Source organism: Macrobrachium rosenbergii, chromosome 47, assembly GCF_040412425.1.
Source record: "Macrobrachium rosenbergii isolate ZJJX-2024 chromosome 47, ASM4041242v1, whole genome shotgun sequence".
NCBI lineage: Eukaryota > Metazoa > Arthropoda > Malacostraca > Decapoda > Palaemonidae > Macrobrachium > Macrobrachium rosenbergii.
This window is the reverse complement of record NC_089787.1, coordinates 15,421,517-15,484,592: the sequence shown is the minus strand read 5'-3', so window position 1 is coordinate 15,484,592 and position 63,076 is coordinate 15,421,517. Positions and strand designations below refer to the sequence as shown.

At 35.9% G+C, this 63,076-nt stretch overlaps 1 protein-coding gene and 1 long non-coding RNA gene across 2 annotated transcripts; both read right to left on the bottom strand.

The window, feature by feature from the left end:
• Positions 1-2,636: 2,636 nt before the first annotated feature.
• LOC136830869 (uncharacterized) lies at positions 2,637-3,152 on the bottom strand. The gene has a single exon (XM_067090841.1). The coding sequence runs from the start codon at positions 3,150-3,152 to the stop codon at positions 2,637-2,639; it is 516 nt and encodes a 171-aa protein (XP_066946942.1).
• Positions 3,153-11,800: 8,648 nt separating this feature from the next.
• On the bottom strand, positions 11,801-14,537 carry LOC136830939 (uncharacterized). Its single transcript, XR_010850770.1, has 3 exons — positions 14,099-14,537; positions 13,802-13,884; positions 11,801-12,356 (listed from the first exon to the last, which is right to left on the bottom strand). It is a non-coding gene; the product is annotated as an uncharacterized lncRNA (long non-coding RNA).
• Positions 14,538-63,076: the final 48,539 nt, after the last annotated feature.

Here is a 63,076-nt window from a genome sequence, read left to right as displayed (position 1 = left end):
AACGTAAAAGTCTTAAGCAAATTAACACTCACATAAGGACCCAATACCAGCATGAGCTGCGCAATAATCGCGCGATGAAATCTCCATTAGGCTCCAGCGACACTTAAATCCCGGGTTTCCCATCAGGAGGATTTGCGTCTTTTCTGCTTGCGTCTGCTCTCTTTGGGAGTGAGGCGTCTCCTCTTGCCTGCACTTAAGGAGACTCATTTTACCCGTCTTTTCTGGGAAAGTTTCCGTTTCCTGTCCCATAGTTAAGTGTAATACGAAGCTTCTATTCTGCACCAATATTTGTTTAGTACAAAGTTTGGTGACTAAAGAAGTTAGCGGACTTTACATTGCTTTATGAGTCTGAACATCATTTTTTTATAACACGATTAGAAAGTATCTTGAATTCATACGCTTAGAAAAAGGCCTAAAATCTCAGGGCAAATGGTTTCATGTGTTCATGAACAACCAGAACTTCATACGTATACAGTGTTAGGTTGAATGCAGTTGATGTAATTGTTAAAGTAGGTAAAAATATTTCAACAAAAGTACGTATTATTAACTTTTCATTGATACAGAGGATAAGATACTTTTCCAAAATCAGTGGAGAGGAATCCGGTTTGAAGAGCAAAGCCTTATAACGACATTACGCTCTTCATTCTTGACCAATATCGTGACCTCAGTGACTTGTATTTCCTTCACTTTTGGTTTGAGTTCCTTTGGTTTATGGTCACTCGACCTCTCTCTGAAATGTCCACTGGTTTTTGGATCCCTCCCAAAATATGTGAATTGTTTGATAAATGACCAATCATTTGCACTGATTATAGTTTACCTCCTTCCATGTTGTGTCACTTGGAGAATCCTCCTCTAATGCCTAGGTTGGAAGGTACGCTTTTGAGGGCGAAGAACTATTGATAGTATACGCATCCTGCCTTTACCTCATTATGCTTAAACAGGGACAGAAACCTTAAAAGGATAACCAGTTATGTACAAACTCTTTCATATATTCGCCTCAAAAGCAAATGATTACCTGCAGACAGGTCAAAACGAGCACCTGCAGCAGTGCTCTTGGTTTTGTAGTATTGACCATGCAAATTCAGTTGTATTATTATTTCACTCCTTTAATTTCCATATTCTATGAGTAATCTGACATTTGTATAACACGATATGCAGGATTAAAGCCTTCGGTCGTTGGTGAAAATATCGTCATTGTGGATAGCTGTGTCAACGTCAGTAATGGTTTAAGCTTTCACCCTTCATGTCTTCCCTAGTGCCTTGCTTCAAAGGCCAGTTCATTACCAACTTTTCAGATCGCATTTTCTTCCCTCGTCTCACATTAGCTGAGTTGGCGGGGAGTTTCATTAGAATTTCCGGGAAAAAGGACCAGTAATTACAACTCACGTCTTTATACCAAGCCTTCTAATCCATGGTTCATTATAATAACAGAATTATCCGTACCCTGAATTATCTATCCTCTATTCGCAATTTAGCTGATCAATTTCATTTTGCTCATTCTGTTCTCCTGTGTTTTCAAGCACCATGACGGATGTAAGACAATCGTCGCAGGATGGATGGAAGGGATGGAATGTCATTCCTTTCGAAATCTACTTCTCTGCAGTGAAAGCAGTTGCATCGAGGCCACATTTAGGCCAGATGCGCAAGGAAGGCATAAACAATGGTAAAGAGGTCACTAAATACCAAGGAAACTTCGCCTATTCTTACGGTAATATGAAACAAACCTCTTATGTAAGGTAACTGTAGTTGTCTTTAATGTTTTGATAGGCATCCGGAAAGAAATAGTTTCAACTACTACCATCCAGATATACAAATTCATTTTCTGAGAGGCCTTATAACTTTCAGGTGTCTAAATATAAACAATTTTTCAACATTACTGCTTTGACATCGGAAGCCTATCATGTTTCCTCACTCGCATTTACTTATTTCTAATGATTTCCTTAGTAGAATTAGGAAGCTGGGCAGTTTTCCAGGAAAAAATATCAGTCTGGTGTAACTTCTCTTTTCACCAATATTCATCTGGAATTTGTTACATACTATCTTCGTAAGAAAGCAGATATATATAGGCTATATATATTATATATATATATATATATATATATATATATATATATATATAAAATGTATATATATATATATATATATATATATATATATATATATATATATATATATATATATATATATATATATATATATATATATATATATATATATATATATATATATATATATTAAAATGTGGATAATTGCCAAATGTGTACAGAAAGTTGCAAAATGTACACATTTGGAAATTGCGCTTGCCAAATGTAGATAATTATCCACATATGGCAAAATTTTGCCATTTTTAATTTAAAAAGCAACGGCATTTTGCCGATTGTACACAATAGGCAGAATGAAACAAGAATCAAAGAGAATTAGTATTTATTGTTCAAACTAAAATTAGCATTTATTAGTATTTATTGTTCAAACTAAAAGGGATTGACACTACTTTAACACTTAAATATTGCTACAAGAACGACCAGGGTGGCAACGAGAGTTACATTTTAACAGCTTATTTGTGCAGGAGCATCTGGAAGTTGTGCAATTTGTTTTACAGGCACACTTCACATACCCTTGGCCTCCTGTGTACCTGGTTACAGCGGTTCTCGAAGCCATTTCAACGTCGGGGGAACCTCATCTGGGGTGAGCTTCTCCATAACAGGGTCCATGTCAGCTGCCGTGTACCGGGTGGTTATGCGTCCTTCTCTGCAGCCTACCTGGTACAGGTCCTCGTCTCTCTGCAGTACCACAACCAGGAGGTTCCTGCTGTCACTCGGCCCACGATCAAACTCGGGAACTTTCAGCGTCGCGTTGTCACCCACTTGTAGGGCACTTAAGAGGTGTTTCGCTCTCCTTGTCATTCTAAGTGCGGTTTTTTCTTGGCTGGCTGCAGCCAGTTGCCGAGCTTCAGCGAATTGCGGCGCCTCTTCTCCATCTCGTTCCTCTTCTCCTTCCTGTTCCTCCTCTCCTTCTTGTTCCTCTTCATCAGCCGCCCCTTCGGCTTCATTTTGGAGGATGGTGTCTAAATATTCTTCAGTTCTTATATTGCCGAGCATATTAGGTGGAATAACAGTGGATGCTAGGCCTACCTTGGGTTCGATCCCGAACATGACTTTAAACGGACTTGTTTTTATGGTTTCATGTTCCGAAATGTTTATTTGCCACTGGACAAAGTGAACCCCAACGCTCCACCTGCTGGACTTGTTTTCGTGCATCAAATTTTTAATTTGTCTTGAATGACTCCATTCAATCTTTCAACTGCACCTTGGCTTTGTGGGTGGCGCGGCCGACCAGTGACGAGCTTAAGTTCAGGCCAGAGCGTAAACAACTCTGATATAACGGCATTCACAAACTCTCTCCCGTTATCCGAGTGCAGGATAACAGGAGCGCCAAAGTAAAAATATTGGGAGAAGCGTGTTAGCAACCTCCTCAGCTCATTTTGATGTAAGGGGCCGCAGCACACAAAACTTGCTGAAATGGTTGATGAAGGTCAGAATGTATTTAAATTCCCCATCAGGTAATGTCTGAAAATTGATCAAGTCAATTTGGCATTGAGAAAAAATACTCTCGCTTCTAACAGGCTTCACCACCAGACCTTTATGTACACTACGTTTTTCTTCTCTTGACACTCAATGCAAAAACTTATGAACATCTGGCAGCACTGCATAGTCAAATTAGCCCACTTCTTTTGTCCTTCTTTGAAAGTTTTCTTTTCACCGCCATGACCCACAGCTGAATGCGCCACCGAAATGGCCTGATGAACTTCCTCAAAGCACACTATAAACTTAAATTCAGTTTCCAATCCTTTACGCTTCGGAATAAGTCGGTCATCGTCACCAACTCTGAGAATTTCGAATCTTTTAGTCATCGCTGGTTTTAGGCCCTTCCTTTTCAATTTTAAGCAGCTGAGCTATCCACTGTGCACGTTTCTCTTTCCGAGGAATGACCACATTGTCATTCTTAGACTGTAATAAGTTGTCCAACTTCTGCTCAAACTGCTCTTTAAAGTCCGACATGCCACTTGTGAGTTGGTAGTAGCAGGGAAGATGAGGTGGGCGAGACGGTAGTTGCTACTGAGCTGGTAGATCTGGTTTAACTGCCCTCCTCCTTGCCCAACTGCACGATTTCAGCTCGTAAACAAGAAGTGTTTTATATTAGTCTTAGTCTGAGAATTTCGAAAAACTGCCAAATGTGTACATTTTGCAATCAATTTTGCCTATTGTGCACAATCAGCACCAAGCGCTGCAAATTGTACACAATAGGCAAAATTAATTGCAAAATGTACACATTTGGCAATTATCCACCTTTTGCGTAACACACACACACACATATAACACACACACACACACACACACATATATATATATATATATATATATATATATATATATATATATATATATATATATATATATATATATATAGTCTTTATTCAAAAGGCTTCCCAAAACTTATTTTATACAGCAATGTTTACATAGGCTAAACTTTTATGCGCTCTGTTCATGGTGCTTTACACGTCAGCAATAAATACCAAGCATGTGGCTGTTTTTTTTTTATATAGCCTATACATATCGCGCATAGGCGTTGCTATCACTCATTTGCTACTGCCCAAAAAGACAACAATTCAATTCACCTACCGGCAAGTGTGGACAACAATAATTATGCCAAGGGGGATGGAGATGACTGAAGGACCAACGCATCCAGGCGATAACCGATCGTGTGGACAAGGCCTTAAATGCCATAGATAAGATAATAGAATTTAGGCCAAAGGCCAAGCCCTGGGACCTATGAGGTCATTCAGCGCTGAAAGAGAAATTGACAGTCAGTAAGAGGATTTGAAAGGTGTAACAGGAGGAAAACCTCGCAGTTGCACTATGAAACAATTTTCAGAGAGGATGGAAAGTCAAACTGTATTTGAGCGGAGGTACAGTAAAAGAAATGAGAGAGGTTGTAGCTAGGGACCGAAGGGACGCTGTAAAGAACCTTAAGTAATACCTTCAGAGCAACACATGAGTTGCACTAAGAGCGGTACCCCGCTACGTGGCCTAGATGCCATGAGGTCACACTGATTCCCACAAGGTTTTCATTCCCTAAACTATAAAGACAAACCATCATTCCCAAGTGTCGAGCACAATCACGTATATTGCTGTTCACTCACATATAGCTGTATGTTTGTTGAACTGGAACTGGAATATAAAATTTGGGCCAAAGGCCAAGCGTTGGCACTTTGGGGTCATTCAGTGGTGAAACGGAAATCGACAGTCAGTAAGAAGGTTTGGAAGATGTAACAGGAAGAAAACCGCGCAATTGCAGTGTGTCACTTGTGACGGTCATTCCGCCATTTTGGCCATATAAGAGACTCTTAGTAAGGACATTTTTGAATACTACAAGCGTTGGGGACCCTACCCAGAGCCTCACCACCTATCCACCCATCCTATACCAGACTTCTCCCCCGAGGTCTCTCATTTCCAGATGCCTAAGCAACGCCACAGCGCCACTTGGCACCGCCCAAAGTAAGGGAGGGGAAAGCAAGACTAGGCCTAAAGCTAAGGAGATGGAAAGTCGATGTCCAGTGGGACAGCCTTCAAGAAGTCCGCCCCCCCCCCCCCCACAATCTGAAGGATCTGGGGTTAGATGGTCGAAGGAGCAGGCCGGATTCCTCCTTCACACTAGGAACTTCATCCCGGACAGATGAGCAATTCCGTCCTCTGTCTAAGGGGCGGCCAAGTCTCTCCCTGACGGTAAGGTGTCTGTGTGAGAACCTCATATCCTTACCAATCCTTCCACCTTCCCCTTGATATCATCCCATTCTTCCCTCTTATCAGTATAGAAAGAATCCTATCTACCAAACCTTTGTTCCCCTTGCCCTATCCTCACGGCCCTAAACACGCGGCAGCATTCGCTCCTAGCCTCAGTCCCCTCACCCTGTGTGTGCAAGCTCCTCGATAGGCGAGTCGATAAAAGTTGTGGGCTAGCACTCGCCAGGCCCGAGTTCGAGTCTCCGGCCAGCTAATGAAGAATTATAGGAATTTATTTCTGGTGATAGAAATTCATTTCTCGCTATAATGTGGTTCGGATTCCACAATAGGCTGTAGGTCTCGTTGCTAAGTAACCAATTGGTTCTTAGCTACGTAAAATAAGTCTAATCTTTCGGGCCAGCCCTAGGAGAGCTGTTAATCAGCTCAGTGGTCTGGTAAAACTAAGGTATACTTAACTTTGTGACAGTGTGTTAATCTCCATTCGATAATGTTTAAGCCTTATCTATTGTATAAATGCTGCTCTTATTTATAATTATTAAATATTAAAGATTTGACCACATGACTTCATCGTGTCGTCAGCTAGCCTAAATATTTGTATAAGTAATCGTGCGTCTCAATTGAATGGTTAAGAGGATTAGGGAACCTGTGCATGTCCGCTAATTATTAATAGCCGTCGTTTCCCTTTCAGGGAGCGAGGGAGCATTTTTGCTGAATATCTCCACAACTATCCAACTCCACGTGGAGCCCTCTGTGGCTCCAGTAACAGCGGTTTAAATGAAGAGAGCAGTTACATTCATTTACTGATTCATTTGTCCTCCGGTGTGCTGCCTTTGTTTATCATTGTACATAAGTACTTTGTAAATACATTAATGCCGGTACATAGTGTCTCAATGCCGGCTGGCGACCTCCAAACTTCCCCTTTTTAACATATGATTTATTATGCTTTGCGAGTCCTTAACAAGGCCCGGACTTGCAGCATAACAACTATGAAACTATTGTTAGGAGAGGGTGAAAATTAAGATGGAAGAAAAACAATATGAACGGAGGTAGCGTGAAAGGAATGAAAGGGGTTGCAGCGGGGGCCCGAAGGGTTTATACTTGTTGATGTCATTCCTCGGCATAAGCAATTTGTTTTCGCGCCTCACTTCCTCGCCCCAACTCCTGGTCTATCCTCCTCGCCCTAAGCAATTCTTTATTGAGTCTGCCATCCTCAGCTTAAGCAGTTCTTCAACTCTCCCGTAGGTGGGTAGTGCCGTCAGTGCACCTTATGTGGTGCACTGTAGGCTTTACTTAAGGCTCTTTGCAGCGTCCCTTCGGATCTTAGTTGCAATCTCTGTCATTCCTTTTTCTCTACCTCCCTTCATATTCTCTTTCTTCCATCTGACTTTCTACCATCTGACAATTGTTTCACAGTGCACCTGCAAGGTTGTTCTCATGTTACATTTTTCAAACCTTACTGTTAATTTCCATTTCAGCGCTGAATGACCTCATAGGTCCCAGCGCTTGGCTTTTGGCCTAAATTCTAGATTCCAATTCCAGTTCCTTAACTCTTTCTTCCCTTTAGGGTTTTCCCCTCAAAGAACGTTCAGTCACGATGAAGCTCGCTTAGCAAATCTATTGGCCTTTATAGCACGACCCACATTAAACGACGGCACGATTTGAGTCAAAACAGCCTTAGCAACATCCCGAGATGTGTCTTCGTAAAGAAACCCTTAGTGGCGTTTACCTTCTTCCAAATAAACTAAACAATCATCCTGGAAAGGAAGCTCCATAATTTTAGAGTTACTTCTTTCACTATAATACCAGTTTCTCAGACTCGTTTCTTTACAATTAACTAAATGTATTTAAAAGGTAATAACATTTTACCACAACTATTCTGTCCTAGAGCAACCAGTTTATTAAAAACGGTATTGAGAATTCACTTGTAAAATATGGGGCCTATGTACCGATAAGCTTTTTATAACCTGTATTTTACTCATTCACTAATTTACAAATTCCTTCAGGCGTTTACAATTTTCATTTCCGTATTAAGCAGAAACGATAGCAATTAAAGAAACCGATTAACACAAATAATACCATTTCGTATGATACATCCACATGGAGCATTCCATATCGAACAGCAGTCTTGTTAAAATCCTCCAAACGTCTTTGATTACGAAGTTCGAATATTTTGTTCATCCATCTCCTGTTCGTTGTCAAATTCACAAACTCACTCAGCCAATAGTATCCGTAATAGTTACTATCCTAAACAACCAGTCCTGCGAATTATTAGCCTTTAAATTGGTTTCACGGATAGAACAGAATAGAATATAGCATTTAGCCTAAGCCTAAGGCCAAGCGCTGAGACCTATGAGGTCATTCAGTACTGAAAGGAAAAATTGAGAGTAGAAAGGTATGAAAGGTATAACAGGAGAAAAGACTCGCAGTTACAGTATGAAACAATTGATAGAAGAGGGTTGAAAAAAAGGAATGAAAGGGGTTGTGGCTAGGGGACGAAGGGACGCTGTAAAGAGCCTTAAGTAATGCCTACAGTGCACCGCATGAGGCGTACTGACGGCACTACCATCCTAGGGGTTTTCATTCCCCACATTAAAAACCTTGAGCAATACTTTAACAAGACTTCAACTTCAGTATTTCAGATTTTTGTATAATCTATAACTTAAAATTCTTTTCACCTGAGTTAAATCCTACATTTAAACATGTACCTTAACCTCAACATTTCAGAATATTTTTTTATTATGTATAACTTAAAATTTTTTTCACCGGCGTCAAATCCTATCTTTAGCCACGTAGCTTAGGTCCTTTGTCCATGGAAGTATGACTGACCTTCACATTGTCAAATTTTCATACCGATAATTGAAGAATTTCTTTGTACTTTCTCCATGAAACAAATAATTTTATATTTAGTTTTACCTTCTAACTACACATTATCTAAAGTAGTAAAATCACGTAATTTACATAATATTTTGGCTTCCCATTACACTACCGGCGCTCTTGGCACTGCATTAATTCATTAGTATGGAGTCAGGTTTCGGCCCTTTGTCTCATAAAGTAGCTAAGGGCATTTGAGTCGTCACAACCAATACCCAAACCACATTGTTTAACATTTGATATAGGCCTTCCGCGTTTGTATTCACTCATACGCGAATACTGTTAAACAGTCTGGTATTTTAATATTTCTAAATTAAGTAGTTTTTGCCTTCAGCATCTGTACTTACATGGATGATAAACCAGATTCCACATACTTTGTTTTCCCATTTAAAAACACCGATGAAGTAGTCAAGAACTGAAAACTAAAGACCCATTATTTATTAATTAAAAAAAAACACTATACACAGGCAAATGGTAGGTTAACGAATTCAGAATATCCGAGGAAGCTAACTTACAAACCTATCAGGATTTTAATGAAAAGCGCAGCATAGAAAACTTAGAAATTAAATGAATAGAAGCCTACATCTCTCTAACCGACATTTTGGATCCCTAGAAATACCAGCCTACCACTGAAAGGTTAGCAAATCCCCCCCGTGTCTGCACATTTTTTTGAATTCTGGTTCCTCCAGCAAGTAGTGACCTGCAACAGAAAAACAACGGCAGCAGAAAATGTTCTTACGGCAATTACTCGGCAATTCCGTAAAGGGAACGTTAACAGTAATATTTCTTGAAATAGGTACGATATCTTTTACTTTGAGGATAATTAGATTATAAAAACCATGAGTTACGTTCCTCCAATCAATGCCCCAAAAAGGTTATTACCCACTGAAAACATTTCTCCAGCCAGTGCCCGAAAAAGGTTATTACCCACTGAAAACGTTCCTCCAATCAATTCCCACAAAAGGTTATCACCCACTGAAAACGTTTCTCCAGCCAGTGCCCGAAAAAGGTTATTACCCACTGAAAACGTTCCTCCAATCAATTCCCACAAAAGGTTATCACCCACTGAAAACGTTCCTCCAATCAATGCCCCAAAAAGGTTATTACCCACTGAAAACGTTTCTCCAGCCAGTGCCCGAAAAAGGTTATTACCCACTGAAAACGTTTCTCCAGCCAGTGCCCGAAAAAGGTTATTACCCACTGAAAACGTTCCTCCAATCAATTCCCACAAAAGGTTATCACCCACTGAAAACGTTCCTCCAATCAATGCCCAAAAAAGGTTATCACCCACTGAAACCGATCCTCCAATCAATGCCCCAAAAAAGGTTATCACCCACTGAAGTTATCACCCACTGAAAACGTTCCTCCAATCAATGCCCAAAAAAAGGTTATCACCCACTGAAAACGTTCCTCCAATCAATGCCCAAAAAAGGTTATCACCCACTGAAAACGTTCCTCCAATCAATGCCCAAAAAAGGTTATCACCCACTGAAAACGTTCCTCCAATCAATGCCCAAAAAAGGTTATCACCCACTGAAAACGTTCCTCCAATCAATGCCCAAAAAAGGTTATCACCCACTGAAAACGTTCCTCCAATCAATGCCCAAAAAAGGTTATCACCCACTGAAAACGTTCCTCCAATCAATGACCAAAAAAAGGTTATCACCCATTGAAAACGTTCCTCCAATCAATGCCCAAAAAAGGTTATCACCCACTGAAAACGTTCCTCCAATCAATGCCCAAAAAAGGTTATCACCCACTGAAAACGTTCCTCCAATCAATGCCCAAAAAAGCTTATTATCCACTGAAAACTTGTAACCATCTGTAGTAAGATTATCTTGTACATTTTGTACCATAATTATGCATTAAGGCTGTGTAACAAACATTTATCCTTAACAATACTACTCTGCTTCTGACGTCATTTAAAGTTAAAAATTTTCACTATAAATAGAAACCACTAAAAATTTGTATATTAACACTCAGAAAATGTACTATTCTGAAAATCGCCAAAATCAAAATTAAGGTAACCCTCATACCATGATGAAAGTCGTATTCTTAAAAAGATACTTTTGATCTTTCAAGAATTCAGGTATAAGTTAAAGAATCCCCTGAACTTAAGAATTCAGGGAAAAGTTAAAGAATCCCCTGAACTTTAAAATAAAGCAACGAAGTTGTGCATTGTGAGCTCTTGTTAGGGAAGAAATGATTACATCATAGATCTAATCATTTTCAGAAAGACTCAACAGCTCCTATCCTTAGCATACTGTACTTAAAAAATTTGGTACATGCATTAGCTGCCTGATGACCTTTTAAACATTTCAGGTGCTATAGAGCAAATACTATCAAACACCCGATTGCCATGGATAGCTTGGCGAACACTATTGTTCATTACAGCATCGCATTCACTAAATTAATGGGCACCAACAATTGCATCCAACTCTGGTATCTGAACCTCATTAGCCTATGTTAATCCGTATCCCACATACTCAGAACCTTGTTGATGGAAACCATTGGAAACTCTGGCCTTATGGAAAGCACCCCTCAAACTCTCTGCCTGTGTTCATGAACAGTTCCACAATTCACTGTTCAATGAATTATCACAGTTCCCAATTACGTTATGACCAAACCAACAAAGAACTGCCCTTATTCTAGGGTAGCGTGTGTCTCTAAGTGCTTTGTGATGATAGTACCAATTACTCACTGTGTTCACGGATAGCCTAACACGCATTTGACAGGGCTCATTTTAAATTCATTCCCCACGTTCAGGGATGGCATCACAAAAACGTTCCCAGTAATCGTGGGAAACAAAACTATTGCCAGTGTTCATGACTAACATTACAAACTCATTACTTGTGCATGAGTATCAAACTTATTGCCTGTGTTTATGAGTAACGAACTCATTGCTTGTGTACATACATTAACCCTCATTGTGCTTAGAGTAAAACTGTCCATAGAGAAAAACAAACTCATTGCCTGTGTTCACAAAGTCAGTAACTGATACCAGGACCTCATTCTCGCAAAACTCATATCTGCCAAGTCATACCAGGACTGTTGATGTCTAGGACAACTGATAAATAGGCCAACTCATGCCAAGTATACAGTGATTAACTTTGAAAGAAAAATCAAGAAAAATTAGAAAGTTTTATTTTTGGGGGACAAAGAAAACTATAAGCAAAGACAATATAAAAATAATTCACTGAAACTTGCAGATTACATGCTACAGCTTTCAAGACATTTTCTGACAAGGGTAAAGTATACATTAAGTTATTAGTCGCTTGTTGCACTCTTCGTAAACCTGTTTTGAAGTTACTTGCACTCCTCGTTCCAAATCAGTTTTCTTTCTGATGGAATAGGGGGAGCACTACTATTCTGCTGTCACCACCGACGAATACTTCGTGATAAACTGTTGCTGGCAGTCCAGCCAACGCTTCATCTTGTAGAGAAAACATTCTGTCGCAATCACAATTCTCGGGGTCTCTGTGATGGCAAGGCTTTGTCTTTTATAGATCCGAGGACAATTCTAGATTTCACTTTCCTAATATCAGCGCTGTGAAAGTGTTCCCCTGTTGAAGATACTTTCTAATGGGTCCTCCTCAGCCATCGTCTGAACAGGTGGTCTGAACAGGTGCTCTGCACATCTTTACTTCACATAGCCAGACTTTTCTTGATTTATCTGCATTCTGTCTGTGAAAAGTATACATGTAGTTAACATCCACAAGCTTATTAGCTCCTTGCTGAGATTCTATATCTGGCATTATGAAGGCTAAAAAAATTTCAAAACAGCTGAAAAGTTCACAAGTACAAAACCAACTGACTTAAGTACAGAATGTAAAAAGAAAAAAAAAATCATTGAAAAGCCATGACGACAGTTTGAATTGTTTGCTGGACGAACAGTATCTTGAACTGTGAAATTTAAAGAGTTAAATGATCACTAATTTCTATTTTTAACCAGGTTTTTAAGTGAAAATATACCTGTCATGAGATATCCCATATATCAGTTTCCAAGATATCAGTTGTCCAGGTATGAGTTGTCCGAAAGGACGAGTTTCCAGGGAATTTGTCCTAGCATCAGTTGCCCCAGAACCAGTTTTCATACTTTACAAAACATTGCTTTCGTGCTGTTTTAACATGAGCTGAAAGTTCCCAGAGTTACTGACAAACTTCCTAAAACTATTCTATCTGCTAACAGCAGAAATCCAAACATCACTCTGGACAAGGTCTGGGGAAAACTTCGCATGGTTTTGATATAATTTCAGAGATTAGCTATAGGGTAAGCAAGCCCTACTATCGTAAATGATCCGTAGAATTCAGGGAGCTTCCTGTAACACCTATACCAGAAACTCTCGGTTGCGAGAAAGGACAAGTTCAAATCCTCTGAAAATTCCAACAAGTCTAACAACAACTTTACGCTTAATTTGAATTCGGGCAAAACCTTTATGATTATTGGCCAAAACCAACTTAACCTAACCACAAACAACCCATTTTCAGGAAGCTAAAATTCTAAAACATCCCAAGACGCCAGACATGTACAAATTTGTTTTAATGCTGAATATTGCCGTTTGATGGCATTAACGTGATTAATTTCCTACAACTTTGGGAGCTTCTGCAAACTTAACGAAGTGGGAAGTAGCGAAGCACATTTGAACACCTGGTACCTATCTGAACTTATACAAAAACTAAGTAATAGATTAAGTCTAAATGTACCACCTGAAAGAAAGTTAGATTAGTGCGAACAAAAACCACCCAAGAATCCGCATAGTAGGTCATACGACTTACTATGCAGTACATGGGGGCTCCCCCACCCCTCCAGGGGTACCGCCCCTGAAGGGGTGGAGGATAAGGTATATATATACTGTTCAAGAACAGTATATATAAAATAAAATATACTGCAAAAAATTATAAAATTACAAAAATTTACTGTATCACAAATTAAAAGTAAATTTATGACCAAGAAAATTATAAAAATTAAAAAAAATGAAAATTAAAGTAAATTTGTTACAAAAATTTAAAAGTCATAAAAATTTAAAAATTAAGTTTAAAAGAATTAAAAATAAAATTACAAAAATTAAAGCAAATTTATAAAAAAAATATTAATTAAAACTTGGCAGAAAAAAAAAATACCTACATACCTGTTGCTAAAGAGCAGCTGCATCAAGCGTGAAGCTTCACCGTTAGAACAGGAACTCAGAGTCAAACTTGTACCATCATCATTCTGGAAAAGAGAAAGCTTTAGAGCTGTGGGTAATTTATTCTAAATCTTGTAAATTTTGGGCGTTTACTCGCGTCAGATTGCGGGTAAACGCCCACAGAAAATATATTTATAATGTTGCCAAAGATTTGTACGAGACTATACACGCAGCAAGATTGGAAAATCCCCAGAACAAATATACAATATTTGCAATAATACAGTCAAGTTCCCGTGTTACCTTGCAGAAGCCCGGGGTTTATTATAACTTGACCAACGAAGTGATAACAATCGATGGAAATCTTAAGCGTCACCTGTAGTCGAGTTGCGTGTTTTTTTTTTTTTTTTTTCGTACAAACTCAAGACCAATTACACTACGATAAATTTAGGAGGAATTGAATACGCCACTCCCGAGGAAAAAATTATCACTTAGCAAACTCCTGTTAACCGTCTACCGCCCAAAACGATGTTACAGTCGAAGGTCCGAAGGTTCAGATGTCAGGACGCGGACGATGTCGTCATTTGCCAAGGACTCTGAAGTCTTGTAGTGTCTTCCTTCTTGGAACATGACCGAATGAGATCTTTGGATATCCTGGAAATCGCTAATTTTTCAAGTATTATTTTCATTTCCTACTCCCTTCTTTCACTTGTATTTCATGGAAAGTTTAAAATACAGCAAATGATGAACAGATTTTCCTGAACGTAACTCGTAATTTCTTTTAGGGCTCATGAGATAATTTGTAGCATAAGCCTGTCGCATTTTCTTTTCATCACTTTGACGAAATAACATTTAATTCGCGGGGATATTTTTCATAACGTTATGTAATGAAATATTCTATATATGCGTACACATATACATACAAATACACATACACATATATGTATGTGTGTGTACCGCATAACAGGACACATTACGTACAGCTTGCTACACTGGAATATGATTCGCAACCAAGTACAAATGAATATTACTATAATTAAACGTACTTAGCCCTTGCATTACTGCTGTGAAAATGATACCTAAGTTTTTATACAGGATACTTATGTCGTCTTTTTTTAATTACTGAAATATCCAGGCTGCTATTTGTGGCTGCTGTGTTATCTCTTTCTAGGAGTTAACTGCCTCTTCTGAGTAAGCGTTGAAAGTCCCAGTTTTGGACATTAGTTTAAAATATTATTTCTGCTGATTTTCTCGTTTTCCTGTTGTTCACGTACAAACGTTTCATTCTATATAATATATATATATATATATATATATATATATATATATATATATATATATATATATATATATATATATATATATATATATATATATATTGGATATATATGCATACTAAAACAAAGGGGCTACCAACAAGTCGCACAGGTCATGAAATACTTAGATGCTATCAGCTGAGCCGCTCTTATGTTGGGATTTCATTAAAAACATCTATAATGCAAAGGTGTGCAGCCTGCAAGGTGCTATCAAGTACTTGGATCCCGCCTTCGTTTGTGTCTTTTGTGAGTTAGTTTGTAGCTGCCTTTGCCTTTCTTCAGAGTTCTCTGCTCGATCCCAGTGCGAGGGTTTTTTTTAATTATAATGATGTTGAGGTCTATAACGGCACTCGCTTTCTATACTGATTGGGAAAAGACTCCAACTTCTACTTTTCGCTTTCATCATAATTTATCAGGTTGCGGAGTAAAGCCCTACGCCCTGCCCCTTCCTTTGTATTCCCTAACCTCCATATCTGTCTCTTGTGGCTGGGCTTTGCGGCCCCTTTTGATTTCATCAGTTTTTTGGCCGTGATATATATCCTGTAATCCCGACTATCAGCTTTATGTTGATTTTTCCACCTCCATATGACTATCGTCAAATATCTTCATGTTAAGTATATAAGAAATATTTTAAGAGTATAATTCTCTCTCTCTCTCTCTCTCTCTCTCTCTCTCTCTCTCTCTCTCATCAAATATAAGTCCCCAGAACGTAAGAAGGAAGTGAGTTTTATATGGATCAGTAATTCAGTTAAAACTTAGTCCAATTTACCATTATTGTTTTAAGGAACAAGGAGCTAAAAGCAAAAGGGAAGCTACTGTGTGTACATGAGGGAAACCACATCTGCAAGAAGAGCAGCGAACCATCCGGGACGAACGGGAATCTGAGCATCGGTGCTTATGCATTCAGAAACGTCCCCGGGACATGGCCGCTGCAAAAGGCATTGGAAGCTTCCTGGTTCATGTGGTCTTGGGAGAAAAAGGTCACAGGGTGTGATGAAGGTACAACAGAAAAATACCTCCTTATTTACAAAAGTATAAGTTAACGATACACCTGAAACCCAGGCTGAAACTTCGAATAATTACGATTTCTACTAGTATTGTAAGACAAAATAACCATGCATTAAATTGGTTATTCAAGTTTTCCTCTTCTTTCAAAGGTGATGTAATCATTCACTGTTATCATCATTCAGTCTTTTAATCTGCAACTGAAAACAGATACATATAATCCAGTTAATTAAATTTTAAAAAATACAGAAATAAGAATACGACGAAATCTGTATCATTTCCGAGACTGCTTCACCCCTACCACGCGTAGTGTTCTGGCGCATAAACAGTAGATCCAACTGAGGGAGCTTTATGTTTTGGAGATTTCCCGGGATTGCCCAAGAAAGGTTATCTCGGTCGTCTGACGTTTCATTAACTTTTATGTGTCTTTTTATCATCGAATTTCCTTTGGGTTGGGTTCTAAGCGCCGTTCTACCTTTCCGCTCAGATGATGCTAATGGAAGGGTTGGTCTTTTTCAAGAAAACCGAGTTGTGTTTTTACTGTCTTCGCCTGTTAATTAAGTAATTACTTTTCATCTGGGGAACTCTCTTGCTTTATGGTAGAGATGAAATGGCCATTCTAAGATGAGATCATTGGTAGGATGATTATTCGTAAGTCGTAATGATAGATTTGGGAAGAATCGATCCTTAATCCTCTACAAATTATTTCCTACAACAATTTGTCTCCAAAAGTTTTCGTTGTATGTGTAATAATTGACTTTGTGTTCCCTCAGTTTGAGATATCAGGTTTGCTTAACAGGTTATTAAGAAATATAAGCTATCATTTTCTATTTCAATCTGGTGGTCTTAAAAAAACGATATATTACTTTAGTTCGGTCAAAATCTATGTTTTAGCTTCCTCTGAGAAGAGTGAGACCTCTGTCTCTTTCTTAGGTCTCAGCGTGTTGACTAAAAGCTTTACTAAACAATAATTGATACACACACGTATGTGTATATATATATATATATATATATATATATATCAGTTACTGTTTATAGCAGCTTCCATTCCTTCAAGAAGGCCAAGCCATCTCATGACACACTGATCCACCCCTTCGGAAACGCTGACCTTTTTACCGCTTCTGCATGCCTCCATATTTCGCACCCTTTCAATCCTTCTTATGCCACAGAAACTACACCATCTTTTTATCTTTTCAGCTTCACCCCCTTATTCTTTCTTTCTCATTTTACTGTACATCCACGCATCCCTTTCATCAAGTAGAGATGACAACTTTGGTTTTTCTAGATACTGTTATTCACTTCCAATTCTCTTGTCACTCACGCGCCATCGTCAGTTCCTCTCGTCGTCAGTCTTGTGATTCACCTCCTCTCTCATTCAGCCTCCATCCAGCACTTGCATGAGTCAACAGTTTCTGCAAATAATAGGTACTTTAATACAAAATCCCCCTCACAGGATTTAAATGTCCAAGCGCTTATGGACTTCCACGATGGGACAACTTACTCCCGTCCTCACTTCCTGTGATACAAAAAATGTCCTTGAGAATTTTATTGCATGAAACTTCGTAGGCGAAATGTAGGAACTGTCGCAAAGGGAAATTAGACGACGGACCAAATAACCCTTATGTGGACAGGCTACTTAAGGGTGGCAGTAACAAATCGCTCTTCTCCCATTACGAGTCGGATGTGCGAGTATTAATCTCACTTGAAAGATTTTTTAAGCTAACGTTTACACCTACAGTGCCAAATCTCGGACTAGTTATTAGCTGGGGCTGAAGGGAGACGAAAAGGAAGTACACGTACCAGAGAAGCTGAGAGAGAGAGAGAGAGAGAGAGAGAGAGAGAGAGAGAGAGAGAGAGAGAGATCTGTTTTTCAGTGCAACTTTTCAGGAAGTATCAGGGGATAAGATAAACAGTTAGGGTAGCAACTGATTTCAAATCAATTTTTTTCTTGTTATGGAAACTTTCCTTAAAAACAAAAAGATTTAATTTTTCGCTATCTTCTGCTGGTGTTCATTTCTCCATTTATTCACCTCTCCCTCCTCATTCGTCTGCTCTGTCTCCTTCATCTAATACATTTTGTCATTTCTTGTGCCTATAAAATTCGTCATGTAGCCAATTTTTGCTTTTAGTTACGATAGATAGCTGAAATATTTTGGAACTTAACAGTACTATACAGTACATAACGTTCCTTAAATACACGTTGTAAGCTGAACTAAGACTTGATTTATTACAGCTCGGGATTACAAACAAATCCAAGCAATGCCTCTGGCTTCCATTTCGTTACGAGAACTCATTATGCAAAAGATCCCACTTGATTTCTGTGATCCATACGAAGAGAGTTCATTTGGACAGACTTTGCTGGGAGGCTATTTCCTAAGCACCCTTTTACTGAGTCATCTTACGGCCGCCACTAATGTTCAGTTATGCCTGCACAGGCCGATCTTCATCACTAACGATACAGTCTTTTTCCTCAGTCCACCGTAGCAGCCATAGCGTCAACACACGATACTCGGGCTGTAATTGGCTTGCTGATATCATTAAAAAAAATCATAAACGTCCAGTGAAAGACTGGTTGAGTTTATACTTGGCCCCAAGGACTTTCATAATGTTTATTGAATATTTCATGAATAAAAGAGGAGTTCCATGGCAAGATAACTGTGTCAATTTAGTCATTATTTTTCATTTCAAAGTTGACACATATAGGCCTATTATGGTTTTTCTCTATTTCATTAAAATGCTTAATACTGATTTGTTTTCGTTTCAAGGATGACTTTCTTATGATGTGTTACAACGAGTGAACATCCACAGTATACTGCTGTTCCTTTGCTTCATTTGTGTGTCTGTTAGTCTCATTTCATTACAAAACCGGCTTACATGGGATGTGGGCAATGAATAAACACTCGTAGTCTAATATTGTTTTGTTTTTTTCATCAGAAAGTTGAATATTATTTTGTTCTTATTTTAAAAGTGAAGTACATATATGATGCATAATCATGACTAGATACATCCGTATTGCATGCAGATTGCAATATTTTGATATTTCGAATACATATTTGCCATTAGAGTCCCAGCAGACCGTGTTTTATTCAGTTCGAAGATTCAAAAGTTGGTTTTGAACTCCCAAAATACAATACACTATATTTTATGCAGTTTCGAGCAAAATTTGTTTATTCCTTAAAAAAAAATATGAATTCCTGTTATTTTCAGTAATTTGTTTTCTTGCTACATTACAGTAATGCACACCTATTATAATGAAAGCGAATCAAGCATGCGCGCAAGCCATTTAAGGGCCAGTAGGCAGCATTTTATCCAATTTCAAAGTAAAGCTGGTTTGCTCTCAGAAAACATCCTGGAATTATCTCAGCTAGAATGACGAATTTTTCCTTCTTTTCAACATTGTCGTATTACAAACAAATGGCTAAATATTATGACTTTGCGCGCATTCATTATTAGAATTCCAATAAATCATATTATCATGTTAGAAGGTAAGAATATTTTGCTCCCTGTACAGTTCCTGAGGCTATATAGAACCTTGCTATTTGACGAATTTTCCGTTGCTTGCAACATTACCGTATTGCCCTATTATTAGCATATTGCACATTGCACCTCCATCTGGGACACTGCAATGAGTGTGGATATTTGTTGTTCTTTATAAGAGCCTTCTGAGAAAGTAGTTCTGAAATAAAATGATTGCATGTCATTTTCATGACCTTCTGTTCTAAGGCAATGAAAGATACGGGACTAAATATCGTATTTGTCCACTTGTCTTCATTAAGTTTCATATAAATGAAGCTAAACTGTAATGGTCATGTGATTATAGGAAGTTATTATGTGTTCAAAGACTATATTACGTTTCAATATGAGTTTACTTTTAGCCTCCTATCTAAGGAGACGATAACGGACTTTTTTTCATTCATTATTAAATGAAATTATATCAAAATTATTAATGAAATCGTAATTTTGTTTTGTCTTCAACTCTCCATATACTCTAAGGCGGCCACGTGGTCGCCATGCGGTCCTTTCTCCACGGAACACTTTACAATATTTTAAACTATAAGCAAGTTGTTAGCGCCATCTGTTGGCCACTGAAGAAAATCAGACCAAGTATACCAACAGCATTTTCAATGAAGTTCGAGAAATTTAGCTAAATCATTTTTATGACAAGTTTCCCGCATTATATAAGATTATATTTGTGTTGAGATAACACCATACCAACTGGGAATAAATCGTTCAAAAAAGGAAAAATTACGCGAAAATCATCACCAAAAGCGAAGATGACGACGCACGTCATAGACGATATGAAGATCCAGACATACCAACATAAAAGATTTAACATCGTATTTTGAACAAGAATATTACAGTTCTCAGCATGAGATAATTGAATAAAAAGTAATTTATTTATAATTCAGATTTCTGAACTTACTACAGACCAAGTGAAATAATAAAATATCTTTAATTCACCAGCTTTAAAAGCCGTATAGATTGGCAGTTCCGACAACTCTGCAGTTAATGTTCGTGGACGTAACGATCGAGGCATATTTTACCCCGACTGACAACACGCTAAATGCATGCACGAAACAAATTGATGCACATTATTTTAAAAGTTTGTATTTATTGTCAGGTTGGTGGTAGTATACCAGGGACCACTGAGTTGATTAAATCTAGGGCTGGCGAGGGATAATTTATTTTATAAGTAGAACCAAGGAATGATGAATCATTATTTACATTATTAAAAATTCTTCAAGAAATTAACAAACTATATTGTTAGAGTTGAAAAGATAATATCCAATGAGGAACTAAGATATATTCCCAATATTCATCACAAACAGACCATATACAGATTCTTCAACTCATCTGTTGAAACTGATGAAATTTTGCATCATCATTTTATAATACCAAAATATCTAAGAACCATTAGGCAATGTATAAGCTTGGAAGGACTACAGCTGCAATGAGAATATGAATTTGCACAGAGCGGTTGAAATGTAGCATATGATGACAGCAACACATATTGGAATAATATATCCTATTTTACACAAATTGCACCAAAATTAAAATATTTTCAACTTAAAAATAACCATAACTCAACATTAATTTCGTTCTGAAAGAATTCATTGATATTATTGACGGCAAACTTTTTTACTCTCCATAATTACTGAGAATTATCGTTCACTAATTCGACATTATGAAGACGATTAAGGCATAAATGCTTTGATTATGGGAGCCTAATGGCATATATCATCAATATTCTGCAACTTCGAATGCAATGAATATTCGTCACTGGCTGGCCAATAAACTGAATTTTATCCAGTTCGTAAGGAGAATCAATTAGGCTTACGAACAAATCCTTAGGCTATAGTTTTGCTTTCTGGCGAATCTTGGTTTGATTGCAACATTGCCGTATTGCAAGGAAACTGCAGCCTGTTGCAATTTTGTTGGCATATTATTCATTAGAAACCAAACAGACTGCGGTTTGTCCAGTCTGAAGGAAAAATTGGTTTGTTCAACGAAAAACTCATAAGTGTACATCCTTCCATTCCAGCGAATTTTGCCTGGCTTGCAACATTGCCGTATTGCAAGGGCACTAAATTATGTTGCAAATTCTCATGTGTTTTCTTGATCAGAATGTCAATATATTGAATTTTATTCAGTTCGACGAAAAGTTTGTTTACCAAGAGAAAAAAACCAAAGGCTATTTTGGCAAAGTGTGCCTTGCTTGAAACATTCTTATTGCAAGGAAATTGCAATTGATTGCAACTTCATATGCATATTCGACATTAGGAGAACATTAGACTGCATTTTATTAAAAAAAAGGAATGGTTGGTTTGCTCCGAGAAAACATCATAATAAGGTTGCTACTTTGCATATCTTGTATTGTTTGCAACATTTCGTATTGCAAGGATATTGAAACATATTGCAAACTTCCATGCATATTCGTCATTAGAAGAACATTAATTTGCATTTATTCCAGTCTGAAGGAGAAATAATTTTGGGGCAAAAAAAATTTACAGAGGATACAGCCTTGGTATTTTGATGATTTATGCCAGGTTTGCAACATTGCAATAATGTAAGCAAGTTGCAATCAATGCAGTTTCGACTGCATTTTTTGCATAACTGACAAATTGCTTTCCCTTTCTTTAGTCTGAAGCAAAGGCTGGTTCGTTCCCCAAACACTTCCTCATTGTCTTGCTATTTTGTATGTTATGCGTTTGTTTGCAACCTTCCCGTATTGCAAGCAAATTGCAATATACTGTGATTTCGAATGCATATTGGTCATTAGAGTCCCAGTAGACTGCCTTTAATTCAGTTCGAAGCTTCAAAAGTTGTTTCTGAACTCCGAAAATCCAACAGACTACATTTTATTAAGTTTCAAGTCAAATTTGTTAGCTCATATTAAAAAAACATCAGTCCGTATAACTGTTACTTTCACGAATTTATCCTTGCTTGAAATATTGCAGTATTGCAAATTCATTTCATAAAACCTAATTATGCATGCATACAAGCCATTAAAGGCCCAGTAGACTGCATTATACCCAATTTCAAAGTAAAGTTGTTTTGCTCCCAGAAAAAAAAAAAATCCTAGAGCTATTTCCCTGTTATGACAAATTTTTCCCTGCTTTCAACATTGTCGTATTGCAAGCAAATTGGATAATGTTGTAACTGCCTACAAATCGGTCATTAGAAGCCCAATGACCAACATCTTACCCAATTAAAAGGAAAGATTGCTTCGCTATTTTCGACGAATTTCGCATTCATTGCAACATTACCGTATTGACCCTATTATTATAATGTTGCACACTGCACCTCTGTCTGGGACATTGCAATGAGTGTGGATTTTTTTGTCCTTTATATTAACCATCTGCGAAAGTAATTCTGGAATCAAATGATTGCATGATCTGTTCATGACTTTATGTAATTTAATGATTCGGGTCTAAATATAGTATTTGTCAAATAGTCTTGACTTAATTTCATATAAATGAAACTAAAATTGTAACGGTCATGTGATTATAGGAAGGTATGTGTGTCAAAGGTTAGATTACGCCTCCTAACTGAACCAACAATAATTGGGAATTTTCCACTAATTATCTTATGAAATAGTATCAAAATTATTAATTAATGAAATCGTACTTTAATTATGTCTTCAATTCTACGTATATTCTAAGGCGGCCACGTGGTCACCATGCGATCCTTTCTCCACAGAACAATTAAAACATTTTTGACTATAAGCAAGTCGTTACCGCCATCTATTGGCCACCTAAGAAAATCAGCGCAAGTGGACAACTGCATTTTCAAAGATGGGTGAGGAAGCTAGTTAGATTATTCTTATTCCCATCTTTTCTCATAATTTAAAATGATGAGTCTATTGGGATATCTAAATTCAACTTCAATTGGAAATGAGTATTTCATGTAAAGGAAAATGACACAAAATTCGACGTAAGGGAAGACGATAAAAATCAACTTGCCTACAGTCCTCCCCAGAGCGAAAATGCCACCGCCCGTCATAGACGATATGAAGATCCTGTCATACCAACAAAATGAAATGCAACATCGTATTTTGGACAAGAACACTGCAGTTCTGAGCATAAAATAATCGAATAAAAAGTGATTATTTAAATTCAGGTTTCTGAACTTACTGCAGACTGCATGAAATAACAAACTGTCTTTAATTCATCTGCTTTAAAACCTATATAACAGATTGGCAGTTCAGACAACCCTTCTGTTACTGTTCGATGACATGAAGGTCCTGGCGTGTTTTACTCTGACCAAATACATGCAGGAAACAAATACATAATTTAAAAAAACTTTTTTCAGGATATTCTTCGAAAATAAAAATACCCAATATTATTCAAGAATAACAAACTATAGTTAAAATGTTTAAGATATGTTATGAATATGCATCATGAACAGATCAAATACAGATGCTTTCACAACTCAACTGTGGAAATCGATGTGCAAAGGAATCATCATTTTATGATACCAGATTATCAGAAAAGTATTGGGCAATACTAAAGGTAGGAAGGACTATTGTGGTAATATGAATAGGAATTGTCAATGAATAGATGAAGTATATTCTATGGTGACTGAAACATATTATTATTATTATTATTATTATTATTACTAGTTATTATTATTATTGATGAACCCTGTTCATTTTGAACAAACATATTGATTTGATATTCAAGAATTATTCCAAAGAATATTGATTCATTAGGAAGTTAAAGGGAAATTATTACTTATTTAAGTTAGTAAATTAGTAAATAGTTTAAAATGTATTAAAATATTATTAGTAATGCATTATTCTTCAATAATATTTTTTCCAAGCAAATTACATTAAATTTATACTTTTTATTTCCAGCTTGAAAATTACAAGATTAACAGTAATTCATTATATGATAATACAAGCAAACTTCATTTTTAGGGCTTCAGAATTACTGAAACAGTGTTTATTAATTGGACAGATGCTTCATTAAATATAGAAATCGATGCAAAGCAATCATCATTTTAAGAACCAAATTATAAAATTATTGGACAATGTATAAATTGAAACGGCAATGTTAACGAAGGATTATTTTGTGGTAATATGATTAGGAAACGGATGAAGTATAAAAATGATGACTGAAACATGTTGTTATTAATTATTATCATTATTCAGATGAAAATTCATTTAAATTACAGGGCCACTGAATATTCAAGAAGCTTCCAAAGAATATTGAGGTGTTCATTCAAAGTAAAATGCAAAGGAAATACAGAAAAATATCTCACTTATTAAGGGCAAAATATATTAATAAATAGATTAAAATGTATTAAAATGCAAGTAGTAATGCACTGCATCTTGAATAATACATTTTTCCAAGCAAATTACATTAAATTGTAAACATTTCCAGCTTGAAAATACCTATAACTTAACATTAATTTCATTCTGAAAGAGTTGACTGATAATACTGACGGCAATCTTGCTTTCTACTCTCCATAATTACTGAGAAATACTGTTCATTAATTTGACATCATTTTGAGGATTAGGACAAAACTGCTTTCATTGTGGGAGCGTTATGCTATAAATCAGTAATACTATGTAATTTCCACTACAATGTAAATTCGTCATTGGCGGGTTGATAAACTGCCGTTTATCCAGTTCGGAAGCAGGATCAATTTGGCTTACGAGCAAATCCTTCGGCTGTAGCTTTGCTGTCTGATGAACCTTAGTCTGGTTCCAACATTGTCTTATTGCAAGGAAATTGCGATATATTGCAATTTCGTAGGCGTATTAATTATCCAGTCTGAAGGAAAAGTTGGTTTGTTCGACGAAAAAATCCTTAGTCTCTATCCTTGCCATTCTTGCGAATATTGCCTGGCTTGCAACATTGCCGTATTGCAAAGGCAATGCAATAAACAGGAATTTCTGTTGCATATTTGTGATTAGAAGTTCAATATACTACATTCTGGCGAATTTTCCCTTATTATTATTATTATTATTATTATTATTATTATTATTATTATTATTATTATTATTATTATTATTATTATTATTATTATTATTCAGAAGATGAACCCTGTTCATATGGAACAAGCCCACAAGGGCCATTGACTTGAAATTGAAGTTTGCAAAGAATATTGTGCTTATTGGGAAGTAAAAGAAAGTGATTGCCAGACGCATGATCATGGCTAACTTTAACCTTAAACAGATTAAAAAACTGCTGGGGCTAGAGGCTTGAAATTTGTTATGTTTGATGATTAGAGGGTGGATGATCAACATACCAATTTGCAGCCCTCTAGCCTCAGTGGTCTTTAAGATCTGAGAGCGAACAGAAAAAGCGTGGACGGACAGACAAGAAGCCATCTCAATAGCTTTCTTTTACAGAAAACTAGAATGCCAACTTTCCCTTGTCTTTGTCGAAACACGACAATAAAGCAGAGAACTTGATGGCTGCTCAACATCTATTACTTCAGTTACACGAGAGAATGTTATAAAATGACAAATAACCACCAAAATGCTTCTCTTATAAAGAATGGGAAATAGGAATTGTCAATGAACGGATGAAGTATAGTCTATGATGATTTAAACATGTTGGAATATTACATTTTTTTACAAGCAAAATACATTAAATTATAAATATTTCCAACTTGAAAATACCTATAACTTAACAATAATGTCATTCTGAAAGAGTTGACTGATAATGTTGACGGTAAACTTTATTTTTATTCTTTATGATTACTGAGAAATACCATTCGTTAATTTGACATCATTTTGAGAATTAAGGCAAAACTACTTTGACTGTGGGAGCGTTATGCTATAAATCAGTAATATTATGTAATTTCGACTACAATTTTTATAAGTCGTTGGCGGGCCAATAAGCTGCGTTTTATTCAGTTCGAAAGCAAGATTAGTTTGGCGTACGAACAAATCTTTGGCAATAGCTTTGCTTCCTGACGAATCTTAGTCTGATTGCAACACTGCTTTATTGTAATGAAATTGCGAGATATTGGAATTTCGTAGTCATAGGCTATTAAACGAGCCTGGATTGCAACATTGCCGTATTGCAAAGGCAATGCATATATATAGCAATTTCTTTTGCATATTCGTGATTAGAGGGTCAATATACTCCCTTTTATCAAGCTTGAAGCTAGTTTCTTTGCCTAGAGAAAAAGTCCCAAGGCTACAGCTTGCCATTCTGGCGAATTTTCTCTTGCTGAAAACATTCCATATTGCAAGGAAATTGCAATATATTGCTACTTTCCATGCATAGGAGAACAATAGATTGCATTTTATTTCAAAAATTAACAGCTGGTTTGCTCCCGTAAAACATCATAGTAAGGGTGCTACTTTGCATATATTTTATTGCTTGCAACATTGCCGAATTGCAAGGATATTGGTACATATTGAAAACTTCCATGCATATTCTTCATTTGTATTTTAACTAGTTTGAGGGAAAAAACTCTAAAATTGTTACAGCCTTGGTATTATGATGAATTTTGTCGGACCTGCAACATTGCAATAATGTAAGCAAGTTTCAATATATTACAATTTTGACTGCATTTTCGGCATAACAGACAGATCTTTTCCTTTCTTTAGTCTGAACCAAAGGCAAATTTCCCAACTTACCTAATTGTTTTGCAATTTTGTATGTTATTTTCGTTTGCAAGTACTGCAAGCACATTGAAATTTTATCCAGTTTCAAAGTAATGCTTGTTTGCTCCCAGAAAAATCCTGGAACTATCTCAGCTATGTTGACAAATTTTTCCTTGTTTTCAACATTGCCGTATTGCAAACAAATTAGCGAAATATTTAACTTTATTTTGCGCATTCATTATTAGAATTCCATTTAAACATCATATTTTCGTGTTAGAAGGTAAGAACAGTTTGCTCCAAACAAATAGAACCTTGCTATTTGACGAATTTTCTGTTGCTTGCAACATTACCGTATTGCAAACCTATTATTTTTAGTTTTGCACATTGCACCTCCATCTGGAATATTGCAATGAATGTGGATATTTGTTGTTCTTTGTAAGAGCCTTCTGAGAAAGTAGTTCTGAAATAAAATGATTGCATGTCATTTTCATGACCTTCTGTTGTAAAATATCGTATTTGTCCATTTGTCATGATTAAATTTCATACAAATGTAACTTAACTGTAATGGTCATGTGACTCCAGGAAGTTATTATGTGTTCAAAGGTTATATTACCGAGTTCAGTTTCAGCCCCCTGTCTAAAGAGACGATAACTGGGACTTTTTCTCATTCATTATCTAATGAAATTGTATAAAATTTTTTAATGAAATCGTAATTTTGTTTTGTCTTCAACTTTCCATATACTCTAGGGCGGCCACGTGGTCGCCATGCGGTCCATTCTCCACGGAACACTTTACAATATTTTAAACTATAAGCAAGTTGTTAGCGCCATCTGTTGGCCACTGAAGAAAATCAGAGCAAGTATACCAACTGCATTTTCAACGATGGGCGTGAAATCTAGCTAAATTATTTTCATGGCAAGCTTTCCCTCATTATATAAAATTATATTTGTGTTGAGATAACACAATACAGCACCAACTGGGAATAAATCATCCATAAAAAGAAAAAATGACTAAAAAATCCTCACCAACAGCGAAAATGACGTAGCACGTCATAGACGATATGAAGATCCAGGCATACCAACATAGTTAGCTTTAACACCATATTTTGGACAAGAATATTACAGTTCTCAGCATGAGATAATTGAATAAAAAGTCATTTATTTTTAATTCAGATTTCTGAACTTATTACAGACAAGGGAAATGATAAAATATCTTTAATTCACCAGGTTTAAAAGCCGTACAGATTGGCAGTTCCGACAACTCTGCGGTTACTGTTCGTAGACGTAACGATCGTGGCATGTTTTGCCCCAACTAAATGCATGCAGGAAACGATTGCATACCTTTAACAGTTTGTATTTCTTTTGGGGTGTGGGGGGGTGGCAAATCCTGAGATAATAAACACATGCGCCTTGGTTCTCACGGCAGATGTTCCCGCATCTCGCTCCCTGGACATTTTGATTTGAGAAATCAACCCGGTTAGGTTAAACTATTGTTATTATATTAGAATCACGAAATTATGATGAGCAAAATTTAAAAGTAATGAAATAAGGAAATTAATAAGTAACTGACTTTTCGTCTTGTTTATTTCCAAAACGTGGTTGATATCTGAATTTTGTAAAGTTAATTTAGATGGGAATAAATTTGTGTGCATGTGCCAGATGAGTACATATAGACGCAAATGTGACAAGTTTGATTAAAAAAACACGTAAATGTTTGAAGATATCCATGTAGTGTTTATATTGTGTGGAGACGAACTGGGTTGTATCAAACTGACTTTATGGATGAAATGAAACAACTTCAGTAAGATTTATACATAATGAAAGGAACTGTGCGTTCGCAGACATTCATAGCTTTCGGTGTGAACACACGCATAGCGAGTATAGCTAGCATGTCTCCATAGCATAGCGTAGCGCGCTTAGCATCGCATCCGGTGTGAAACGGCCCTTGATATGCAGTCTATAGATGAGGCCAGAGTTTCACTATAGAAACAATTACGAATATATCGTGTTTAAAGAGTTAAAAACAACGGTGGACAGTCCTTGCATTCTTGTGAGTTCTTCTTTGCCATATGTTTTTATACAAACATTTATAAATGAGGTCAGTTTTTCCAAGGTAAAAAAATTAAAATGGTTTGTGAGAGACCCATGTTTTTGATTGATTCCAATTGTCTTCCATATTATTGAAAGGGTTCCTCTTCCAATAATTTTTTCTTTTTTCGTAAAGTGCCTTAACATTGTCTTATTGGGAAGCACAGTAACTGAATATCCACATATTGCGTATGTCTCCTGATAAGTGACGGATGTCAGAATACATAAAGTATCCAACACATGAAAACAGTGCTGAACCCATAAGTAAAAAGAAAAAATAAATCAATAAATACAAAGTAAAACTAAATGCACAAAGTGATCATTATAATATTCTCTTACATGCCTTCTACAATATTTATTTTGTATTCTCTTATTCTTGTTCAAGATCTTCCATATAATTCTAACAGCCACAGTATACACCTGAAGGATACAACGAAGAAGTGGGAACCGAATGAAAACTAAATGTAAGCTTATTTCTAATTTCGATTTCCAGCGTCAAGCACATAACAATAACCCACACCTTTAAAATATACCTTGGACCCATCCATGATATTTACTTTAATAATAATATTCCCTTTACCACAATGATATCACAACGGTTTTTGAATATGAATTTGTTTTCCTTTGTACTTTATACCGGAAAATTAGGAATGCGGACTCACACCTTTCCTATTTCTATGCAAATTCCGAAATCAGAAACGACGAAGGAATTTCTGTCCAAAGTTTCCCCTTCCTCTTTCACCTCCAAATTGAGTCACAAGTGTGGAGGCTATACAGTGGAATTTGTTAAATAGATTTCCATACTAATGATTACCCACAAACAACTTGGAAATGTTGCTGAGTGGGGTATTGTCAGAATGCAAAAATGTAGTTTATTATTATTAGAGTTTTCTGTGAATTAATCCATTTATTGACTGACTCAGATAACAACGGGGTATTTTGTGAAACTGCTGGACTGTCCTTACTGAGAATGATTCCTTTGCTTTTTCTGTTCCTGGCTTTTAAAACTTAAGGGTTCTCTCTAAAAGTCGCCTTTATGAAATGTATCCCTGGACACCATTACGTGGATAACCTGAATAAATTAATGCCTTGTAGAGTCTAAAGATGCTGATTGCTCATGATGAGGAAGAGTCAAAGCTGTCAAAACATATTCCTGTTAGCATACTCAGATTGTAAATAAGGCTGGTTGTCATAGGAACTGTTTTCTTACTCATTATTCTAAGTGTGTTTGTGGTTGCTGGTAAAAAAGGAACATGAAGATGCCGAAGTCATCGGTGGCATCAGAAATGTTAGACTTGCAACTGCAACTGATCCACACACCCCGCCCCCACCCAAGCCCAAGATAAGGAACAAAAGTCGCCAACCCCAATCAGCCCCATTTAGCCCCAGTCAACACTTGTCCGCATTCAAACATCATGGGTTGAACCAAACGTTACCTTGGGTGAGTAAGAAGTGGAAGGAATTTTTAAAACTTTGCTTTATAAATGAACCATATTCTTGTAAATGCCTCAAAAACGTTATTACGATGTTGTTTTAGATAAAGACTTCTATAAAACAAAGGATTAATAATGCAAATAATGCTTGCTCAGATTAAAAATATACATCTGTTCGCTTCAGAAAGATTTTGAAATGATTTCATTTCCCTTTCAGTAACTGCTTCATTCCAAATAAACCATTTATTTAAACTAGCAAATGTTTAATGCAGTCCAAGGAACAATCCTAAATTCCAGACTCCAGTATTTTTATTGTGGCTAAGTCTCCTCCTTTAGATCATTTGTTCACCAGCAAAATATAGGAATTCTTCTTTCTTTGCTTTCTGAAGCCTGTTTCTGGGTTACACAATTATGCACACAAATCCATTATCACTGTTATGGCGTCCTAAGTGTAAACGAGACATCAGTCACCATCTCATTCGTCAATTAAATTCTGAATCATGAGGGAACTGTTTATTCAGGGAAATTCCAGAACTCTACAACATCCGCATTTGAGATTTATTAATCCGGCGATGAATTACATACAAATCAAAACAAATTTACTTATGTATATGAGATGACATGATAGATATATATATATATATAAATATATATATATATATATATATATATATATATATATATATATATATATATATATTTCTATTTCTCGTTGGAAAATTGTATAGCAAATAACCTGAGTTTATAATGAAGAATTAGAGGAATTTATTTCTGGTGACAGAAATTCATATCTCGGTATAATCGGATTCCTACAATCTAATAGGTATTGTTGCTATTATAAAATTGGTTCTTAGCCACAAAAAATAAGTCTAATCCTTCAGGCCAGCCCTAGGAGCTGTTAATTTTCAGTGGTCTGGTAAAACTAATATACTTTATTTTTCAAGTTAAAGTCCTCCATTGTCTCTGTAGGCTCATGGGGCAGGCGCTGATCTTCTGTTTCTTAGGCCGACAGCCAGAGGGGGACAGGTCCCAATGCCTATGACACGTGGCCAGTAGCTAGGCCACTGTTTAACTCCCCAGCCTGAGGGCTGATACCTATTCTCCTAATGAACCTCTGGGTTTTTTCGGACCGTTAGGTTGAGACTGGGCTGCCGGATTTTCCAGTGGCGCAAGAAATAAGTGAGCAGCAGGATTTGAACCCAGGTCGACTATCCAGCGAAGAATCATACCACTGCCACCACATATATATATATATATATATATATATATATATATATATATATATATATATATATATATATATATATATATATATGTATAACTGAATCATAAAAAATGGGAACATTGATGAATATATAAATTTTTGCTACCAGGTGAAAACATGGAACTGGAGTGCTGCGGGGGCCTTTTGAATCCACTTTATTAGCATCTAATAAGCAAAGGATAGCGTAGGTTTCCACAGCAATCCATATGTTTTATTTCATGATTTTTATTAATATATATATATATATATATATATATATATATATATATATATGGCATATATCATATATATATATAATTTATTATATATAATATAATATATATATATATATATATATATATATATATATATATATATATATATATATATATATATATATATATTATTGCTTTTACCTTTCTTCTATTTGAATGATTAAAATTTAAACATGAAAAGGCAAAATATTCATTGGAAATGCTTGAAAAACTAAATAAATAGAAAATAAATACGCAAATGTCTTAGTCCAAGTGCCAGTATTTATGCCAAGTTGATATCCAGCTTCCATGTGATTCTTCATTTTCTTGCCGAAGCCTTTTGCAGATGCGCTAGAAATAGACTCCGTGGTGCATTTTACTTTCTCTCTCGGGTGCTTCTGTATTTTTATTTTACTCGCAGTTTAGGAGGACATTACAATCGCTCACCCACTTTTATGTAAGGTCCCCTGTACTCCTTTGTCACTGCATGTGCTTCCACCCTCCCCTTCTCAGGGAATCTTCGGTCATTTATAGCCTCCTCCTTTGCAAGTTACCTCAGAACTCCCTTCCTTCTTGGTCAAAGGCAAAGACTCTTGCCTCAATACGATTCTCACAATCGTCATTTCCTACCAAACCAGCTCAATGGGGGTGTGTTGCATCCGAACTTCTCAGTTCCATACATACATACATACAAATCATACATACATATATATATATATATATATATATATATATATATATATATATATATATATATATATATATATATATATATATATATATATATATGTGTGTGTATGTGTGTTGTGTGTGTGTAAAAAAGAGAATTGTTAAAAATTGCCTCTTAACAAATACAAATCACTCTTCTGTATTCTGAACGCCGACATTCAGGAGGATTTATTTTTACGAAAACGGGTGAGGAGGAGACCACAAGTGCCAGCAGCAATCTCAGTCTTCCTCTGAAATACACAACGGGCTGTTTTCCACAGATTAAAATCTTACCCTCACTAATTTCGATAATTTGTTATTTCAGCCGACTTTTCTAATACATTTGTAAAACATATGAAGATTCTGACCATTGCGATTTCCTTTATATTCAAAAGCGAAAGTGATCTTACTTGTATTTTCCTTTTTAAACTCAGTGAAGTAATTATTTCCAGTTATGTTTGGTATGAACCTTTTACTGTGTTTACTGTAGATTGGATATTATTATTATTATTATTATTATTATTATTATTATTATTATTATTATTATTATTATTATTATTATTATTATTATTACCTCTTGAAGTTTATCAAAACAATATTTACTAATTATTCTCATTAAAAATCATTCTTGGTCAGTTAACGTTACCCTACAAATTTTAATAAATATTGAAAGTATTAGTGTCTCTTATTTGTTAATACAAATTTAATGGGTATTCTTCATTCCCCCCATTACTATCAAACAAATGAACATCGTTTTCTCAGAAGCCGAGGCTTTTGTCTTTTTCTGTTGTACCTTCATCACACCCTGTGACTTTACTCCCCTAAGACCACATGAACCAGGAACCTTCCAATGCCTTTTGCAGCTGTCATGTCCCGGAGACGTTTCTGAATGAATAACTCTGATGCTTAGATTCACATTCGTCCCGGATGGTTCGCTGCTCTTCTTGCAGATGTGGTCTCCTTCATGTACACACAGTAGCTTTCCTCTCACTTTTAGCTCCTTGTTCCCTAAAACAATAATGGTAAACTGGACTAAGTTTTAACTGAATTGGTTGATTCATATAAAACTCACATTTTACGTTTCTTTGTTTTACAGAGAGATGAGAGCTCAGAGAAGAGAGAGATAAGTATTATAGAGAGATAGAGAGAGAGAGAGGAATTATACCTATAAATATTTATATACTTAACATCAAGATATTTGAAGATGGTTATATAGAGATGAAAAATCGACTTGATAGTCGGGATTACAGTATATCACGACCAAAAATTTATGAAATCACAAATGGGGTGTAAAGCCCAGCCACAAGAGACAGATATGGGGTCAGGGGATACAAAGGAATAGGGCGTAGGGCTTTACTCCTCAACCTGATAAATTATGATGAAATTCTCTCGAAAAGTAGGAGGAGTCATTCTTCTATAGAATGTTTGCCATTATAGACCTCAACATTATAATTAAAAATACTCCCTCTCACCAGGACAGAGCACAGAACTCTGAAGAATGGCAAAGGCAGGTACAAACTGATTCTCAAAAAGGCACAAACAACGGGATCCAAGTATTTGAGCATTTATTTACCTTGCAGAGCTGACACCTTTGCATAACAGATGTTTTAATTAATCCCACCATAACAGTGACTCAGCTGATAGCAGCTCAGTATTTCATGACCTATGCGACTTGTTGGTAGCCCTTTTGTTTTAGTGATATATATATCCAATATATACACACATAAACACACACACACACACACACACACACACACACATATATATATATATATATATATATATATATATATATATATATATATATATATATATATATATATATATATGTTATATATATATATATATATATCATGACTATTTATCAGGTCACTGTGATTCATATACAATCAGAAAGCTACAAACGTCCTTTAATATCCAATTCACTCTACCTCGGGTAATATATTTTCATATATGTTACCGAAGGGAATTTTAGTTGATAATAAGTCCACTGTCCCGTGGGGTCAGAACCAGCGACGGACTGAGAATCAGGACGACAGATGACACACTAACCAGTCGGCCACTCTATGAATACCATCTCCCATCAACCCACAGTCGAACTCAGGTGTTTTGCGTTTGGAGACGATATCCACCCACCTCCTGCCATGTTGACCGTGAAGTGCGTTTGTCTTGACGTAGCCATATTATGACTATTTATCACATCACCGTGATTCATATACAATCAGAAAGCTACAAACGTCCTTTAATATCCAATTCACTCTACCTCGGAAGTAAGAATATTTTCATATATGTTACCAAGGGGAATTTTTAGTTGATAATAAGTCCACAGTCCCGTGGGATCGAACCATACGGACGAGGAATCAGGACTACAGTGACACACTAACCAGTCGGCCACAAAGAGGGTATAATGAATACCATCTCCCATCAACCCACCCGTCGAACTCAGGTGTTTTTCGTTTTGGAGACGATATCCACCCACCTCTGCCATGTTGACCGTGTAGTGCGTTTGTGCGTAGCCATATTATGACATTTATCACATCACCGTGATTCATATACAATTACAAACGTCCTTTAATATCCAATTCCTCTTGTAATATATTTTCATATATGTTACGAAGGAATTTTAGTTGTTAATAAGTCCACCGTCCGTGATGGTCGAACCAACGGACAGGAATCAGGATTTGTTGTGACACACTTAAACCACTAAATAAAGAGGGTATAAATAAATACCAAATCCATCAACCCACCCGTCGAACTCAGGTGTTTTGCGTTTGAGAATACACCAACCTCTGCCATGTTGATGACCGTTATCGTTTGTACGTAGCCCGGATGACTATTTATCACATCACCGTGATTCATAGAACAATCCCGAAAAAATCGTTTAATATTTATTCACTCTGACCCGAAGTAATATATTTTCATATATGTTACGAAGGGAATTTTTAGTTGATAATAAGTCCACCGCCGTGGGGTCGAACCAGCGACGGACGAGGAATCTGGACTATGAAGACTCAACCAGTCGGCCGCCAGAGGGTATAAATGAATACCATCTCCATCAACCTGTCGAACCAGGTTTTTGCGTTTGGATGTCCGCTATCCACCCCACCTCTGCCATGTTGGAATGTACGTGCGTTTGTCAAAAAGGATCATTTATGCAAGTCCCTCAGGACTCATATACCAAAGTGCATAAACCTTCTTATTTCCATCTCCGCGACAGTATGTTACAAAAAATGTATCAAAACAATAATAATTTCTGTGAACAATTATTTCGACTCAACCAGCGCCTGTCAGGATAGCATCCAGTTGCCGAAGAATACCATCTTGAATACGACAGGAGGCATCGCGTTTCGATTACCCACCTCACATTTATTCTTTCCGTATATATTAGAAAAAAAAAACTATTTATCACATACCGTGATTCATATACAATCTGATGATATATATATATATTTAATACAATATATACATAAATAATATTTTATTTTCATATATGTTAAAGTACAAGTGGAAATTTTAGTTGATAATATTCATCCGTTCAAAGATTGCCAATATACAAATATCCGATGACCCACTGTGTTCTGATTCCCGTCCGTGTTCTGGTTCTGACATTCAGAGGACATTTATTATCAACTAAAAGGTCCCCGGGTAACATGGAATGAAAATGATTATTCCCAGGTTGCCAAATTGATCCAGCAGCAGCTTTCATTGCATGAATCATTTCGGTCTTCCTTGGATAAATAGTTCGCTACCACCAAACCAATCAGTCAACATGGCAGATCCATGACTCTCAAAAGCAAAACTTGAGACGGATAAGGACTTATGCTATTTCACTTATAGCTCTTTCTGATGCAATTGTAAATAAGTGAATGATTCCTGTCGTCGATTCTGACGGCAACAACTTATTATAACTAAAGCGAAATATATATGAAAATATTTTACTTTTGAGGTGAATTAAACTTACAGTTAGCTTTCTGATTTATGACCTTTTTACGGTGATGTGGATAAATAGAATCTGCTATTATTACGCAAAATTATAAGGAAAATAGAAGAATGGTATTATTCTTAAAATTATTATTATTATTAATATTAATGGGAATTATTATTATTAATATTATTATTATCTCTTAAAGTTTATCTAAACAATATTTACTAATTAGTCTTATTAAAAATCATTCGTGATCACTTGTTACCCTGAAAATTTTATATTACTACAAATTTTAATAAACATTGAAAGAATTAGTGTTTCTTATTTGTTAATGAACAAATTTAACCAGGTATATTCATTCCCCATTACTATCAAACAAATGAACATCGTTTTCTCAAAACACCTGAGTTTTTGTTTTTTTCTGTTGCACCTTCATCACACCCTGTGGCTTTTTTCCCCAAGACCACATGAGTCAGGAAGCTTCCAATGCCTTTGGCAGCTGCCATGTCCCGGGGACGTTTCTGAATGCAGTAAGCACTGATGCTCAGATTACAATCGTCCCGGATGGTTTGCTGCTCTTCTCAGATATATATATATATATATTTACACATATAGCTATATATCGCTATTTAGCTATATTTGTTATATATAAAATAATAATGGTCAACTGGACTAATATATTTACTGAATTATTGAAATCCATTAAAACTCACTTCATTCTGCATTTATGGGACATTGGAAATTTGCTCAGTTGGATACAGAGAGCTATTTGATCATGATCGAAACATGGAGACAGTGTGATCTTTCGAAATTGAAGAGATGCCGCTGGAAGTGTCAGGTTCCAGAGAGATACTTAACATCAAGATATTTGAGGATATTATCAGAAGACCAGACACTGGGAAAATCGACATCGATCTTGGGTGGTTGATACAGGATTTTAGCCTGGGGCAGTGTTTAAAAAACTGCCACTATGAAGATACATTATTCAAGCCATAGAAAAGAATCTGGGGTCCTGTGGGGATGAATATATTTGGGAGTGGTGTTTACTTTTCAACATACTATATGACATTTATTGTGGTCTAGAATAATTATGACCTTATTACTTTATTTTATGATCAGGGTGTTAGTCAATTATTAGTTGGTCAAATCTGCATGCTTGTGAATCAATGAATCAAATTTCCTTTATAGTGGGAGGAATACACTCCATTTCTTGAAGCTTTTGCTGAATCATTTTCATTAAATTTGCAAATAAAGTTTAGTTTTGTACCTCAGTGTTTAATTCCAGTCTGCCTTTGTGTAAAGATAGGTTTAGTGAGAGAGAACAGAACAAGAGGAGAAGGTTGCTGACCCAGGGATACATAAGCTGACTCACAGATATATTATAGATAGTTACAATTGATTCTGTTCTTAAAGCAGATGATTGATTCTGTTCTTAAAGCAGATACAGCAATAAAAGATGGCCCTATTTACATGAGGATACACCATTTATATATATATATATATATTAATATATATTATATATATATATATATATATATATATTATATAATATACATATTACAAAATATATATATTCATATATATACTCAAATTTATTTATTTATATTATAAATATTATATATATATATATATATATAATTATAAATATAATATATATATATATATATAAATATATATATATTATATATATATATATATATATATATATATATATATATATATATATATATATATATATATATATCACCAGTGTAGCAAATTATGTTTGTACAGTTTGTACTTGAACAAAAGGAAAACAAAAAAATCAGTAGAAATATTTTAAACAAATGCCCAAAACGTTGATTTTCAATACTTACTCAAAGGAGGCAGTTAACCTCTAGACTGAGATACCACAGACAGCATCCACAAACAGCAGCCTGGATATTTCAGTAAGTAAAAAAAGACGACATAAGTATCCTGCATAAAAACTTAGGTATCATTTTCACAGCAGTAATGCAAGGTCTAAGTACGTTTAATTATAGTAATATTCATTTGTACTTGGTTGTGAATCATATACCAGTGTAGCAAGCTTTATGTAATGTATCCAGTTATACACATATATATATATATATACATACACACACACATGTATATATTATATATATGTGTGTGTATGTATGTACGTATGTAGAATATTTCATTACATAACGTTCTGAAAAATATCCCCGCGAATTAAAAGTTATTTCGTCAAAGTGATGAAAAGAAATAGGCGACAGCCCTATGCTACAAATTATTTCGTGAGCCCTAACAGAAATTACGAGTTACTGTAGGTTCGTGAAAACCTATTCATCATGTGCTGTATTTTAAACCTCCAAGAAAGACAAGTAAAAGAAGGGAGTAGGGAATGAAAATAATACTTGCAAAATTAGCGATTTCAAGGGTATCCAAAGATCGCAGTCGGTCATGTTCCAAGAAGCAAGACACTACAAGACTTTAGAGTCCTTGGCAAATGACAACATCGTCCGAGTTCTGACATTTGCACCTTTGGGCCTCCGACTGTAACATCGTTCTGGGCGGTAGACGTTTAACGGGAGTTTGCTAAGTAATCCGTTTTTCTTCAAGACTGGCGTATTCAGTTCCTCCTTAATTTATCGTAGTGTAATTGGTCTTGTTAAGTCTTCACGACTAAACTACAGTTGGTGCTTGAGATTTCCATCGATTGTTGTCACTTCGTTGGTCGAGCTATAATAAACCCCGGGCTTCTGCAAGGTAAAACTGGAGCTTTAGTGTATTATTGGTAATATTGTATATTTGTTCTGGGGATTTTCCGATCTTGCTGCGTGTTTAGTCTCGTGCAAATCTTGCGCAGTCATTATAACTATTTCTGTGGGCGTTGCCCATAATCTGACGTGAGTAAACGGCCAAAATTTACAAGATTTAGAGTAAGCTACACACAGCTCTAAAGCTTTTTCTTTTCCAGGATGATGATGGTAAGAGTTTGGCTTTTGAGTTTATCTAACGGTGAAGCTTCACGCATGATGCAGCTGCTCTTTGGCAACAGGTGTGTAAGAGGTTTTTTTTTCCGCCAAGTTTAGTTTAAAGTCATTTTTTGTCTTTTAATTTGTCGTAAATTTGCTTTGTCATTTAATTTTCAATTTGTCATAAATTTATTTTAATTTTCTATACATTTACTTTTAAATTTTTTGATAAATTTACATTTTCAATTAATTTTTTTTTAATTTAATTTTTTGTCAAATTTACTTTTAATTTTGTAATAAATTTGCTTTTTTAATTTGTGTAATAAATTTTTAATTTTTGCAATAAATTTTTTTGTATATACTGTTCTTGAATAGTATATACTCTTTATCCTCCACCCCTTTAGGGGCAGTACCCCTGGAGGGGTGGGGAGCCCCATGTTCTGCATAGTAGGTCGTATGACCTACTATGCAGATTTTGTGGTTTTTGTGTTTTTTGTTTAACTAATCAAACAGTTTCTTTTATTTTCAGGTTGCTTATTTAAATTTAACGTTATTTTGGTGGGTCTATTAATCTAATTAGTTTTTACGCGTTTAAGTTCAGATAGGTATTAGGTTCATATATTTAAATGGGAAACTGTTTTTTTTACACTTTTAGGGCTTCTGACACTAAAGTTTGCATGTTGTTTGTTTCGGCCAAAAAGTCTCTTCTCCGTGTTTAATGAAGTTTACGTTAACAAGTTATTGCACTTGCCGGAATTGGTTCGAAATGTTTTGCTCTGTCTTTGAAATTTTGGAAACAATGGATTCAGGTTAATTAAAACAAATTAAACGTTTTGTAAATGAGCAACAAAAATCTATAAGAAAGCAATTTGCCTCTAAATGGTATTTATTATTGATTATAAATTTTGTTTTTAATCAAACTTTTTCAGGTGGTAAATAGAACTTTAAAAGTTTGCTTAGTTTTTGTAAGGTTAGGTTTAGGTGTTTAAAGCTTGGCTACCTTGAGTTTGGAAACTTTAAAGTCTGAGGATTTAAGAATGTTTGCCATCAAACGGCAATATTCACCTTTAAAACAAAACGTGTCTGGCGTCTTATATGTTTTATTTTAGAAATTTAGCTCCTGAAAATTTGTTTGTGGTCATTTGGCCAATAACGATAAAAGGTTTTGGGAATTTAAAGTCGGCATTTAAGCGTTAAAGTTGCGTTAGCATATTTTTTCAGAGGATTGAAATCATCAAAAACCATGCAAAGCCCTGAATGTACGGGTCATTTCGAGACAAGTTTGATTGTCCAGAGTAAATTATTTGCAAATTTTCTGACAGATTGTCCAGATGGAATTGGTTTCTGCTGTTAGCAGAAGAATTAGTTTGTCAGTAACTCTAGGAACTTCCAGCCCCTGTTAACTCAGCACGAAAGCAATTTTTTTAAGTATGGAAATTGGTTCTAGGGCAACTGATGCCAGGACAAATTCCCGGAAAACTCATATCGAACAACTCATACCTGGACAATTGATATCTAGGACAACTGATATATAGGATAACTCATAACAGGTATATTTTCACTTAAAAACCCGGTTAAAAATAGGCATAAGTGATCATTTAACTTTAATTATTGACTAGCATCCTTTCAATTTCATAGTTCAAGACAGTTACTGTTCGTCCAGCAAACAACTCTTAACTGTCGTAATAGCTAATCAATGTTTTTTTTTTTTTTACTTGTCAAGTCAGTTTTGTACTTGTGAACTTCTCAACTATTTTGAAATTTTCTTTAACCCTCATAATGCCATAATATAAAATTTCAGCAAGGAGGTAATAAGCTTGTGGATGTTAACAACTACGTATATACTTTTCACAGGCAGACTGCAGATAAATCAAGAAAAGTCTGGCTGTGTGAAACAAAGATGAGCAGAGTGCGCGTTCAGACGATGACTGAGGAGGACCCATTAGAAATAGTAGGCTATCTTCAACAGGGGAACACTTTCACAGCGCTGATACTGATAAAGTGAAATTGAGAATTGTCCTCGGTTTTATGGAAGCCAAAGCCTTGCCATCACAGAGACCGCGAGAATTGTGATTGCGACAGAATGCTCTTCTCTACAAGATGAAGCGTTGGTTGGACTGCCAGCAACATAGTTTATCACGAAGTATTCGTCGCTGGGGACACCAAAATTGTAGTGCTCACCCTATTCCATCAGAAAAGAAAATTGATTTGGAATTTGGAATGGAGAGTGCAAGTAACTTCAAAACAGGTTTACGAAGAGTGCAACAAGCGACTGATAAAAAATATGATCCTTGCCAGAAAATGTCTTAAAGCCGTGGCATATAATCTGCATGTATGTTTTAGAAAATTCTTTTTATATTGAACCTATAGTGTTTCTAATTTTCACTGTCCCCCAAAAATAAAATTTCTAGGATTTTTTTTTTTTTCTTTCAAAATTAATTCATCACTTTATACCTGTTATGAGATGTCCTACTTATCAGTTGTCGTAGATATCAATTGTCCAGGTATGACTTGCCCGATATGAGCTTTCCGGGAATGAGGTCCTGGTATCAGTTACTCTATGGTTACAGGAAAATTTGTTTTCACTCTGTGGTTTAACTCTATGAACACAGGCAATGCGTTTTTACTCTATGAACACAGGCAATGAGTTTGTTCTATAAACACAAGCAGTAAGTTTTCTCTATGGACACAGTTTTACTTATGAACACAGTTTTATCTATGAACACAAGTGAGTTACTCATAAACAAGCAATGAGTTTGTTACTCATAAACAATGAGTTTTTAATACTCATGAATACAAGCAATAGTTTTTGTGATGTTGAACACGTTTTGCTGATGCAATAGTTTCCATGATGCCATCCAAGAACGTGGGCAATGTATTTATTTTCAATGAGCCCTGTCAAATGCGTGTTATTAGGCTATCCGTGAACACAGTAAATGGTACTATCGCTACGATGATTATGATGCTATTCATGATCGCAAGGCACTGAGACATTCATACCATCCTTGAATAAGGGGAGTGCTTTGTGGGGCTGGTCATAACATAAGCGGGAACTGTGATGCTTCCTTGAACAGTGCGTTGTGGAACTGTTCATGAACACAGGCAGTGACTTTGGGATAATATCCATAATCAAGGCATGAGTTAAAAATGGTATACATAAAAAATCTTTGAGTGTGCAACACGCATTAACATAAGGAGGTTGTGAAGATGCTATATGAGTTGGATGCAGTTGTTGGTACCCATTAATTTAGTGAAAGTGATGCTGTACTGAACGTCATTGTTCGCCAAGCTATCCATGGCAATCAGGTGTTTGATCGTATTTGCTATATGGCACCTGAAATGTTGAAAAGGTCATCAGGCAGTTAATGCATGTATCAATATACATTTTTAAATAGAGTATACTAAGGATGGGAGCTGTTGTGTCTTTTGATAATTAGTGCAAAACTGATCTATGATGTAATCATTTCCTCCCTACTAATAAGAGCTCACGTTACACATTTCCTTCGTTGCTTTATTTCAAAGTTCAGCGGTTTCTTTAACTTTGACCTGAATTCTTGAAAGATCAAAGGTATCTTTTAAGAATACAGACTTTGATCATAATTATCATTATGTGGGTTATCTTTTTAATTTTGATTTTGGTTATCTTAATTTTGATTTTCGAGAATAGTACATTTTCTAAGTATTAATATACAAATTTTGAGTGGTTTTACGTATAGTGAAAATTTTTAACTTTAAATGGCGTCAGAAGCAGAGTAGCATTGTAAAGTATAAATGTTTGTTATACAGCTTTAATGCCTCATTATGTAAAAATGTACGTGAAATCTTTCCAGATGGATCCAAGTTTATACAGCCTTAACCTTTTTTGCATGGAGAAAGTTTATGGAAATAAGAGGTTTTGTACAAGATTAACGTTTTCTTACTAACCTTTTGGTTGTAGAAAGTTTTCAGTGGGTAATAACCTTTTTGGGGTTTTCATTGGACTGGAGAAACGTTTTAACTCTAATTTGGCATTTTTATAAACTACTGTAATTATCCTTAAAGTAAAAAATATCGTACCTATTTAAAGAAATATTAGAAGTAACGTTCCCTTTACGGAGTTGCCGAGTATTGCCGTAAGAACATTTTCTGCTGCCGTTGTTTTTCTGTTGCAGGTCACAACTTGCTGCAGGAACCAGAATTCAAGAAAATGTGCAGACATGGGGCGAATTTGCGAACCTTTCAGTGTCAGGCTAATTTTTCTAGGGATCCAACATGTTGATAAGATAGATGTAGGCTTCTATTCATTTAATTTCTAAGTTTTCCATGCTGCGTTTTTCATTAAAATCCTGATAGGTTTGTAAGTTAGGTTCCTCGGATATTCTGCATTCGTTAACCCACCATTTGCCTGTGTATTATACCTGGTTTTTTAATTAATAAATAACGGGTCTTTAGTTTTCAGTTCTTGACTACTTTTGTCGATATTTTTATGGGGGAAAACAAAGTATGTGGAATCTGGTTTATCATCCATATACAATTACAGATGTTGAAGGTAAAAACTACTTAATTTAGAAATATACCAGACTGTTTAACAGTATTCACGTGTGAGTGAATACACATGTGAAAGGCCTATGTCAAATTTTAAACAAATGTGGTTTGGGTATTGGTTGTGACGACTCAAATGCCCTTAGGTAATTTTGGGACAACGAGCGAAACCTGACTCCATACTAATGAATAAATGCGCAGTCCCAAGAGCGCCGTTTAAATGTATTGGGAACCCTGAAAAATTATGTAAATTACGTAATTTTACTACTTTAGAACAATGTGTAATTAGAAGGTAAAACTAAATATCAAATTATTTGTTTAATGGAGCTTACAAAGAAATTATTTCCATTCATTGGTATGAAAATTTGATAATGTGATGGTCAGTTTACACTTCCATGGACAAAGGTCCTAAGCTACGTGGCTAAAGATAGGATTTGACGCAGTGAAAAGAATTTCAGTTATACATAACAAAAAAATTCTAAAATATTGGAAGTTAAGGTACATGGTAGGATTTACAGCAGGTGAAAAGAATTTTAAAGAATTGCTTGTTAAAAAGAATTTGAAATGCTGCTGAAGGTTTTTAAAGTATTGCGACGGACGTTTTTGCTTGGGGTGGAACAGTCGTTTGACAAACAAATTGGTTGACCTCATAAAAAAAAAGTTTCTTTTAAAAACATTTAAGTTAATTTGTTTAAAGTATTTCCAAGCCTTCTTACCTGACTGTCAAATTCGTTTTAATTTTAACGTTTGGGGCCTGAATTTCATATTCCATTCTAGGATGGTAGTATAGGGTAATGACCATTTATTTTGACAACTATGCATGACACCCCGTAGGATTGCCAGTGCACCTCATGTGGTGCACTGTAGGCATTACTTAAGACCCTTTGCAGCGTCCCTTCGTCCCCCTAGCTACAACCTCTTCATTCTTTTACTGTACCTACGTTCGTATTTATATCTTTCTTTCCACCCTCTCCTATCAATTGTTTCATAGTGCAACTGTAAAATTTGAGGTTTTTCTCCTGTTACACCTTTCAAATTTTCTACTCTCAATTTTCCCTTTCAGCGCTGAATGACCTCATTGGTCCCAGCGCTTGGCCTAAGGCTTAAATGCTATATTGTATTCTATTCTATCCATGAAACCAATTTAAAGACTAATAATTCTCAGGACTGGTTGTTTAGGATAGTAACTATTACGGATGAGTTTGTGAATTTGACACCGAATAGGACATAGATGAGCAAAATAGTCGAACTTAGTAATCAAAGACGTTTGGAGGATTTTAATGATGCACATTAGATTTGGTCTGCTTCATGTGCATGTATCATATGAAATGGTATTTGTGTTAATGGGTCTCTAATTGCTAACGTTTCTGCTTATTACGGAAATTTGGGAATGAAAATTGTAAACTACTGAAGGAATTTGTAAATTACAGGTTATAAAAAACTTATTGGTACATAGACACCATATTTAAAAATGAAATCTCAATACAGTTTTTAATAAAATGGTTGCTCTAGAACAGAATGGTTGTAGTAAAATGTTATTACCTTCTAAATACCTTTAGTTAACTGTAAAGAAACGAATCTGAGAAACTGGTACCAGGCACGAACAATAAGCATTATAGTGAAAGAAGCAACTCTAAAATTATGGATTACTTTGGATGATTATCTTAGTCATTTGGAAAAAGGTAAACGCCACTAAGGGGTTCTTTAACGAAGACACATCTCGGGATGCTGCTAAGTCTGTTTTGAAGCAAATCGTGCCGTCGTTTAATATCGGTCGTGCTATAAAGACCAATAGATTTGCTAAGCGAGCTTCATCGTAACTGAACGTTCCTTGAAGGGAAAAGCCGGAAGGGAAAGAAAAACTTGAGGAACTGGAATTGGAATATAAAATTTAGGCCAAAAGCCAAGCACTGGGACCTATGAATTCATTTAGTGCTGAAAGGGAAATTGACAGTAAGAAGGTCTGAAAAATGTAACACAAGGAAAACCTTGCAGCTCCATTGTGAAACGATTGTTGACAAATGGCTTATGTCGAGGAATAACATCAACAAGTATAAACCTTTCGGCGCCCAGTTGCAACACCTTTCATTCCTTTCACTGAACCTCCGTTCATATTCCCTTTCTTCCATCTTACTTTCCACCCTCTTATAATAATTGTTTCCCAGTGCAACTGCGAGGTTTTCCTCTTGTTACACCTTTCAAACCTTCTTACTAACTGTTAGTTCCTCTTTCAGCGCTGATATGATATATCCATAGGTCCCAGGGCTTATATTTTGTCCTAAATTCTATTATCTTATCTATTTATATAACAAAACAGAAGGGGCATTTAAGTTCTTGTCCAGACGATCGGTTATCGTCCGGATGCGTAAAAAGTCCTTCAGCTGGTTCCATCACCCTTGGCATAATTGTTATGTCCAAATTTGCTTCTTCTAGATGAATTGAATTGTTGTCTTGTTTGCATGTAATACTTATGGAATATTTTTTGTAGAAAATTTAAATGAAGATGATTTTAATTTAAAGGTTCATACGCACATGTATATATATACACACAATACATACATATACATACATATTATATATAATCCAAAGTGGGTTGAGAAAGGCACTATCCACATGAATTTTATTATAATATGCCGACGTTTCACAACCCCTCATAGTTGCATTTTTCTAGGCTGCAAACAGCGAACATGGCAGTCAGTAAACTAATAAAATTAGAATTACAATAAAGCATTCAGCATAAAATGACTCATAAAACCTATCCTAGTTCAGGAACAATTCAAAAGGCTGGTGACAACCTACCCAGAAGGAAGCTAAAAACAACTACTGTACTCGCATTGAGTATTACAAGAGAGAGAGAGAGAGACAAGAAGAGAGAGAGAGAGAGAAAGAAGAAACAAAAAAAACATACAGACAGAGAAGAAACAGCTCAACAAGACCATCAGGCAATAAACAATTGTGTGGAAAATGTTTGGGAGTTTAACGGAGGTACAGGCAATCTGATAATAATAGATTCAAGTATTGTTAAATAATTTCCTTTTTGTACCTGTCCTATTATTGAAGTCTTTATTTTCTATAAAAGTTTTACATATCTTAGAATGATTCCTGATATTAGACTGTTCAGGGCTGGACAATCTATACTCCCGGTTCTGAAGCTAACTCCTCTATGAGCATCAATGAGTTGCCTACTCGCAACAGCTTCTTAGTACATCCGATATAGATCCCCTGACTACATCTGGGGCACTTGTACTTATATCTAACGTTGGACGTAAATAAAGGACTGAGCTTGTCTTTGAACTTGAGGAGAGAGCCAACTGTTCGGGGGTTCTTCTGAATGAGTTTGAGGATAAGGGCCGCCGGTCATTCCTTTTGAATGGTGTTTAGATACTTCTTTCTGAAAGAATCATCTTGCATATAGGGGAACGCAGAGTACAAATTCATTTTAGGGACAGTGTAATATAGAGTAGGTGGCGTCATCTTTTTATTCAACATACTATTTAACTGTTTAAAAATAGCTACTAATTCAAAATCATGTATTTTATATATATATATATATATATATATATATTTAGATGGAAAACAGTTGTTCCTGAAATAATTAGTAAGAGTTGTTATTTCGTCATGAAAAAGTCAAATCAGATGACAGAATAAAAGCCCTGTGGAGGAGGCTAGAAAGAGCATTTAATTTAAAACTGAAATAACAAGAGCTATAAAAACCCATACCCAGACCGGTAAACGTACCTTTACGATATATTCCAGTGTAGAATCCTACCGAGATCCTGGAAACAAGAACGTCTAAAAATGGGAGCTTTGCTGTTCGATTCTTTTCCTAGCGTAAATTTTATGTTATGGTGTTGGGTATTAACGAAGTCCAAGAAAGAGTCTGCATTAAAATCCCGTTTAAACAAGACAAACGTGTCATCAACATAACGTTTATAAAATAAAGGAGGAAGGACAAGGGCAGGCGTCCATTATGCGCTCTTCAGATGAGTTCATAAAAATGTTGGAAAAAGGTCTAAAGGACTTGGCCATTCCTTCCACCTGTTTATACAAAACGCCATTAAAAATAAAGGCTGTGTCCAGCACGGCCAACTCTAAACATTGTTAAAAAAATTCTTGTTGAAATTATGAAATAGACATCGTCATCAGGAAAAAGCTTTTTAAAATAATCTGAATTGTTTTCTGCCACAGGGATATTGGTGAACAGGGATTCGACGTCCAGGCTAACCATGAATAAGTCGGAGTCCTGTTTGGTAATTTCTTCTTTGAAGTCTGTAGAACACGTTAAGGTATAAGGGCCTTTAGTTAATGGTTCCAGAATAGGTACTACTAGTAGAATTTTGAAGTCGAAAGAATAGGACGCGTTAAGGTCGGTCTTATTAGGGCAATCCATACTTTGGGTCTAGACCTTGATATATACATAATTCGTATGAAGAACCTGTAAAAACAAACTGGTTCCAGTACATACGTTTGTCTATAATACTATTTTGTTTCAATGTTCTGAGGAATCGGTTAATTTTGTCCGCGGATTTAGTGATATTAGTCATTACAATCTTTTCATTTTACCAGGCCAGGAGCCGAGTTTTTAAATTTTGATGTATCATTAAGATTTTATTTTCCATTTTATTTATGCATTCCTGTTTATTAAGAATAATCGTACCCATTGGCTGCATAACGAAACTGTATTATGGTTTTGATTGGGCGCCTCGTCATTTTTTTTTTTTTTTTGAGGTTAGGTTGGGTTGGAGTTAGGAAGTTCAAGGTATGAATTATTTAACAATACTTGAATCTATTATTATCAAATTGACTGTACCACTGTTAACCCCAAACATCGTCCACACAATTGTTTATTGCCTGATGATCTTGTTGAGCTGTTTCTTCTCTGTCTATGGGTTTATTTATTTATTTTTTGTTTTTTTTGTTTTCTCTCTTTTGTAAAACTCAATGAGTACAGTAGTTTGTTTTTTACTTCCTTCTGGGAAGGTTTTCACCAGCCTTTTGCTTGTTCCTTTAGGATAGGTTTTAGTCATTTTATTCTGAATCTAAATGTTTTATTGTAATTCTGATTTTATTAGTTTACTGACTGCCATGTTCGCTGTTTGCAGCCTAGAAAATGCAACTATGAGGGGTTGTGAAACGTCGGCATATTATAATAAAATGCATATGGACAGTGCCTTTCCCTGACCCGCCTTGGATTGTTCTTCGACTATTGCTCCAGAATTGGTACAGACACACACACATACACACACACACACACTAATATATATATATATATATATATATATATATATATATATATATATATATATATATATATATATATATATATATATATGTGTAAAGCCTCCCAATAATACTTTATACTAGTGAAAGCATTCTTTATATACTATGATATGATAATGAAGAATCCAACAACATCCTGTGCAGGTGTATACTGCTACATCACTTTCATTTTGTGCTTCACTTTTCAATCTTCTTTCATGAACATCATATCTCTGAAGAACCAAATTTCTCTCCTTCAGGAACCCTTTCTGTGTAACTGCTTTTATTAGCACTTACAAAATCCATTATTTGCCCAGGAGAGTGCTGCAATGCCTCTGTGAGGCTGTTATTGCCACGTCTTACAATCTTTCCAACTGATTGCGAAGTCTAGACACGTCCTATACGTGAGGATTCAATCCGCTTTCCCCTCGTGAGGGTCACGGCTCACGGCTTATCCCTTTATTTGATGCCGCCTTCTATTTTAATTATGATTTTCTTTTTAAAGTTCTTACAAAATAAACATAGGAACATTTTCAGATAAATTCTTGGACCGTTTCCTCCTTTTGCATGATTTCAAATGGTCAGAGAGAGAGAGAGAGAGAGAGAGAGAGAGAGAGAGAGAGAGAGAGAGAGAGAGAGAGAGAGAGAGAGAGACTTAACATAAATATATGTTAATTATATTTTTCACAATATGTTAAAGTAGCTCAATTGGGAAAGGCTGAACTTGAGATGAAAAACGAATGCACATTCACCCATGCGCAGTTCATCCCAATAAACTGAGGAACGAATGACAGCAATGCTCTATGGAAGACCGCTTTGGCTGAGCGAATGCCTTTTGTGAGTGAAAACAGGTGTACGATACACTGTACAGCATATCAAGGGGGGTTGAGCAACGCACGCAGAAATAGTAACTACGAGCCAGATACTGCTTTCAGAGGGCGGTAGTGTTTTAAGAACAATAGTTATAAGTTGCTCAAATTTTGATATGATTTCATAGCTCATTTCACTCTGCTTATTTCCTTCTCCAATATTGTGCCAACTGGAAATATGTTTGTTTATATTTCTGCGTACAATACATTCAATAATTTTATTTCCTTTCATTAGTTAGTAGGCGGCGTCTTATCTTTTTTCTGTTTTTGCTTCATGCAACATAAAATTAGGATGTTAGGTAGAGCAATGGTCATGAATATATAATTGAATTGATTCAAATTATTATGCAATGGAGCATTTAAATCATTCTCTTCCTATTTCATCTTTCCGGAGTCTGCTGTTCCTGCTGACTCTTTGCGAATAAATTAAATAGATAAGAAAATTATTTCTCTGTTCCATTGCATAATTACTTACAATAATTAATTCGTATTCTCGTGATCATTTTTCTACATAACTTCCTAATTTTATGTTGCATGAAATTATATATATATATATATATATATATATATATATATATATATATATATATATATATATATATATATATACTATATTTTATATATATATATATGATTTATCTGTTTATCATATATTATATATAGCTACAAATGATTACAAATATATCTAATCGTGAAGGTGGTGAAATGAATGTTTTAACCCAGAAGTGTTTGAGGGAAGGAAGACCAAGAAATTGTTGGATAATTGGAGACCAATAAGAACATCTTAAATTCCGCGCGAGAGAGAGAGAGAGAGAGAGCAAGAGAGAATTGCAATGTGTGTTGGGGATGAACACGTTGCTGACGAGAGCTTTGTGTAAGTGCATGAAGAGTCTGGTAACGGACATTTCCTCTGATTCAGCAATAAAGTATTAATGTGCAGTGACTGTTATCATGTTTGGTCACTTGATCCATCATCATAAACCTGTTTGTTTCCTTTCTTTTGAGTGTCTTTTTAAATACTTTTCTTGAGTATAACTGTAATCCTTTCTCACATTCCCAAAAGGTCTTATAACTCTTGGTTTCATTTGGTATTCGATAAAAAGCATGTCTCACGAACAGGCTACATCTCTAACGATCACTCTAACGACTGAAGAGAAATTGATACTAGGGGACACGACTCCCTCCTCACTTGTGTCCTTTCATAAAATCCAATTGAGGAGAGATCCACTCCCAAGGGAAGGGAAGGGAAGGGAAGGGAAGGGGGGAGGTCGCATTTCTCTTGGTTTCCCGCAAAATGTCACACGGTTTGACAGGTGTTCCCTTTCCGAGCTCTCTCTTCCTGTCTGGTTATTCCTCTTTGCTCTATTTTCACACCCTCTCTATGCTACTGATAGTTTCTAGATTTGCCTCACTTGTGTATCATTTACATTAGCTTTTCGTTTTCAAAAGATGGTATTTATTTTGAATCAAATATGGTGTAAGATGTTTAGAATCTTTGCTATTTTCAGTAATAGTAATAATGAGGTGTTAACGATGCATTCGAGTATTTTCTTATACTAAACTTCTTTCGTGCTCAAGAATTTACCCATATTATAGACAAAACAATTTCCTAACTCACTCTCTTCTCTTCTACATCAGTATATCTGTTTGGTGAGTTACATTTAGTTTTTCTAATTTTCATTACTCTTCATTTATGTTCTGTTTGGGTTATGATTCATAATGTTCCTGGTTCCTACGAGAGAGAGAGAGAGAGAGAGAGAGAGAGAGAGAGAGAGAGAGAGAGAGAGAGAGAGAGAGAGAGAGAGAGAGAGATTAGGGGAGAATGGTGCATGACATTGACATTAAAATACAGACGAAAACATTGATATTGAAAGTTGAGAGTGGTAATAAGCAATGCTATTTCATTAACTGGTTTAACATTAGCGTCCAGAGTCACGCAATCTCAAGCACAGAATAATTATTACTTATAATAAGAAATTAATTTATCTGTCAGTCTACCCGCAATCTTCATTTCATTAACTTGCTATAATAACAATGATACTGATGAAAATTATTATTATTATTATTATTATTATTATTATTATTATTATTATTATTATTATTATTATTATTTTATTATCGCATCTTCATAGGAATTAAGACAATGACATCAGTTACCCATCGGAGAAGGCTTTCAAAAACCGAAACGAGTAAATGTGAAAAACATGAAGCGCGCAAAGAAGAGAAGAATGTGAATGGAGAGGAGACTAACAAATAATACTGATAAATTTATCACCAGACACATAAACACACACACAGCACTTCAGGGATATTTCAAAAATTCCTTTACTGCTTTTCATCTCCCAACAAAAGCTGGGAATTCTGGAACCCGCACATCAGTATCAAAGCGAAAGAGAGAGAGAGAGGATTTTGGACGTGCTGTCAAAGCGGCTTTACAACAGGTTTCGTTTTTTCCACTAAAAGGTTGTTGGACTCTTCAATTGCTTTGGGGTCATTCTGCTTCTCTCTCGGCACCCTCTATTTTATACAACTTGCCAAAATAACAAAACCCGAGCTACCTTTTTTATTTTATTGATTTATAGAGGAAGATTAAAAAGAACGTCGACAACATTTCAGAAAGATTTCATTTCTTGGACGCCGGTGGAAATATGCCACAGAAATTGTGCCAGTGCCTCCAAGCATGCACAGTAACATGGCACGATTCTTTGAACTTAACTCACTTACCAGAAAATGGTTATGTGTGTAAGTATGTTTTATTCCGGAAAATAATTTAGGCATTTCCACAGCAACTGGAGGATGAATGTAATAAATGCAATATTTGTAAGACCTCTTAAGTCTCGAACGTCATTGAAATCAGTTAACAGTAGGAATAAGACGAACAGCAGGAAGAATAACAACAAAAACGTGTAAGTGATGGCTTATTCATCCAAAACCACAATAAAACAATAAAAAACGCACCACAAATACTCCCTCCTTTTCATTCCATCGGGAATCACAAGCAGGAAGCGTTTTATGACAAATTCCACAAATTCCAACTTTTGTTTAAATGTCAGTCGGTTGCCTAAACTCATTTTTCCACAAATAATTAAGTCCAATTGAACCGGGTTCCCAAAAGTATAAATTTCCGACATCGCTATTCCTGGATCCTGTCCTGGAAATTCTGGAACTGGTTGTGAGACCATTCTACCTTCAAAGAGGCAAGGGAAATCTAATGAAAATTCCGACTATAAGATTTCGCCTATTAATTCCTGTTAAAAAGACCTGGAACTTCATTTTCCTTTTGTTGGCTCTAATGTGGCCCTTTGAGACTCATCTTTTAGATGCAGGAGGAACTTTGCTCGAAATCGTTTCGAATTTTATTCTGTTTATATTTATTTATTTATTTATTTTTTGCAGAGGAATTTCATGTTAACATTTCCATAGACGGAAGATCTTTACATAACTAAGTTATTGATCAGTTAGCTTTTACAGTTTTATTTATATATATATTATATATATATATATATATATATATATATATATATATATATATATATATATATATATATATATATATATATATATATATATATATATATATATATATATATATATATATATCATATATATAATTATGAATTTTTCTCATCGGTTTCTCATTCTTTGGAACACTTGTTTGACGTGAATATATAAGAGACAACCAGTGACTCGTTAAAAGATGAGAAAAATCTATGCATCTAAGAGCACAAATATCATGTTTATTTATCAGTGAGTCCATCGTTCTACGGTTGATCTAAAGTAACAGTGAAATATATACCTGGTAATTAGTCTGAGGTGGTTGGTTGTAGAGAAGAGAATAACATGGAGGTCGACGGTTTCTGTAGCCACCCACTCAAGGGGAAGTGTACAGAAATATTAATCAAAGGATTGACAGAAGAAAGCGGATCTAAACATGGTTTTACAAGAGAGAGAGAGAGAGAGAGAGAGAGAGAGAGAGAGAGAGAGAGAGAGAGAGAGTTGATTTTGACTTTAGCCGATGCTCATCACGTACCTAAATTCCGGACTAAGCAGCTTTGGCTGAGATCATGTCAGATTTCCCGGAGTTATGTGCAGTTGGCCAGTTTTTGTGATTGTTAATTTTTTTTTACATACGTTTAATGGATTATTTTCTATCTATCTGTTTACTTAGCTATCAGTATATATATCTAGTGATACTGATTACAGAAAGGAACTCATGGCCTATCATTTGATACGATACTACGATTAAAACACTGCTTTTTAAAGTAGAAAAAATCCTTAAAGCTTAGAAATGACTCCGTTATTGTCACAAAATAGTCCCGAAGGACTTCTGATCACTCGAACTGAATGAAGTGATGAACAGCAGCGTTACCACTCTCAAGGGGAATGGTCAAGGTGTTGAGAAGATTTATATACCCAACCAAATATAAAAATTCCTTCTTGCTAGCTACACTGAACATGCCTTCCAGAAGGATTTGACAGAGAGAGAGAGAGAGAGAGAGAGAGAGAGAGAGAGAGAGAGAGAGAGAGAGAGAGAGAGAGAGAGAGAGAGAGCTGGAAGTCCTCCTTCAAGTTATCACTCAGAGTAGATTAAGGGTTAAGTTTGAATTGCCATTAGTGTGAAAGAAATCTTAGAATGCTTGGCATAAGGCCGTCTCAAAATAACAATTTAATGTCTTCTAGTTGTGCTGCCTCTATCTTTACGAGTTAGACCACTCAAAGATCAAAGTTAACCACGAAACTTTTCAGCTGACTAATGATGCCTCTTGTAATCAACAGCATTGACCAAAACAACAAAGACAGTCTGGCAAATTTTCACCATAAGATGCCAGCAAAAAACCTCTCTCGAATGCTCATTCAATCGGAGATGGCGAAAGTTCCGTAGAGAGGCAACGTTGCAATACATGTGATCACCGTCACTTCAGTTCATTGTTTTTTTGAGGGTAGCATATTGAAACTAGTAGTATGTAATGACACTCCTCGGGGAATATTTTGTTTACCAAATTAGAATTAGGTTCAATATATGATTCTAGTAAGGTTGGTAATTAAAAAAACTGTTCAAAATAAATTCCTATAATAATATTGTAGCATTGCATCAAAATCTAAGAAGAGGTCACCATGATGATTCCATCTTTTTACAAAGGTTTATATTATTCTTTTTTGCAGTTTACCATTTTTTCTTATGGTGGTACAAGATTTAGGAAGGTTGTCCCATCCACAAAAAGAAAATGTTGACATGCCAGTGGTTTGGACGTTAAATCACACTATAGTTATAATAGTTCAATTGTACAATAATGTAAAATGAGCTTTTTTATACTAAGAAGAGCATTTATTTCTTTTACTGTGTGACTTCTGCATCTCTTGTCTAGTGTTTTACAAAGGTTATATTAAAAAATTCTTTTCTTGCAGTCTTAACTTTTCTTATGGTGGTACAAGATGTAAACTCTGAGTTCTTGTCTCATCCATGAAAAGCGAAAATTTTGACATGCCAGTGGCTAAGTGAATTTGTCACACTAAAGATTTTGTAGCGTTCTAAATTGATCCACGGCTAATGTAATAAAATAAAAAGCTGTGCAGAGGGGTGTAATTTTTTTTGAATTGATATTCAATTACCAATTTAGGTAACAAATATGTTTGCATGAGGGCTATTGACAGAAAGTGTTCGGACAGACAGCATAAAGTTCTCTTTACAGAAAAAAAAAAAACTTATAAAAAATTTCCTCCTCATATTAGATTATTAGTTGAAAGCATGTTGACTTCCGAGTGGGAGTATCTGCTTGCTTCTCCACACCTTTCTTGAATGTCTTCAACAACATGCTGAAAACATCCCCAAAATAAATTTGAGACCGTTCCCTGACTTGCCTCACCGAATAACTCTTCCATTATACCCAGTCCCCAAGAGCAAGGGGAAACATGATGCACCATCTTCTTGTTATTTACTCATTTCATGGCTGAGGAGGAACGGTGTGAGGGAGGACGCTTTTGGAGTCCTTACCCCCCAGTCCTCTCTCTCGCCAGCTTTAATGATGGCGGAGGGGTGACGTGAAGAATGACACTGAGGATCTTCTTCCCAGAAAATATCGATCTCCCCAGCATGAATGAAGGAGGGAATGAATTAAATGAGGGAAAATTTCCTTGTTCAGCGAATTTCTGACGGTCTGGACAGGTATTTTATACTGTACAGTATATGATCTTATCCATGAGACCTTGCAGGATATGGCTTGGAAACTAGAATTAGTATTCATGGTTCACTGGTTCATTACCAGTTTGCCTCATAAGCCTAAGAGGACAGCCATCTGCCAAATAAGATAAAAAGTAGAATTTCATTGTCTGCGCTAATTTCTTAAGTTACACTACTCTAGTTCATTTCCTTTGCAATTTCCCATAATTCAGTGAAATGCTGAATATGAACCTCGCATTTCGGCTGATCCGATGGGGGCCAAAACATTTTATGAAATAAGTAAAAGAAGAAAATAGCCTGAGAATTCCATATCGCGCCAACCGAGGGTCTAGAGACAGTCCGAATCGCTTATTCCGAGAGAGCACCTCCATCCTCTGCAGAGCCCCAAGATATTAGACTGTACTGATAAATTAATTGTACATTTTCATCAGTGCAATCTAATAAGTCCAGTACTCCTGTCAAATATGTATATTTTGTAATATAATTTCTTCGGCCTGTTAAGAATGAAACAGGAGCACATCTCACAAAAGAATGACTGAAAAAAGGACTGTGGAAAAGAACGAGGAATTTTCTAACGAATGAGATTTACAATGTTATTCTTATATCTCAGAATGAATAATAAAGGCAAACCACAGCCCCAATAAAAACATACTACAGTCTTCATTGACGTCAAATGAACTAGAAAGGCGTGGCGGGGACGGATGGTGTGGTGGGTTTTTAGGAGGGGGGGGGATTTCTAAATTAATGTTTGTATGAAAAACAATATGAAATGCTGACACTTTACGAGGATATCAGGTGCCAGTTGCAATTATTTTTCTGACCTGCACCAAAGGGGGGGGGGGGTACAGTGGCTTCTATCCAGGTGACTTATTCCAGGCAAAGCTTTCGAGGAGACGAAGAACCAAGGCGTTGGCCCCAGAAGGAAACCTTCGTCAGTAGCTCAAAGTAAATAAGAGACTCGACTTTCCTTGACTTTAGTGATCGTTTACTAAACGTCCTAACGTCGCACGGCAACTAGGCGCAAGGCGCACCGGTGTAAATGCGCCTTTAATGAGACTTGGGTTTTATTTACGGAAATGCGCTTCTTCACCCTGGTTCATGAAAAAATGAACAAATCTCTCTTTAAAATTGATTGAAATTGTGCTTTTAGATGGTTTAATTTTCATGAGCTGAAAGAGACTACAACTCGAAAATGGAATGTATACTGTAGCTCTTAGTCAAACATTCCAGAAATAGCTCTTTATTTTATACGGTTAGCCTACTGCTCAAAACGATCTTTATGTTGCTTTCTATTTGCGTCATTTCTCTCATTTCTTGAGCAGAGAATTTTGTTTTCTGTAGAATCTTTTTCAACTGAGCGTTTCAGTTACTTCTCTGTGGCATATGCCAACCGTACATTCAAGGGATGGAATTTGACGCTGCTCTGCGGGTTTTCTGGGAAACAGTCGCAGTGATCTCGTGAATCCTCGTCTTCCTGGGGCTCTTTTGGATACGTTTATCTCTGAAAGTGTTTAACCGAGAGGGAAATACACAAAGGCGCATCATCAGTCCGAGGCAAGATTCGAGAGGTTGGCGAGATCACACTAACGAACAGGTTTCTTCAAAGAAAATGTTTGCCCAAGTCATGTCATAAATTAAGTGTGATCGTTGAAACCTGCGGAATGACCTCCTAACTCACACTGAACTGAAGAGGACATTCATCTGGGAGTTTTCGAGTCTCTTTATTGTTCCATCACAATAATGAATCTGGACGGAAGGTCTTTCTCTGACATCGATTCATTAATTCTAATTAAACACTCCGTTAACAGGAACCACGCGCGCTTGGACTCTGATTTTTCATTTCTTTTTCACTTCTCGCTGAAATTTCTCTATTTTCCAGGTGCTAGATATAATGGTTCTTTGCGTCTTAAAAAATTTTTTTTTTTTACTGGTTACATTCATGAAGTAGAGAATATGAATGTGAGGGATTACACATATCATTGCTGATTCCAATAGAAACTTAACGCTTTGCTCGTGAATAGGCGTTTAAGGAAAGCCGATACTATAGCAAATAGATGGGGCAATCAACAACCACAATAGTCATAACAGCAACAACACCAGGAATACCATTTACATCAATGACAAGAATAATCAAAATGAAAACAGTTGAAAATAACGTAGGCCTATCCAGAGATCCAGATGTTATAAGCTGTGTGAACCGACAACAAGATATTGACCTTGTGGGCTTATACCACCTTTTATGATTCTGTTATTTTGTAAAGAAACCATTTCTTTAAGAAAATTCTTAACTAATAATATCCAATATGATTCAGTTACAAGGCAATTTTAAGCTAAACGAAGGCCTATTTATTGCTATGAGTCTCAACAAAACGGAAGAGTCCGCAACTTATCTGGATTCCTTCGCCAGTGCATTGGATAAATGAAAACTGAGAAACCGAAATTCTACAATGCACACTAAAGTCAAGTATATTGGTATATGAATAGTTAAAGAAGTTTTGACTACTTTTTAAAAACTCAAATACAGTACTGCATAATTATTATATATTTGCAAAATATTTTTATCAAAAAACCTTCCGGTAAACAGTCTCTCTGATAACATGCAAATGAACAATTTAAGTCTCAGGCGATTAATAAATCAATAAGATTCCTTTATGAGATGGACAACAGTATTTACAGGGCAAGTCGCGTTGTTGTCACTATTAATCAGTTGAATGGCAGTTCGTTTGGGTTTAATAAATCAGCCTTGCCTTAACACTCCACTGACACGGTGGACTTATACATTATATGATGTATATATAAATATATATATATTACAAGGCAAGTCGGACTAGTTCTCACTAATAATCACCATGACTGGCAGTTCGTTTATATTTGGTTAACCAGCCATATATGATGCTGTCGCGTTAACACTCCATATGACACCTTGGTGTGGTTCGAAAACGGGAACCTTTGGAATGATGTTTACATCATATATACAATAATATATATATAATATCAACACATACACACACAGTATTCCATCTCTCTTATATATAATATATATATATATATATATATATATATATATATATATATATATATATATATATATATATATATATATATATATATATATATATTGGTGGAAGAGATCGTTTCAGTAGCGACAAACAATCAAAGCTTCATTCAAAAAGAGTTCTGTGACTACACACTCGTTCAAAAAAACACCTCAAAAGTTAAAAAAACAAGACGTTTAATCCGAACATGAATGCTGGAGATGACACACAAAAGATTTTTCAAAACCCTTCGCATATTCAGTTTCGCTCGTATTTTAAAGCAAAAATAGAAGTCAAAATGAAAGGGCAACTGTAAACAAAAAAATTGAGCAAAACCAGGAAATACGGTATTTGCGCCTATATGGAAATTCATATTTTATATGGTCCTCTTAGATATAATCCCGTAAACCATTAAACTCACGAAGGTGAGGTTTGAAAAATAAAACACAGAACTATATTCCAACCGATCTAGAAGCAGAAACGCAGGAGACGTGCTGCAAGAGCGCCGTTTAAGTCGTCGTCCTTCGAAAGACCTGCCTTTGATCAACAGATCCACAAGGTCAAGAAGAAGACCAAGTAAAGAAGAAGAAGAAGAAAGAAGAAGAAGAAAGAAGAAAGACGAGGTTCCTGCCAGGTGAGAGTCCACTGGTCAGTGTTATGGATAACAAGAGATGCCGCAAGAGGCATTTTTCTGAACCTCCATTATACTTTTATTTGGAGATATCTGTCTTCTTGGTTGATATTATATCGAGTTATTTTCAAAACAGATAGTTGTCTTATATACCTTTTAATACTAAGTGGGGATGGGGGCTTTCGAGTGGGGAAAGCAATTTAGATTTAGTGCTCTGAGACCATTTTTTAATGTTTATATTGAACTAAAGCTGGTGTATATTTGATGATTATTCCATTTTTACACACATCTTTTAATACTTAGTGTGGGATGGGACTGTCTCAAAGAAGGAAGGGGAAACAATTTCAAGAAAGTAATGAATTAAATGTTCCTTTCAAAAAACCAGGAATTGCTCGAAGAAGAAAAAAAAAGTAATTGATGAAATCAAAAAGATTGCTGGAAAAGGGAAAATGAAGATTGCTTAATTAAAAAGGAAACGCCGAATCCAATTCCTGAAGGGTGAAAGGCGATAAATAGCGTGAAGGGGCAATCGGGAGAATATGAACCTAAATGATGATAATAATAATATCCAGGTAGTTATAATATTTTTTTAAACGGGCAATAGAAGTAAAGATCTATCAGATTAAGATAAATATAAGAAAATATAAAATACACGGAAAATATAGTGAATAAAGTGATGAGATCATCAGTGGTGATCAGTTAGTGACAGTTATGAAAAACGACGAAATCTCTGAGCAGAGAATTACATCACACGATAAATAAAAGAGGAAAAATAAACAAAAAAAAAAAGTTCAAGGGCGCGCGGTTCCTGATAAAGGAGCGTTTGTTCCAAAGGAATGAATCGGTGTCAGGAAGGATCTTTCCGTCCAAAGTCATTGTTGCGGCGGGAATCATTTGAGTTCAAAAGATCATTCCATGGCTCTGTAAAACATTCATGTTTGGTTGAGTGACATCTTTCAGCACTGGGTTCTAAAAATACATCGTCCCAGCTGTCACCGATCACACAATAAATGCAGTTGGCTTTGCTAAACGCAAACGTTTTCTTGACCTAAAAACTTGTCGACCACAGTAGCAGAAATGGGAGTATGAGGCTAATACGAAGGATCCTCACCTAGTATGACAGACACGGCGCCCCAACTGGTCAGTGTTATCGCCGATGGGTCCGACACTGAAGAAGGTGACGGATTTTACTTGAGAATTATCTTGCTGGTTGATATTTGATCAGATTATTTTCAAAACATCAGTTTTTATCCTTTTAATCTTGTAAAGTGGGGATCTTAAATGAAACCCCAGAGGAACTCTGAAGACTTAATGTTTAATATGGCTGAACTGTATGACAGGAAATTCCATTTTTACTGCCCCAAATTTCACACAGGACTGATAAAGTTCCTTGCTAATTTAATGATTCAGAAACCAGAAATGGCGGAAAAGGGAAAATATGCTTAATGAAAATAGAAACACCGAATCCAATTCACTGAAGGGATGAACGATAAAACGTGAAGGGGCAATTGCAGAATATGAACCTTAATGATAATAATAATAATATAGACGTATTTATAATTTTTTTAAACTGCAATAGAAGTAAACAGATCTATCAGATTAATACTTTTTATAAAAACCAGAAATAACAATACGTGAATAGAGAATCGGATAAATGAGATCATCAGTGGTGACAGTTATGAAAAACTGATGAAATCTCTGAGCAGAGAATTACATTACACGATAATAAAGCAGGAAAAATCAACAAACAAAAAAATGTTCAAGGGCGCGCGGTTCCTGATAAAGCAGCGTTTGTTCATTCAAAGGAATGAATCGGTGTCAAAGGATCTTTCCGTCCAAAGGTTTGTGGTGGGAATCATTTAGTTCAAATCGCATTCATGTTTGATTGAGTGACATCTTTCAGCAAGTCTAAAAATACATCTCCCAGCTGTCACCGATCACACACAATAAATAGCTGCTTTAAATGCTCACGTGTGGGTCCAGACGAGAGATATACTATGCTGCTACTTTGGTTTGTTATCTAGAGTCACCCTAGGTGCTTACTAAACACCGTATGGTAAATTTACACGAAGATATCGTTTATTAATATAATTTGTCGACCACACAAATATAGAAATGGGTGTATATAATAACTTAGATCCCCGAGGTGCTTTACTAAACACGGCGCCCCAAGGAGCTTTCATGTTTAGTACTAGCACCCCGGAGTAGGTGACGCGTAGATAACAAGTCAAAGTAGCACCAATACTTCTTTATTTATGACCGTTTCGGATACAGTTTCGTAGATATCAGCGTATCGAAAAGAGTCCGAGGATTTAAGAATTTGTTGTGGCTATTTGTAAAGAAAACCCGCAGAGGAACATCAAAGACTCCATCCCCTTGAATAGATGGCTGCCACATGACAGGAAAGTAAATGAACTGCCCCATTTCAGACAGGTTCTAGATAAAGTTCCTTGTTCGACAAACGAAAGAAATGACGTATATAGAAGGCGACATGAAACTTCTTTAGAGAAATTATTTTCGTAAATGAAAATAGCAGGCTTCTATAGATACTAGGGACTGAACTCTCTTACCATTGGAGATATCTCTTTCAACTCACGAAAATCAGACGTTCCTATAAAACACAATTTCAATTGACTTTTAAGACAGATTTATTTACTTTTTTATGAACCAGTGTGAAAATACGGATATACTAACAAAGGCTTCCTTCTGGGGCAATCTTCCCGCTTCTTCCTTCTTAACCCTTGATTATGTCAAGTAACTATACTTATATTTTTAATCTGGCGAAATTGCAC

Coding starts and splice junctions, on each gene's coding strand:
- LOC136830869 (XM_067090841.1), bottom strand. CDS start 3,152: ATGTTCGGGATCGAACCCAAGGTAGGCCTAGCATCCACTGTTATTCCA.